This window comes from Lepisma saccharinum, chromosome 17, assembly GCF_977018435.1.
Source record: "Lepisma saccharinum chromosome 17, izLepSacc3.1, whole genome shotgun sequence".
NCBI lineage: Eukaryota > Metazoa > Arthropoda > Insecta > Zygentoma > Lepismatidae > Lepisma > Lepisma saccharinum.
Genome location: NC_139245.1, coordinates 62,693,677 through 62,765,765, shown reverse-complemented (window position 1 = coordinate 62,765,765; position 72,089 = coordinate 62,693,677). Strand labels below are relative to the sequence as shown.

Sequence of the window (72,089 nt, the reverse complement as noted above, 5' to 3'; positions counted from 1 at the left end):
AGCATCTTTCTCATTTCTCCTATGTACACACACTGACATTCTATACATTTCACTTCGTAGATAATCTCTTCCACTTCTCAATTTTCATTTTTGTTGTTTGCATTCTTCGATATTCTTAAGATGCATTTCCCTCCCTTCCTGTAAGTTTTAATGCCCGCTTTCCTAAGCACTTTGCATATCTTTCTGTGGTATTCCCCATACTCCTTATTCCAAACCTCCTCTCTTTTTCTTTATACATTTTGAAATTTTGTGCGTTTACTCACTAAATATAATCACAGTATAAAAAGTATAAAAACTTACGTGAGTATAATAGTTGTAAAACTCCTTGCAGACGACGTTTTGCGAAGCTACGCTTCGCTTGTTCAGGTATTTTTTTTCAGTATATAAAATACTTCATCATAAATGTAAAAGTAAATCCAGGATTAGGTAAAAAAAAAGGGTATTGGGATGTGGAATTTAAAATTACATGAAGTTTAAAATGCCATGTAGGCTAAGAGATATTCTAAAAGAACGGTGTACCCATTTTCCCATACAGAAATAAAATAAATTTGTGCCTTGGTCAGCATATTGAGTTTTTCCAACACAATGTGTATGCGATACCCCTTACGCCTGTAGGTGTTAGCACGTAAGCATTCACATATGTAAACATGGAGAGTTTCTCTTTTCTTTGTAGTACCATTCATCTCTCTACCATACTTTGTCCCAAAATTATGACTGTTTAAAACTGCACCATTATTTTACAGACAGACTGTACATCCATGTAACACATACACATGAGTTATTACAATATCTTAAAAGTTTCTTCTGTTATTTCATTCAAAACCTTGTAACAGTATCTGTGGTAAGACTGTGTGTGTATGTGTACAGAACACTTTTGGCAAACAGAAGTTGAATATCAATTAATCAGAGATGTAAAATGAACATACACTGATGATTTTCACTGAGAATTCTGTATTTTTCAAATTTCCTGAGATTTACAGGTTTTCCAAATGTATGGGAACCCTGCCAAATTTTAACTATTTTTTTCCATAAAGAATTTTGGGACAGGTTGTCTTGTAGGAAAACTGATTGTTTACTAGCAATGCAGCAATTGTGAAGTGGATGAGCATAATCACATATAACCATATGTGGTCCAAATATCTCAAAGACTTTTGACAACAAGATTTCGAGTTTCCTCTTTTGAAAAATGTAGTTTCAAAAAGCCAAGCAGTGGAAACTAGTCAACAACAAAATGCAGATTAAGTTGATTGACAGTTTCTACAAATGCTATGCCATTAACAGAGAACAACAAAGAGACAACTTCACAAGCTTTCTTTTCCTTTGAAAAATGAAGCCCGGAGTGAAAATAAACCTAAATAACCTTCCACGGCTTTTTGGAATCATGTGCTTTAGTATAATAACACATTTTCTTGGATTTTGAAGTAATTTGGAACTAATAGAATTACATGACTATAAAAAAATAAAGCTTTTCACAAAAAGGCTCATTTCCCACTCGAAAAATGAGTCGAATTAATTTTTTTATATAAATTCGTAAGTCTCCAGTCAGTTTTGTGGCCCATTAATATGTTCTTCAATATGTTTACTTAGTGTTAACCTCAGTTTCACAATCTGAGTCTCAAGTGTCACACCTGTGATATATTGCCTCCAGTTATGCATATTTAACACAATTTTATGCATTCAGGAACATAAAGGTTGACCTATTGTCTAGTGAAGTCATCGTTTTTATCAGTCTACAAAATGTGTATTGTATAGTACAAAGGGACTTCATGTCATTACAAATAGGAAGGTATAGTAGGTACTTTTAATTGCAGATCATGATAATGTTTTATAGATATAAGCCCTTAGCCATGTGAATAAAACAAACAAATTGTAAACTAATGTTTAAACATTTACTGATTGGAAGTATTGAAGTATAATGTAAACATAAAAAAAGCACATTCATGGAAACCTGCATGTTACTCAACTTATGTATCATTCACAAATTATATAAATAAATAATATAAACTATATAAGAATTGTAAACTTATAAGTTCACTTCTTTTATGCTTCCTGATCTGAAGATATCCAATTCTTAAGACATCATCATGTAGGTGTAATTAGGTTCTACCCCTTACGCTACATGGTGGATGCCTCCAAAACTAATCCTTCTAGGAAATTAGTATCTATATGATGAAGTATCAATGATGACAGCCCGAGAACTAGGGGCTTTATGCTTAAGGTGGCATAGTGGCTGTTGATCTTCGAGTGGGCTCGGAAAAACAAGGTAAGATTTCGTCTGATGAAAGAACCTTTCGATAAGGTGAAAGAACATTCGACTTGTGACAAAAATTTCATTAAAATCATTTTTTTAAAAAAAAAAATCCCATTTTTCAAATTATTCAGTGCACATCAAATACAAATTAGTTCTTACATGTTGAACACACATGAGCTCCATTATGAATTATTAAATGTTTTCTAAGATTTTCCTTCTGTGCAAATGATTTGTTACATGTTGAACACACATGAGGCTTCTCTCCATTATGAATTATCAAATGCCTTCTAAGATTTTCCTTACGTGCAAATGATTTGTTACATGTTGAACACACATAGAGCTTCTCTCCAGTATGAATTCTTAAATGTCTTCTAAGATCTTGCTTCCGTGCAAATGATTTGTTACATGTTGAACACAAATGGGGCTTCTCTCCAGCATGAATTCTTAAATGTTTCCTAAGATCTTGCTTCTGTGCAAATGATTTGTTACATGTTGAACACAGATGGGACTTATCTCCAGTATGAATTATTAAATGTTTTCTAAGATATTGCTTCTGTGCAAATGATTTGTTACATGTTAAACACACATGGAGCTTCTCTCCAGTATGAATTCTTAAATGCCTTCTAACATCTTCCTTCCGTGCAAATGATTTGTTACATGTTGAACACACATAGGGCTTCTCTCCAGTATGAATTCTTCAATGATTTCTGAGATTTTCCTTCCATGTAAATGATTTGTTACATGTTGAACATACATGGGGCTTCTCTCCAGAATGAATTATTAAATGTTCTCCAAGATCTTGCTTCCGTGCAAATGATTTGTTACATGTTGAACACAGATGGGACTTCTCTCCAGTATGAATTCTTAAATGATTTCTAAGATATTGCTTCTGTGCAAATGATTTGTTACATGTTGAACACACATAGGGCTTCTCTACAGTATGAATTCTTACATGATTTCTGAGATTCTCCTTCCATGTAAATGATTTGTTACATGTTGAACACACATGGGGCTTCTCTCCAGAATGAATTATTAAATGTTTTCTAAGATCTTGCTTCCGTGCAAATGATTTCTTACATGTTGAACACACATAGGGCTTCTCTCCAGTATGAATTCTTAAATGATTTCTGAGATTTTCCTTCCATGTAAATGATTTGTTACATGTTGAACATACATGGGGCTTCTCTCCAGAATGAATTATTAAATGTTCTCCAAGATCTTGCTTCCGTGCAAATGATTTGTTACATGTTGAACACAGATGGGACTTCTCTCCAGTATGAATTCTTAAATGATTTCTAAGATATTGCTTCTGTGCAAATGATTTGTTACATGTTGAACACACGTAGGGCTTCTCTACAGTATGAATTCTTACATGATTTCTGAGATTTTCCCTCCATGTAAATGATTTGTTACATGTTGAACACACATGGGGCTTCTCTCCAGAATGAATTATTAAATGTTTTCTAAGATTTTGCTTCCATGCAAATGATTTCTTACATGTTGAACACACATGGGGCTTCTCTCCAGTATGAATTCTTAAATGATTTCTGAGATTTTTCTTCCATGTAAATGATTTGTTACATGTTGAACACTCATGGGGCTTCTCTCCAGAATGAATTATTAAATGTTTTCTAAGATCTTGCTTCCGTGCAAATGATTTGTTACATGTTGAACACTCATGGGGCTTCTCTCCAGAATGAATTATTAAATGATCTCCAAGATCTTGCTTCCGTGCAAATGATTTGTTACATGTTGAACACACATGGGACTTCTCTCCAGTATGAATTATTAAATGTTTTCTCAGAACTTCCTTCTGTGAAAATGATTTGTTACATGTTGAACACACATGGGGCTTCTCTCCAGTATGAATTCTCAAATGCCTTCTATGATCTTCCTTACGTGCAAATGATTTGTTACATGTTGAACACACATAAGGCTTCTCTCCAGAATGAATTATTAAATGGTTCCTAAGATATGACTTCAGTGCAAATGCATTATTACACACTAAACATACAAAGGGCTTGTCTCCAGTATGAGTTCTGGAATGTTTTGGAAGATCATCCTTGCTTGCAGCACTATGAGTGTTCCAATGCTTTCTAAATCTTCGTTTCAATGCTAGAGGTTTCATGCAGGTTGAACATAAAAAATAATTTTCACCACTACGAACTCCTGTATATTCCATGAGACATTTTGTCTCCTTAAATGATTCCTTGCACACTGAGCACTCAAAAGATTTTGTTCTAGTATGATCTTGCACAGGAACCACAAGTTCACATTTATCATTAAACAAATTACTTCCATCATTCAAAATGACAAAACCTTCAGAGTTTGAAGATTTTGTAGATTCTCCTTCCCTTGTAGATGCAAGAGTAGTTTCACAATCCTTTGTCACAGAGCAGAAAGTTGTCGCTTGTGTCGAGCTGCAAGAAATAAATCCTATTTGAAGTGATTTGGGTGTGTAGTTTTGAGTTGTAACGTACATTGTCACTAAGATGTGAATGTATATCATTGTATTTAGTACAGTCAATAAATAACTGGATTAATGCCATGAAAAAGCTGCTAAATAAAGTGACAGAGCGATGCAACTTATGGGATATGAATGCCAGGTTGGGGTGCGCCATATGTCTATGAGACGAGTTCCAGACCACATTGCTATGTGGCAGCACTAGTAGGAAAGGAGGTTGTGTATGTGCAATTTGCCTTCAAGGTGCGAAGAGTGGAAACAACCCTTGTCCCGCGACCCAAAAAGAAACAAAAAAACCAGACAAATCGACTTTGTTTGCAAGGTATTGTTTGTGTTTCTCTTTGATCATCGTGGTCCACTTCTCGGTTGCTTCCTCCGGCAGGGTGAGAAAAGGATGCTGCTCTGTACTCCGACATCTTGCAAAACGAGGTGAGACATGTAATCAGGTGCAAGCAGCATGGCTTCTTGTCATGAGGTGTCATTCTACTGCAAGACAATGCATGTCCCCACGTTGCTGGACGCACTATGGACAAAATTGCACAAATGGGTTGGGGATGCTTAGATTATCCACTTTACATCATGTGTTTAGCCCACTGAAAAGTGTCCTACTTTTCCTCGGATGCACAACTGCAGGAGGCGATCTTCCTGGCCTACATATACCATAAGTTTCATCGCTTTTGTCACTTTATTTCGCTTTTTCACGGCATTAATCAGGTTATTTATTGACTGTACCATATACAAGTATTTTTATTAAAAAGCACTAGTCATCAATATATACACGAGTAATAACCTAGAAAAAGTTGTACATTATTAAAGACAATTTATGACAGGATATTTCAGAAAATGTGTGCTACTACCTCATATGGTTTTAAAGTTTCTTATACCAATTTCACAATGGAAATTATTGATTAGTAGCTATTACCCAATTATTCGACATTTCAAAATGCTAAGATCATGAAGGATGAAATATTATTTTAAAGTAAAATTACTATTTGTGTAACACTAAGAATAACTTCAAGTACTGTGGAATACCTTAAAGAGTGATTCAATAGCCGCACAAACTAAATTTTAAATGACTGTACCAAAAAACTGTAAGGGAGATTTATGCAGGGTTTTCTGCAAAATGAAGCCTCATTTATTGAGATATTTTTCGATTCTGAACATTATCGGTTTACATCATACAAAAAATTGTATAAATTAATAACATTCATTGATTTTGTGATCCAGTATGAACTCATAACTCGCAAAAATGGCACAAATATTTGCACTGTACATAGGCTATTGTTTGACCAAGCAAGTCACCCATGTGCACAAGGCCAGGAGAAAGTTCCTGTAGTTACAAGACTTTGTCTCACTCACTATGCATGGTTGTACTGAGGGAATAGTTGCAGTGTGCCATCGGACTTAAGCATGCAAATAATAGTTTATTGTATGTGTAGACGAGGTCTTCAATTTGCATAAATCTAGTCCAAGAATTTTATGTTCAAAGTACGTGTGAAAAATATCAGGATATTTCCAGATTGGGTGCAATTTTATTCCAAAATATATCCTTGCACACAATGAAATAAAAACATCCAGATAATGCCGCAATCACGAGAACCAAAGTAAACATTGATATCAGAAACATGTCCAAAAGTCATGCATACAATATCCAAAACATACCAAACAATGTTCCACAGAATGTTAAAAACACGTCTAAAAATGTCCAAAACACGTCCTTCCTGGATTTCTCCTGAGTCTGCATATGGATGTTCAGAGGATATCGAAATGATATGAATTAGATGTCTTATGGATATTTGTATGCTGCATGGGGAGCAGCATTTGATGGGTTTCGGGTTTGGCGATTATGCATGTTAAGTAAAAGAGAGCAATTTTAAGGCAATAATTTTTTAGCTGGCAACACTAGCAGGGCGAAATTTTGTCAACAGATGCACACAAGATGCATGTAAGTATTGGCCACACATTTATATGTGAAATCATAAATCTTAGGTTAAGGGGAATAAACAATGAGGTTGATAATATAAGATGTAGGGGTCACTCTATATGAAGTCATACAACATAGTTGCTTGACCATTTTTAAAAAAGTTACTTTCTTTGTGGTGTCAGCCTCATGTGTTGACAGTTCAGAACCACTGTTGTTTTATTTTTACTATCACCGATTTGAAGATGGCTGGAATTTTTTTATCATGGCACGCGTCATTTTCTCCATTCGTAAGCATCAGCAGAAACTTTTTTATCTCAGCTATTGTAAGTTCTACAACAATGAGACAAAATCTGTGATGTTAAGCACATTATAGGCCACAATTATATTTCTGTGCAATGTTCTAAATATTATTCCTTCATAATAAATCTTAAGGCCACAATTTTGTATTTTAATCACTGAAAACGATATTTCTGGACATTTTTTTTAGGGGAAAGTAGTTTCTTTGACACTTGAATTTTTGTGCAAGTTCCTGTGTACCAACAGTGTGTGCCAAAATGATTTGAAGCTTGAGACTTTAATCCTTTTTTTCTACAGGGTCATAAACATGTACTTTTTTTTTTAAAAAAAAAAATCCAAGTTCAGGGTTAAATATCTCTGGTGGGCAGTTGTTTAAAAATCTGAAATTTGTACACAATACAGTACTCCATGATAAGTAACTTCAGTAAAAATTTGACTTTGAGATTCAATTGGTTTAAGATATATAAAAGTAGTGAAAAATGCAATATTTTGCATTAAATATGGCATGCCTAATTTCATTTCTTATTAACATTTTGTGTTAAAATTCTGCAAACTGTAATTTGAAAATATCAATCAACAACATTACAATCCTGAAATGGGTCTGCAATAAAGTATATATACGAGGGCGTCCTGAAAAGTAAAGCTTCCTATGTTTTGATTTTCTTTGTTACCTTGTAAACACATTTTGGATTTTGAGCAACCATACATTGCACTTTTAAGACTTTCCCACTTCTCCATTGAAGGTTTCAAACTTCTATCGCCACGGGGTGCTCAACTATTGCGAGAAAAATGGCAGCATGTGACCATGCAATGTTGGTTAAGTGCCTGAAGTAGCGTGCAGTTATCGAAATGTGCTAGAAATTGACATTCATCGGAGTCTGAAGACATTTTATAGAGATGAATGTGTAGACATCAGTACTGCGCGATCTTGGGCTGTTCATGTTCATAGAGAAAACCCAAGATGAAGAATTCTCAGCGTTATGTGAGGGAATGGAGTGGAAGGCCGCAAACTGCAACTGATGGAGGTCATCGGAATCTTGTTCATTTTGGGTTTTCTTTATCGTAAGCGAGTTACTAAAGATATATCAGCAAAACTTACTTGTAAATGTTATATGCATCAAGTTCCCAAGTGGATGGTGGCAGAGGCCACCGAAATTAATAGAACATTTACAAGTAAGTTTCGTGGATATATCTTCAGTAACTCACTTACGTCTTATACATAAATATTCATTTTGCACCAAATTTGGCCTTCTCATACAATGCTACGCTACCCAATTCATCTGTTAATACACACAAACATATATTGTACAGGCTGCTTCAAAATGATGTGAACGCATTTCAACTTCTTATATATTTTTTTTATTTTTTGTCCAAATTGCTTTAAATTTTACATTAATTCCTAAAACTGTCCAAGTTTTTTTGATAAAAATTCGAACACAGTATCTCACAAATGTTCTATGTGAGCCCCCTTTGTTACCCTGCATACATCAATTCGGTAATCCAATTCCACAATAGTAGTGTAATTGATGATATTATAAACTCACAAAAGGAAGAGCTCCCCTCAAGCAGAATTGTCTACACTTAAACCTAGCTCAACATGCCCATATGAGCTTTTTGCTCTAGTGTAGAACCCTGCCTAATCCAAGATTTTTGTAAAAAAGCCCTCATGGATTCCATGAGAAAGGAAGAGCCCCCTCGGATTGATGTGCCTATACTTACAAAAGGCACTTCTGTGAGATTGTTGTCCATAATCCTGTCAAAAATATGCCCCATCTTGATATTTTTTTGGCCACACTTAAAACTACGCCAAGACACCCACACACACCCACACCCACCCACCCACACCCACATACACCCACACACACCCACCCACACCCACCCACACCCACCCACACACACCCACCCGCATTGACCTTGACCTTGAGATGACCTTGACCTTGACCCCGACCTTGACCTTGACCTTGACCCCGACCTTGACCTTGAGATGACCTTGACCTTGACCACACCCACCCACACCCACCCACACCCACACCCACCCACCCACACACACCCACACCCACCCACCCACACACACCCACACCCACCCACCCACACACACATATTTACTTCCGGTCCACTTCCGGTTTACTTCCGGTCCACTTCCGGTTTACTTATTGCTGTTTATTCTGTATTGTTTATTCTACAGGTTTGAATGCACTCTGTGCCACTCTACATGCTCACTCAGTAATGTTACAGGTTAAGCATGTTTGCAACCCATAGGTTATTGTGATTTGAAAAATGGCAATCAATGCCTATTGTTCCTATATAAACGTTTCAACATATGTTGAAAGTGGCAATCAATGCCTATTGTTCCTATATAAACGTTTCAACATATGTGCATTCAAACCTGTAGAATAAACAATACAGAATAAACAGCAATCAAATATGTAGAGTGAATAGCAGTTACACCCATGTCAGGATTAACAGCATTCAAACCCTGTCAGGATAAATATTTAAATATGTATGTATAAATTAACACAAGTATTAATATGTATTTCCTGTTCAACAGGTACAGCAAGCAACCCTGAGTATCTCAGCAGGTTCATAGAAAACATAGACAGCAAACAAGATAATATGAGATTATTGTTGAAACAACAGAACTTTGTACCTGTCAAATATTTTATATGCTAGGAACAATATTAGCTTATAGAAGGAGTGGCATATGTGTGTTTTATCTTTGCATGGATAATTCTGATACAGGATTTTTTGATGTATTTCAAAATACATAAAATCCAAGTCACTTGTTGATGATTTCAAGCTTAGGTTCTCTGGCCTGTATGAGTATAAGCTGTTTGCTCTACAGAATAAAACTAAAATGCAGTAGGTGCTTATCAGTGACAGGATTTTCCAGTACCTATGTCTCAAGATGCTTAGCAAGTTTGAAAAAATTGCATACAACAGGTACAGGAGGATTGTTGGATTTTTTGTGAATTTTTACAAAGACAAGTCTTATCACAATTGTTGCATGTTGAGATTATATGAGAATTACTGGTTCAACAATTGCTATGAATTGCATGCAGAGTATAGGATGTACATGATTACAGAGCAGAGTTCAAATTGGAAGCACTACAAATATTTAAATAAGATTAACAGAAAATTGATAGACAAGAATATTGAATTTGTAACAACAGATGATGGGAACTTGTACAGTGGTGAGGATTTTAATCCGGATCTTGTCGGGTACCCAGAGCATATACATATAAGTGAGATTGTTCTGTATTTTCTGAGACAGAAATTCAGCAGAGATTGTAATTACAAGTGTATTGTTGAATTATTACATGATAATAATTGCATATGTAAATATGGTAAACAATTATACAGTCTGCCTGTGTGATAATACAAACAATATGTATTTCAGATACAGGAATCTGGAGATAGGCAGTGAGCAACAGCCTGGAGCAGATCTACAATATTGACAGCAATAGATTTATATTCTTTCCCCTATTGTGTGGAAATAACGGCATAGATGTGCCACCCAGCAATTATGTTGGGGGTTGCCTTACAAAATCCACCTGGATAATATTCAATTCATCCCCCAACACATTCCTAAATTATTACACATCACCAGGTATAAAATTTAAAATATGCAATAACACATATAGAACAACACCAGATAGTTCCATCAGAAATATAACTGAAAAGCAAGATCTTGAGAATATTAGACAGAAAAGCTATGATTCCAGAGACAATATTGAGACCCTAGTTGTTGTTGATTGCAATTGAATTTTGCAATTGCAACATGGGCATCTTGTAATATCATCTGTTACATGATTCATAAAACAGTACCTGCAGAATAAGTGAGAACAGCTGTATGCAACATCACTGTTGAACACACCACAATTGCATGCCACACGCTCAAAAAGCATATATGCAATATTCTCATCTTTAAAATTTCTCAGGTTGTTGATTCTGGTGTCAAGATTTTTGTTGTAATATGGATGTGTATCATGGAAGTGCTTTCCAAACAACCTGTCTATCCAGAATCTTCTGAGCAGTTCTATGAGCATCCTCTGCTCAAAAATATCTGCAGGTGAAAATTGGAAGAGGTCACTTGTCATGAGGTGATGCCTGTCAGAATTTATTTTTTCCCTGTCATCCAGCCACCAGTAGTACATCTCATTGTGATCTTGCTTATTTTGCTTCTTCACATGTACCTCAGGGCATAGTCCCAGCATGTTTGAAAAATCAGACAGGTACCTATCTAATTTTTCTGAAAATTCTATAACTCCATTTAAAGTGCACTCTATCTTGATTGTCAGGGGATCCTCCATATATGAACACACATCATGCTTAAACATAGCACAGTACCACTTGTTTATAAAATCAGTTAATTGAGATTTTGTAAATTTTGAAGAAAATATAAACTTGTGAATTTCATCATACAGGGTAAGATCCCACAATTTATCAACGGGATGGTCTATCTTAAATTTCTTCACATTGTTTAAATATTTGGGCACATATGAACATAATTCATGAAACAGCATAACACTCTGTGTCCAGAAATTAATAATGTTTGTCCACACATGCAATAGGATAGGCCCATCTACAATTTCAACATATTCATAGAGCAGATTAGGCAATTCTGGGTTATACTGGTGGGCAATTTTGAAGGGTATTCTTGGCTGAGAGTAATTATTATTTCTGTATATGTTGAGTGTACAATAATAATAATTTTTAAAATCTTCTATAGATACAGGATCATTTTGTAAAATTCTGTACCATACTGCACCTACACAAACTCTACAATTCTTGTGTATCTCTCCCAGCAATTTCAGGCAATAGAAGAGCATGTTGCAGGTCTTGTTGTGTGTTAGGAAATTCACATATATTGCCCAGTTATCTGTGTATGGCAGGTTCAAAACATTCTGGATATATTTGTAGGGGTTGGGTGCAATCTTAATTTGTTTCTTGACAATTCTTGTTAATTTAATAATGTCCACATCTGAAAATCTATAATAATATGGGCCCTTGTAGCATGGACCTGACAGCAATTTTGACAGATTGTAATAATTTGTAAAATACACACACCTGTTTGGGCACTCTAGGAATTCAGAGTATAGATGTGTTTTAAATATGCTGTTCTGCAGATCCACAACAAACAGGCCAGAGCTGTGCAATGCAGGCCAGCTATTTGTAACAAACTTGTCATCATATTTTGTTCTGTATATCCTGTTGCCTATTTGTAAAGCAAAGTATCCTGGAAGCAGGAAAAAATCTATTGGTACATCATCAGGTAATAATTGGTATCTGTGGTTTCTCTTGTAGAACATCCTGCAAATGTTCCAGTCTATGGATGCACTGTATCTACTGGGTGCAAGTATCTTCAAAACACCAGGTACATCATAATCAGCCACAAATATAAAATGCATGCCATTGTTGATCAACTTGTCAAGATCAGCATCTGCATTGTTGCATAAAGCTGCTTGTATGTTGAAATAATCCTCAAACCTGCTGATATTCTTAAATTCTATCAACATGTTTTCAACAGTGCAGTATGATCACCAGGGCTGCACTCTCTGCAAAACAACTCCTCAGACAGTAATATGACAGGATTAGATACTTGTTCCTGGCAGCAGCTGCATATCCAGTTGTGTATAACATAGGTCCTATTATTTGTTTTGTTACATTTTGGACAGCATGCAGCTTTATTCTCAACAATTCTGTTTAGAAAACAATATCTGCAAAATACATGCCCGCATTGAAATGCAGCCTGGGATGTATCAGCCAGAGTGAAAAAAATGTGTATTTCATACAGAGGAGAATTGTTGGATTCTTTGTCAGTTTCTATGATTCCTACAGGAACAATTAATGGTTTACAAACACAAATATTGTAGTACTGTATAATTTTCATTTGTCTTTTGATCAGACTGCAAACTGGAAACATTTTAATTATAACATGTACCTAAACTATTTTGATGCATTTGATTTTATAACTACAAACACAGGCATGGTGTATAGAGGGTCAGATTTTGTCCGCACAGGAAATTTCCACAATAAAGGTATTATTGATTTGAATAAGATTATGATGTATCTGTTGGATCAAAAATCCAAAAATTGTAGTGCTGATTATTCTATGAAAACTGTTGTGTGTAAAAATTGCAATTGTGCATATAGATCTTAGATATATTATGCATGCACCGTATCATTCTTTGAGAGAAGAGACATTGCAAGATGTATTAAATCTGAATCTCTTGTTGAGGGTTTCAGAATTAGATTCTCAACACTGTCAGAGCATGATGTGTTTGCCATCAACAATAAAACAGTGGGCACTTGACAGCACACAATGTCTTAACCTAAGAATAATTAGGGGGGTTTGAGTGTAATGTGTATAATACCTATAGAAGAAATGTTGTTTTCTATTATTACAGCAATTTTTCCTACTGGTTCACAAATTATACAAAGCTATGAGAATTCTATGATTTTGAGATCCTTCCTAATCAGAGCTCAAACTGGAAACATTTCAGATCTTTGCAGCTATATCTGGACAGGTTCCATAGGTCAGAATTTGTTACAACAGACAGTGGTATGCGGTATAGTGGTGCAGATTTCAATCATCACCTGCAATCTTTTGATGCATACACAGCAAAAAAATTTAAAAATTGCAGCATTGGGTGCTTTAATAGGATAATAAAATCATAGAATATATTTACAGAATGTGAGTGCGGGAAACCACTAAGCTGCATGCCTCTGCTGTTGAGATAGCCCAGCCTAACATGTAATATTGTTTGCAGGTTGATTCAAGATGCAAATATTTTTTGAAAAAAAAAAAATATTTCCAGATACATCAAATCCAAATCTCTTGTTCCTGAATTTAAATTAAGATTCTCAAAATTGTAAATGCTCCATAATGCTCACATAATTTGTGGAGAGCCTGTTTCTGGTGTACAGGGTCTAGCTCCTGGTCTAGAAAATTACAAAATATGGCCTTGCAATCTAAGTTATACACGGCAATCACACAAATATTTCCAATCAATTTTGTTTATGTGGGTGGGTGTATGTGGGTGGGTGTGGGTGGGTGTGTGTGGGTGTATGTGGGTGGGTGTGTGTGGGTGTGGGTGTGTGTGGGTGTGTGTGGGTGTATGTGGGTGGGTGTGGGTGTGTGTGTGGGTGTATGTGGGTGGGTGTGTGTGTGTGGGTGTATGTGGGTGGGTGTGGTCAAGGTTATCTCAAGGTCAAGGTCGGGGTCAAGGTCGGGGTCAAGGTCAAGGTCATCTCAAGGTCAAGGTCAATGCGGGTGGGTGGGTGTGGGTGTGTGTGGGTGGGTGTGTGTCTTGGCGTAGTTTTAAGTGTGGCCAAAAAAATATCAAGATGGGGCATATTTTTGACAAGTTTATGGACAACAATCTCACAGAAGTGCCTTTTGTAAGTATAGGCACATCAATCCGAGGGGGCTCTTCCTTTCTCATGGAATCCATGAGGGCTTTTTTACAAAAATCTTGGATTAGGCAGGGTTCTACACTAGAGCAAAAAGCTCATATGGGCATGTTGAGCTAGGTTTAAGTGTAGACAATTCTGCTTGGGGGGAGCTCTTCCTTTTGTGGGTTTATCCTATATACTTTTATACTACTCACAATGTCCTTTAGATGTCCCCATAGAAAAATATTACAGAGGGTTAAATCCGGGGATCTTGGTGGCCAACATAGTAACTGTTGATCATCTTGAGCAGATCGCCCAATCCAGCGGTCTGGCAGTCTGTTATTAAGGTAATTTGTAGTATGCATGTATAGGAATGTTTGTCCAGTCACAGTTTCTTCGTGAAAGAAGTATGGACCGTACCCTTTGGTAGATGAAATGGTGCAGAACACATTAGCCTTCGGTGAATCACGCATAATTTCAACGATTTGACGAGGATTCTCAGTCCCCCAGATGCAAACATTTTGCTTGTTCACTCTTCCTGTCACATGGAACGTAGCATCATCACTGAAACAAAGTTTGTCAATAAAATCATCAACACCACTGCATAACTCTAGAAATGACTCACAAACATTTTTGCGGGACCTGTGATCATTAGGTGTTAAATGTTGTAACAACTGCACTCGATACGGATACATCTTTAAATGCCTACACACTACGCGCCAAACAGCTGCTCGAGGCATTGCTAGCTCTTGACTCATTTTCCTTTTGGGGGCTGCGTTGAAAACTAGCTCGAACTCTCTCGACATCTGCCTCAGACGTTGACGGTCTGCCGGACGATTTTCCTTTGCAAATGCATCCCGTTGTCTAGAATTTATCATACCACTTACGTATGGAGTTCTTGGATGGTGGTTCTTTACGAAATTTAGTACGAAACTCACACTGAACACTAACAACAGACCGACAAATGTGAAACTGTAGGATGCAAAAAGCTTTCTCTGCACCACAGGCAGCCATCTTGGAACTTATCACCCTGCCACCTAGTGGAGAAATTTGAAACTACTATGATCATTGCAAACAAAACTCGAGGACATGGTTGAAAGTATTTACACAGAACTTTAATTGTTGATAAAGTATTATCGCTCCTGGAACGGTTTCTTATTGTTCAAACCATTTTGAAGCATGCTGCATTATTATATATGTGAATGACAATACAATTACTTTTGTGTTTATAAAAAAGCTTACATATTTTTGTTTCAAGGGAAGGTCTTCAATGTTATTTAAATTGAGCTCTGGTATGGGACTTCAGGATGCTAATAGTTTAAAATTTGCAAGGTAATCAATACAAAAGACCAGTATCCGACGACATATTACTTATGTCCCAACATTTAGGAAAATAATTTTAAAAAACTCAGGAAATTTGGAAATTGGGTACATGCCCCTATCTCCTAATTGACGCAAATAACAAATAAAGATCCTGTCTCATAGTAGGAACATGTAAATACAATTCACCAAAATTTACTCAACACTTAAATAATAAGGGGGAGCAGTGAAAGAAGGAAAGCATTATGGTTGGAATAAATTTTCCAAAATGATGCATTTCTCTACAAAACATGCTTTTATTACATGACTAGCTTAATGATTTAATCGACACATTAACATCAAAACTGTAATATTCTTTTTTTTTTTTTAAAAAAAAGGCATGCATTGGGATTAAGGGAATATACAATCTTGACAAAAGGGGACATCTAGTAGGCACATGATATTGCCATTCCATGGGCACGTTCCAAAATTTGCACAAGTTTAACGCATGAAACGAGTTGTGACAACTGGACATTCCAGAAGTGCTTCCTGAGTTTCACATGAAAATAAACTTCAAAAAACGTATGAACTCTGAGGCATGTTAATTGTGTTAAAATTGTCTCTTTGTTGCAAGAACGCAGGAAAATATGTGCTGAAAAAAACACCAAAAGCTTCTGCAAGCTGCAGAAAGTGCTGGGTTGGTAGGATGATGAGTATGCATGAAATGTGTGATGTGTAAGTCTGTAATTAGAAAGAAAAAATAAATTATGCACTATGCTAGTTCTTTCAGCAGGTATTGCAGTTTTTATTCTTCTTCATCTTTTATTGTTTGTAGAAAGAGGTGGTAGATTATCAAAGAGATACCAAAGCAGGAAATTTTGTGGCAAAATGTACATTCTTAGCGAAGGCATTGTTTATCTAATTTTTCAAATCTTGTAGCAAATTTGCTAAGAGAATGCAAAGTAAACAACAATTTTCGATGATGTTTATATTGGAGACATGCACAGCAGTTGCTGGGCCAGAGCAAAGCATCTGAAACATGCGGTCATGTGCAAGTAGAACTTGTACAAGTATTCAAGTAAAGAATGAAAATTCTTAAGAACTTTTTTAAAAAGAACGTATTTGAGTTGTTCAAAATCTGGGTGTACCGCTTATATATTATTTGTGTAGAAGCATGGACATTCGCAGGATTTTTTCTAGGGAGGGGCAAACGAGACATATGGCACTGGCCCCATGACAGTGTTGTCTCTTGAAGAAAAAACTTTTTCAGACTGAAAATATAAGGTTTCTTCCAACCCCCTTCCAATAATTAACAAATTTCTCTAGCTGAAATGATATGTAATGTGTGTAGTTCAAAGTATATGTTAACATCCATTTTCCAGGGGGGATGGGGTCACCCAGATTGAACCCTCCCCTTTCGAAGGGGTATGCGCTATGACATCGATTCGAGTATTTTAAAAGCACACTTTAATGCAGATGCTGATTCTTTTTCTTTTGGTAGTTCATAATTATTAATATGGACATCAGCAGCACATTTTATTGCCACTAATATAGCAGACTTCATCTTGTCTGCCATCCATAAATATTCCAAACAAAACACAGTCGATTTTGTACCTAAAGTCATAATAATAACTACTTTCACCAGGTTCAGGAGGCCAATTAATTTTTTTTGATTCATGTGTTTTGTTGTGACTTTTGGAACCCACCCCAGAAGAAGCATTTGAGCTAGAATGTGGCAACATAACACGAGTTGCCACGTGCACTGAATTTTAAAATTAAGTCACATATCGGTGGAAAATTATGAATTTTGTGACTTCTCCTATAAATGTATGGTAAGAGTTCAGGCACATGCTGTTAGGATCTGTTGACAAAATTTCGCCCTACTAGTGTTGCCAGCTAAGATTGTATGCCCCTAAAGTTGCACTTTTTCACATAACCAAATATAAACGCTAGTCCAAATCAATCAAATGCTGAACAAGACTCAGCAAATGACAGAGTAACAGTGGCCTAACTAAAACCATCTGAAAAATTCTTATTGAGCTCTTACACTGAAAGGAGCATTTCTGGAGGGGGATAAAGTTGACTTACACTTGTTATTAAGATATAGAATATTCTGTGTGAAGTAAACTGATAATGGTAAGCATTGGAACATGTCTCAATGGATTAGGCTTCCAAATGCACAAAACCACAAGTAAATATCTCTTATGGTTTCATGATACAGGAAACAAAATTTTGGGTTGCCTGACTTTTGAAACACACTGTAATAATACACCATGTCTTCCTAAAAGAAAAGGCAATTTTATTCTTAGAGTACCAGGTGTGCCAGTTAATAAATCTTAATTTCGTTGCTGGATGGTGCTAGAAGCAAGGGTTGGTGCACAGTCTCAACTGTCCTGCTTTTCTTGTTCAATCAAAAGAAAAATGGGAGTATAAGCCATCGTGTCCTTGTGGAAACGTATGGTGACAATGTCCTAACGCAAGACACGTGTGTGTGTGTGTGTGCGTTGGTTTCGATGATTCAAAAGTGGTGTTTTCGACTTGAAAGACAAAGATCGCCCGAGCCAGCCAAAAAAATTCCAAGATGCCAAATTGCAAGCACTGTTGGATGAAGACGATACGCAAACGCAACAACAACTGGCAGAGAAGTTAAATGTTGGTCGCCAAACCATATCTGATCGTCTTTATGCCATGGGAAAGATCCTGAAGGCAGGAAAATGGGTCCCACATCATCTGAACGACAGACAAATGGAAAAGCGAAAAAAAGTGTGTGAAGTGTTGTTTTCTCGGCATGAAAGAAAGTCTTTCTTGCATCGGATAGTGACTGGGGACGAAAAATGGATCTATTTCGAGAACCCAAAATGCAAAAAGTCATGGGTTGACCCAGAACAACCATCAACATTGACCACAAAACCGAATCGCTTCGGAAGGAAGACAATGCTGTACATTTAGTGGGATCACAAAGGTGTGGTGTACCATGAGCTTCTGAAACCAGGTGAAACAGTGAATGCTCTTCGCTACCATCAAGAACTCATCAATTTGAATCATGCATTGATCGAAAAGCACCCAGATTGGGCAACAAGATACGGAAATTTGATTTTGAAGCACGACAATGCCTCATCACGCACAGCGAAAGGTGGGAAGACACCATTTCTGAACTTGGCTGGAAATTCTTGCCCCACCCACCATACTCACCAGACTTAGCCCCTTCGGACTACCACTTGTTTTCATCGATGTCTCACTCACTTTTCCAGCAACACTTCAACAATTATGAAGATGTCGAACAAATGCTTGCTGACTGGATCACCTCAAAATGTGGACGATTTATCTGGAAGGGCATCCACAATTTGACAGACAGATGGGCACAATGTATAGCTAGCGATGGTGCATACTTTGAATACAGTATTCGTTACCTTTCTCCCCAGATACACTTGTTTTCTTTCGGATTAATTAAGAATTATTAACTGGCACACCTGGTATTAAATTAACATTTTTGTGTAGAATTTAGAATATCTGGCTAAAGACTAAAAGACGCTTATTTCCTGGTACAACTCGAGGCAATTTAGTTTGCCTTATCAAACTGCCTTGAACATGCAGTGTTTTCAAGCTGCCTTGAACATGCAGTGTTTCTAAGCCACTACACAATGTTTCAATTGTCATTCCTACTGATTAAAATCCATGAGAGTCCATTGTCATCTCATTATAAATTTTGGCATACAAATGATCAAAACGAATATTAAAAAAAAAAAAAAAAAACTGATAGAGGTGTTTCTGATTTCAAAAGAAAAAAAAAGAGTGTTTGAAAAATTCAAACTTAAAATACCACAGTCAAGTTTAGTTTCATATTAAAGCCCATTTAAAACATATTTGAGCTCCCTAAGTCAAACATATTTTGACCTACAGCTGATTCAAGATTTCAAAATGTTACATTTTTGCTATTTTTGCTCTTTAGATAGCCAATGGCTTAAAAACTAAGAGCCTCCAAAATCTGAAATTTTACATTTCTTGTCCCCTTCATGCGTACAGTGAATAAATAAAAAAAAATCTGAATCCTAAAGGTTCAAAATTATTTTTTGTTCATTGATTTTACATGGTTGACTTTGATCTCACCACCAATGCTAGCGGATTTGATTACAACCACCTACATAGGTGTATTTTGTGTTGCTCGTTCCATTTCATTCAACCTTTACTCCTCACTGTCATAATAAGCCACAAGTAGCAGAAAAACAGCACTAAAAAACAAAATTATTAATACATAAACGATCAGCTCATAATTTTGCACCTTCTTCATGTACTGGAAATAAGCGGCAGTGGGATAATTCCAATCAAAATGATCAAAACCATCTTGGATTTTCATGAAATAGGATAGGATGGTAGAGGACACGAAGTAACTTACATGTGTGAAATACAGTTGTGCAAAGTGTTTGTGCAGTAGAGTTGCCAACTTTTATATCTTTTGGCCCTCCTTGCTTTTATCCATTATATATATATATATACATATAATGTCAAGCAGGTGATGCAATCAGCTCCATGCTCCCCCACCTTTACCCCACTGAGGCCAAGAGCTAATGATTGATTTTAGGCTGGGTGAGCCCCAGAGCCACTTTAGCAGAGACAAGGCAGGAAAATTTCCGATCTTAGATCACCCACCAGGGTAATCAAACCCACCTCCCTCGCATGGCAGTCTGATGCTCTACCTACTAGACCACATGAATCTCTGCACAATTTTGTTCCTATTTGGTATATTATAGTAGCAGTTGTACAGTTTCCTTTCATCTTACAATATTGTGATATAAAGCAATAGATTTGCATGTCTTTTGTAACCTAACATTTGCTTCAAGGTACACAATTAACAGATATTGCTTGGTCCAAAATATGACCCCATAGGAGAAATGTATTCCTGAATATTTTCACCAACTTTTTTATTCTGAAAACCAGGTTCAGTACACAACCAAAAGTGAAAAAATAGTGCAACAGCCAATGGCACAAAACAAAAAATTATTAAACTAAGAAAAATATAAAATTAATCAAACCTAACAAAATGAATTTGTTAACTCGTTACCTGCCACATGAGTTGTATTTAACTCACCTAGTTTTATCGCCAGGGCCTTGTGAAGCATATTTAACTCAAATGACTTTTCACCTTGGGAGTCTCGTGGTGCACAGGCAACTCAAACTACCAGGCTATAAAAACTAAATATGATGACCAAGACAGAAATTTATTTTATTATAAAACATAAACTAAACGTAACGTTTCGACCTTGTAGCAAGGGGGACTGAAGTTAAACAAAGTATGGAAGAAGGTGTTAGAATGAGCGTAAAGGGCAAGAGAGGAAGAGGAGAGAAGAAGGAAGAATAATGAAGGAAATAGAGCCTGAGATAAAGAGTCCAGCAACATTCTCTTTCAGGTGAAAGTACAGTTAACAACTAGACCACATGAATCTCTGCACAATTTTGTTCCTATTTGGTATATTATAGTAGCAGTTGTACAGTTTCCTTTCATCTTACAATATTGTGAAAAGCCACCTGCTAGATTGTTCCAGAACTACTTTCTAATAGTCTGGAGGGGAGTATTTTTGTGTATATATATCATCCTGTTGTGTACCTGGTTACATTTGTACTTGGTACAGAGTCTGAAGACCACCTTGCTAGAAGGATGAAACCTTACGTTTAGTTTATGTTTTATTATAAAATAAATTTCTGCCTTGGTCAGCATATTTAGTTTTTAAATCATGGAAACAAGGCTTAATGGTGTTATACCATGCTATTACATACATGTTACGTGATGAGTCGACCCATGGACAAAACTTTGCAAATGTCCATGAAAATCTTGTGAAAATCTTATTAAGTGATGCTGTTATTGTTACAATTAATACATACAATTTAAAAAGTGTATAAAATGAAAAGATGTACATTACCTTCTCTTATATTTATTTTTGCCTTTTGCGATTGTGCATTTGGCTTTGATGAATTGCTGGCCAGCACCTCGAAGTATAATGATACAAGATATATCAAGTTACAAGTAACCCAAGACTCAATGCTAAAAAAAAATAAGCAGTCAAGGTGTTAATGCTATTTAATCTAAGGGAAGCCAATCTACTGTTAGAAGGGTATTTTTCAGTTATATGCTGAAGGATATTCAAGAATACATGCCAGCATCCATGTGACAAGCTATTGCCCAATTCATTGCATCCAAGAGCACTTTCACATTTTCTTCAAACAAAATATTTGGTACGGTCCATAAATAACTGGATTTATGCCTTGAAATAGTGAAATAAAGTGACAGAGCGATGAAATTTACTGGATATGTAAGCCAGGCCCCATATGCCACATGTCTGCGGGATGAGTTCCAGGCTGCGATGCTAGGTGGCAGAACTAGCAGGAAAGGGAGGTTGTGTATGTGCAATTTGCCTTTAAGGTGCCAGTCAGTCATTCAGTGACATGAGTCATGGCATTCACAGTGCCAGGTGTCACAAAGGAGGCTCAGCGATCAGTCATACAATGGCAATGGACGGGATCTTGCTCAGCCGGTATACACCAAAGAGTAAACACCTCAGCAAGGAGTGGAAACGCCCCTCGTCCTCGCGACCTAAAGAAAGCAGTCAACTTTGTTCGCAAGGTGATGTTCGTGTTTTTCTTTGATCATTGTGGTCCACTTCTCGGTCGCTCCGTACTCTGTACTCTGACATCTTGCGAAATGAGGTGACACCTGCAATCAGGCGCAAGCAGTGCAGCTTCTTGTCATGAGGTGTTATCATACTGCAAGACAATGTACATCCCCACGTTGCTGGACACACTATGGACACGATCACACAAATTGATTGGGAATACTTAGATCATCCCTCCTACAGCCCTGTCCTATCTCCATGTGAATTTAATCTGTTAAGCACACTGAAAAGTACCCGACGTGGGATCTACTTTGCCTGGGATGCACTTCTGCAGGAGGTGGTCTTCCATTGGTGCTCGCAGCACCCACAGAACTTCTGGGACAGGGACATCAAAAATCTGGTGAATCAGGGTGATGCCTGCCTCAACAATGCAAGGGAGTATGCTAACCAGTATTAAAAGGTACGTCCGTACAACATTCATTCTGGTTATTTATTGATTATACCAAATATCATCGTACGTGCATGCTTGAAGCGCAAAAATACCTGGAACTCCTAACAGAATTAAATCTAACATTTCTAAATAACATGAAAGTATTATCAGCACTGCAGTCACTCTAATGCATGGAACTCATCTGCACAAATGATAACACCACCATCAACAGAATTCCTGTGAGATCAAAATTACTGATGCAAGAACAATAATCCAAGTTACCACATAGAGCACGTTTCAAAATGATTTCAAGGATAAAAACACCTTCCATTAGCAAAACAACATAATCACCAATCGAATATCCTGTAAAGCACATCCTTAAGTTTTCTTTTGGAATGGTCTCAGTCATTCTAAATTCCACCGCCACGTGCGTCAGTTCCGTATACAATTTCATTAAGATCCACCACCTAAGAACTCTATCGTATTAGTGCTGAGGTGCAAACCATTGACCAGAACATGCTGAAATGTGTCTGGATGGAGTTAGCTTCCTGTATTGACGTGTGCAGAATAACAAAGGGTGCTCACATTGAACATGTATGAGTTAACTTTGCGATAACCATTGGCACTTAAACATGGACAGTTACATTACACATGTAGAAAATTTTATCTCATTTTGACCATTTATGAAAAAAATATAACGAGTTGAAATCGTTCAAATAATTTTGAAACACGGTGTATGATAAGTAACTCTCCACATGCAGAACACATCACAAGGAGTTGGCAATGATGTCATGACATGATAAATAGTATAACATAGAAACACAATTACTTTGTTACAACACGATGTCTCCAAACTAAAACAACAGAGGCCCCATCACTCGCATCACGATCTTTACTATCCTCCTGAAAAAATTCAGTCATCCCAGCACCAGAATTCAAGTATATGTGAAAGGCAACATCTCCTGGCTCTTCGACTTTCATTTGTTCCAACTTTGATTCAGATTTAATAACTGGTGATGAAGATGCTGGCTGCCAAGTGTTTTCGGTTGACTCTTCATTTGGTTCACTCTTGATTGAAGAATGCATGAGGTCAGGTTCTTCTTTCGGTAGTTTGGGCAGAGAGTGATCGTGGAACTCCATCTGTGTTGATGAGGGTAAGGCACTTGCTATCTGAAAATACATTTTACACACAAACATTAGATGGTGCTCAAATAAAAGACAAAATATAAGATACACATATGTACATATGTGCGTGTGTAACAAGTATAAAAGGGAAAAGGAAACTGTCACTAGACAATCAAAAAATTCAAATTTTTGCAGCCTCATCTCCAGTGGTAGAAGAAGATTGTGAAAATGGAAGCTGTGTAAAGTTTAAAGTGATGATTATGGAGGTATGAGGTTGGAGATCTTTTGGTGGGGAAAGTTACTGGGTAGTTGTTTTCAGGCCAGAGGTTGGTTGCATTCATGGATGATATGTAGGCCCTCTCCCATCTTTTTCATACTAAGGTGTTGGCAGATTGGGTGATCTCTACTCAGAAGCAGTCATTGAAAGGGATATTTTGATGGTTGGTAGTAATGGAAATTATTGAGTCCAGGTTGTGGTTGGAGGTGGTGTGGTTCTTGATCCTGAGGTTAAGGGCCTTGGATGTCCCACCCTCCTTCCTCCCGATATTGCAGGTGAAGGTATAGATAACACTGCACAACTTTGTTTGCATGTGAGAGTCTTTGTTTTTAGGCCTGTTCCTGGGGTTTTGGGGGCTGATTCAGAAAATTGCATCTGATAGACTGCATCAGATCTGGTTAGATACGGATATGGTATGTTATATGAATGCATAAAATTTTAGTCCATTCTTTAAAATATCTCCTTTGCAAAATAGTGATATCGTAACAAGCTTTGCTAATTGATTTGGCAATTTATGTGTTTAAATTAGCCACATTTGTTAATGAATAATCGTTCCTTTTGAATAACTCCCTCTTGGAAGTTGTGAACTGCCCGCTACTTCGGGGTAAACGAGCAGTTCCTCTGTGGTCGTTCCTCTGAGTCGTGGGCTTTGCGTGTGTTGCTCCAGCAGTTCCCGCTCCCAGTTGTCGTTCACTTCCAAGTAGAACCTATCTGCGAGAGAGAGGGACGGTGCTTTGTTTCTGCTTGCGTTATTGTTGTGGCAGTTTTCCACAGAGAAATGCGCGCAACTATATTTATAACAACAATACAGTAGCGGAACAACAAGGGAGGGAGGGATGGGCTGCTTATTCACTTTTAACACTTACTGTGACATGTTTTCGCAACGTGAGAATAACTATAAAAGGAACTTCGGAAACAAGCTCCGATGAAACACACAGGGTTCTGTTGTGTGCTCTTCTTTATTCAAATGTCTTTCAATCGGAAGAACTACTATCGTAAAGAGAAGGTGGGACACTTTCTGGTGAGGGTACATATATATACATATATATATATATATATATGTGTGTGTGTGTGTGTGTGTGTGTGTGTGTGTGTATAACAATTTTTTCAAATGTATTATTGAGCAATATATGCCTATGTACATGTGTCACTGATCTTATTGTAATAAACCTGAATAATCATAATTATTTTATGTAGAATGGAGAATATCGCACTGTGTGAATTATAACTTAGTAACAAGTGTGCAAATTGCAGGAACCGATACAATCACCATCTGGTCAAAACGTCCTTGTGCATAAAGCGACACCACACTTTCCGCGGTATTTCTTACGAAAATAAAAGATCTTATAAGGTCAAAATGTATTACCAGAATGTATAAGTACGACTAAAAATTGAAGTTGTCATTATATTGATATCCAAGAGAGACGCAATTCAAGAATTTACGGTTTATTCATAAAATTCCGATTGCTGCCATCTTTCGCTACCTTCAAAAATTAACGTGAGTAGAAATGAATTCTAACGGCATTTGTACTCCATTTTTCGTAAATTCTCTGAACATAATGTTTTTTGTGCATATGGACGTGTGCTAATAATCTTAAATTATTCAACATGCGCATAGTTATAGTTAATAAAACAAGCCATATGACAGGACCTGTCATAGTGTGTGTAATCAAAGGGTCCCGGGTTCGATACCCGGTGGAGGTACATGACACAGTGGTTCGGATTCTGCTTTAAACGATGGGTCCACTCGCCGATTAGACTTTCTGTGCATAAAGTGGGCTTAAAACAACAATTTAATCAATTATGCGTGTGTGTTTGGGGAGGGGGAGCAAGAATTTTCTCTCTCACTTTACTCTTCCTCTCTCTCTCTCTGTCTCGTTCTCTATCTCTCTCCCGAGCGGAGATAGAGAGTTGGTGAAGAAAGAAAGTGAAAGAGAGAGTCCGGACATTGCGTATTGAGATTGCTACAATGAGCATGTAAGGCGTAGCAGTGTCCACGATACAAATATGTATATAAACTTAATATTTTTCTTTGTTTGGTATTTATAATTTTATAGGTTAATGGTTAATTACCAAGGAATGTGGAACACACCTCGTATATAAACTATACATCCTGATGTTAAATATAAGTTCCAAGAGTTTGTTTCTTTCTGTCATTATTTAGAATTTCCAAGTCAACTTTCGAGTCCTGGTTGTAAATGTAAAATTTGAAATGCACAGAGGGGAAATTATTTTCACAGTTGCAGGTTCTGGTTTCAATTTCGTGGGTGCGGTGAAGACAGATGATGTCATTCATTTGGGGAGTGAGACATTTTAGTACCAGATATCTTGGTGCAGACATTTTGGAGCCATGACTTTTTGGGTACTAAGTACTTTTGCTTCGTTCGCCTTTTAGTGTAGCAATATATTTTTATATATAATATATATATACGAGGGTTGAGTCGTGGGAGCTATTTTGTTTCTCGAGAGCGGGGGACTGCGCGAGGAGTCTGGGATGCATGTTGGGAGGTGTGTGGGGTGTGCCTTCGAATGAAGCCACCGGATGAAGTCTGGATGCAGGACACTGTCATAGGGAAGAGGCAAAACACAGGATAATGGACAACAGTGTTTTATTATGAGGCAGATCGGCAGTTGACACTTTGCCCTGTTTGAAGGCCTCCACCCACCTCGTACTGTTCGATAGGGCATGGCATGCACACCCAGAGTTTCCCGTAGCTCTGTATGGCATTCCTGTGCATTTCTGCCACGGAGAACTACTATTTTAACATACGAACGTTGCTCCTGCTTCATGATCTCCATGACCTCCATTTTCGAACGCTGTTACTCACCGACTGAAATTGGGTGCATGCTTACTACCCCACCGTTGTTCACATACACCAATTGGTGGCTTCTTTCGAAGGTACATTCCATGCACTTTGGAGTGTATATCTTGGATTTTTCGTGTTGTCGCCTGTTCGCGGGAGGAGGAGTGGTTTCCATGACTTATGACTTAGCCCACGTATATATATACAGGGTGGGCCAAAAGTCAGGTGACAGCATTGTCATAGGAAAGGCTGATGTGTTGGAGGTCCACTTTGGCTACATATGATGTTTGGGGGGAGGGGCAAACCCAAGGATACATGTGACCACCCCGGGCGCCATCTTGGAATCCGCCATCTTGAACGCAACTTAGGTTTCTTAAATGGAACCATAGGCATGTGGCATATCATTTCCAATTGTTTTTTCGTCAGGAGTTCAATGCCGCAAACCGTTTTGTCCTATCGTGAACCGTTTCCTAATTATGGCCTGTTTTATCTTTGCAGGTATCACCGACTGAATAATGGTGCTGACGACCGAAGAACGTGTGGAGATCATCCTCATGTGTGGAAATCGGAGCTCGCGTGTGGTGGCTGCAGAGTTTAATGCATTACACCCCGATAGGGAGCCAATTTCCCACAATGGTGTGGCCAAACGCATCAGCAGATTCCGAAATACGGGATCTGTGGCCGATAAAGCACGCAGTGGTCGCCCGAAAACGTCAACAGATGAGGCAACCACTGACGCTGTCCTCACATCCTTCTCCAGAAGCCCCCAACGTAGCACCGGACGTATCGCCCTTGAATCTGGAGTTAGCCGAACGTCCATACGGAGGATACTGTACCCGACGGTCAGGATCGCCCTCTGTCAGATGCTGGTGCATCTGAATTTTGTATGGGTGCCACTTGTTAACAGCAAGTATCCTTCGTATGGACGTTCGGCTAACTCCAGATTCAAGGGCGATACGTCCGGTGCTACGTTGGGGGCTTCTGGAGAAGGATGTGAGGACAGCGTCAGTGGTTGCCTCATCTGTTGACGTTTTCGGGCGACCACTGCGTGCTTTATCGGCCACAGATCCCATATTTCGGAATCTGCTGATGAGTTTGGCCACACCATTGTGGGAAATTGGCTCCCTATCGGGGTGTAATGCATTAAACTCTGCAGCCACCACACGCGAGCTCCGATTTCCACACATGAGGATGATCTCCACACGTTCTTCGGTCGTCAGCACCATTATTCAGTCGGTGATACCTGCAAAGATAAAACAGGCCATAATTAGGAAACGGTTCACGATAGGACAAAACGGTTTGCGGCATTGAACTCCTGACGAAAAAACAATTGGAAATGATATGCCACATGCCTATGGTTCCATTTAAGAAACCTAAGTTGCGTTCAAGATGGCGGATTCCAAGATGGCGCCCGGGGTGGTCACATGTATCCTTGGGTTTGCCCCTCCCCCCAAACATCATATGTAGCCAAAGTGGACCTCCAACACATCAGCCTTTCCTATGACAATGCTGTCACCTGACTTTTGGCCCACCCTGTATATACAAGCCAATACAAAAAAAATTCCACTTTACTCGCAAGAATTGTCATGCCTGAGTGACATGTAGTTTACGTTAGTTGTGAGAGTTACTTCAATTCCATTGCCTGACAAGAATAATGATAGCGCTGAAAGCATAAAATACGGAAATGTGCATGTTTGGCGAGAAAAGTAGATCCTTGTGTTTTCTTTTCGAATTTTACTCATTTTATGTCAACTTTTACATATAGCCAATGGCGACAGAGGATGCATGATGCTTCACGGAAATTGATGCAGATTGAAGAAACAACGAAAAAGAAAAAATCATAATTATCAGAGGCTAGGACCCAAGAACCCTGGCTACGCAGCATGTTATGATATTTAAGTATATCACGCATTGCTGCTAAATCCTTTCCTAGATATTTGTAAGGAATGAACCCCCGCCCCCGCTACGAGAAAAAGAAAGACTATAGGATGTGAAACATTCACAATGTAATTGCATTGCTTTACATCGCTCTTGGCTGTATTCCAAATCTAGTAAGAGATCAGCGATAAGTTGGATTTTTCTTTTTTCCCAAGGTATAAGTGTATTTGAGCGCAAGGGCTACCTATTTCCTCATTTATAAAGAGTTAACTTCGTCGTTACACTAGCACCAGGCACAAATACCTCAATTTCTATTTCGTTTATTTACATCACTCTTCTGCCTCTTGAGTTAATCGCGATAATATGGATTAATTATCAATTTATAAAATTGTGACGTGTGTGTGTGTGTGTGTGTGTGTGTGTGTGTGTTTATATTGTGTAGTAGCTGTGGTGTGTTTGTGTTTATATTGTGTTATAGTTGTGATGTGTTTGTTTGTGTCTTGTGTAGTAGTTGTGCTGTCTAATGTGTTTGTGTTCGTCTTGTGTAGTAATTATGCTGTCTAATGTGTTTGTGTTTGTCTTGTGTAGTAGTTCCTCCATTCATATTGGGGGTTAGGCGTAGAGCTGACAACTCTGCACTGTAAAAAGACATGTCAAGAAACAGAAATATAAGGCCATGGATGTTCCCAAGGTAAAATATTCCGGAGGTAAAATAGTCCCCCGTTCGGATCTCCGGGTGGGGTCGACTTTGGGAGGTCCCTGGACTAAGGATAAGATCTACGTTAGGTAAGGATATTAAATTAGGCACCTGGAATGTTCCGAGCCTTTACAGGCCTGGGGCATTTCAGTGTACAGTTAATGAGATAGTGAAGTATAAATTAGATGTAGTAGCTGTCCAGGAAGTTAGGTGGCCAGGAGAAGGGAATTGTAAAACTAAAAATTATACTTTTTTCTATGGTGGTACTGAAAATCATAATTTTGGAACAGGCTTTTTCATAAATAATAGAATTATCTCGGCTCTTAAAACAGTAGAATTTATTAATGATAGGATATCATATGCAGTTTTACAGGGTAGGTGGTGTAAAATTATTTTAATAAACATACATGCACCAACGGAAGATAAAGATGATAATACTAAAGATGATTTTTATGCAGAGTTAGAACAGGTCCTTGATAAATTTTCTCAGTATTATATGAAAATTCTGTTAGGTGACTGTAATGCACAGATTGGCAAAGAAGAGACATTTAAACCCACGATTGGTAAAGGAAGTCTTCATGAATTAAGTAATGATAATGGTATAAGATTGATTACTTTTGCAACCTCAAAGAATTTAATTGTGAAAAGTACCACTTTTAAACATAAAGATATCCATAAATATACACCTGGTCTTCTCCAGATGGTAAAACTCATAATTAGATAGATCATATTCTCATTGATAAGAGAAGGCATACTAGTATCATTGACGTTCGTACACATAGAGGTGCTGACTGTGCCAGTGACCATTATTTAGTAATTGCTAAATTAAGAGAAAGACTGTCAGTGGTAAATCATAAGCAACAAAATCTAAAAGTTCTCAAATTTGATACAGGAAAGTTTACTGATGAAAGAATTAAGAAAGATTACCAAATTAAACTGTCAAATAGATTTGATGTTTTGCAGGATTTAAATGATGATGAAAATATAAATGAAACAGACGTAAATAAGAATTGGGAGCACATACGTAATGCAATAGAATCAGCAGCTAAAGAAAGTATAGGATACCATAAACAGAGAAAAAGTTAGCCATGGTTTGATAATGAATGTCATAATCTAATAGAAATAAGAAATCAGGCTAGACTTAGGTGGTTAAATAACTTGGATGATACAAATCTAAGCAATTATAATAGAATAAAGCGAGAAGTTAACCGCACGTTTAGAAGTAAAAAAAGAGATTACTTGAAAAGCAAAATTAACGAAATTGAAACAAACAGCAAAAATAAAAATATCAGAGATTTATATAAAGGTGTAAATGAATTTAGAAAGGGGTGGCAACCTAAAGTATAAACTTGATAAAAGATAAAGACGGTGATTTTCTAGCTGACCCAAGCGATATTCTAAATAGATGGAAGAACTACTTTAATGACCTTTTAAATGTCCATGTAGGATATAAATCAGAAGTAAATGAAGTACACACAGCAGAACCTAACTTGACTGAAGTTAAAGATATAGCATCTAAAAGGCTAAAGAATAAAAAAGCACCTGGCATTGATTTAATAAATGCTGAGTTAATTAAATATGGTGGAAATTCATTAATATGTCAAATTCATAAATTAATTTGTTTAATATGGAATAAAGAAGAAATCCCTCAACAGTGGAAAAAATCCATAATTGTTCCTGTATTTAAAAAGGTGATAAAATGAACTGCAGTAATTACCGTGGAATCTCTCTACTCTCAACAACATACAAAATATTGTCTAACATTCTTTTAACAAGACTAACCCCATATAATAATGAAATTATAGGTGATTATCAATGTGGATTTAAACGTAACAGATCAACTACAGATCAAATTTTTCACATCAGACAGACACTTGAAAAAAAGTGGGAATATAATCAAAATGTCCATCAGCTATTCATTGATTTCAAAAAAGCATATGATTCGGTCAAAAGAGATAAATTATATAATATATTAGTAGAGTTTGGAATACCTAAGAAGCTTGTTAGTATGATAAACATATGCACCAGTGAAACAGAAAGTAAAATTTGTGTGGGTATTAATATGTCTGACAAATTTACAATTCATGATGGGTTAAAACAACGAGATGCATTATCTCCATTGCTCTTTAATTTTGCCTTAGAATATGCTGTAAGGAAGGTATGACTCAGTTGTTAGCATATGCAGATGATGTAGACTTACTGGGGGATGATGTGAATACAATTAAGAATAATGCTAAAATATTTTTCAAAACTGCTAAAGAGATAGGTTTGGAAGTTAACAAAGAGAAAACTAAATATATGCTTACAGGCCGAAACCAAGTGTTAGGTAATAATCAAAATCTAATTATTGATAACAACTTGTTTGAACCAGTTTCCAAATTCAAATACTTAGGAGTAATATTAACAAATGAAAATTATATTAAAGAGAAAATAAAAGGTAGGCTTAATTCAGGAAATGCATGTTACTTCTCTCTTCATAAACTTTTGTCTTCTCGTTTAATATCTAATAACTAAAAGTTAAAATATACAAAACAGTAATTTTGCCTGTAGTATTATATGGGTGTGAAACTTGGTCCCTTACATTGAAAGAGGAACATAAATTGAGAGTATTTGAAAATAAGATCCTTAGGAAAATATTTGGGACCTAAAAGGGATGAGGAGACAGGTGAGAGGAGAAGGTTACATAATTTAGAACTACATAATTTGTACTCATGTCCAGATATTATTAGAATAATTAAATCAAGAAGACTTAGGTGGGCAGGCCATGTGGCACGAATCTAAGAGGAAAGAGGAGTTTACAGGATTCTTGTTGGGAAACCTGATGGTAAGAGACCTGTAGGAAGGCAAAGACGAAGATGGAGGGACAACGTAGAGATGGACCTAAAGGAAATCGGTTGGGATGGATAAGAGTATATAGATCTTGCTCAAGATAGGGAAAGATGGAAGGCCTGAGTTGCTGCAGCCATGAACCTTCGGGTTTAAGAAGGCTAGAGAGTTAGTTAGTTAGTTAGTATAATTGACCTTTGTTTCACAACTATTATTCCCACCCATATCATTTCATTTCTGCAGATCCAACACCATAGAGGTCGTGGATACTTCACGACAGAGCTGCCTGAATCATCCCGACATATTTTACTATATTTGTGGAGAGTACACACTAGAAGCAGGTAGGAAACCTATTTCTTAGTTTGCAAAAAGAGCATGAGTCATTCCATGCCAAATCAACACAGATATGTGCAATTTGCAACCTGACCATCTCAGATTTTCATGAAATTTGGGGAGTTGAAAATATGCATGGAACAATTGTTAAATTATTCAAGGTCAAATTCGCATAAATTGCCCTTTTTGAGCTCGCTTAGCTATACTAAATGTTCTGTAACTCTGCCCCTAAGTCGCCTAGGAAGCTCAAATAAAGCTTATTGTACAGGGAATTGAACAAGATTTCCAGTGATATATAACGAGCCTACCTATGGATAAAAATATAATTTTGTCAAGTGACCTTGACTTTTCACCTTGAATATCTCAAAACATGTCATCACCAAAAATCGTGAAAAAAATATATTTGGTACCTTGTGCTATACTCTAAAACATATCAAAAAATCATTCTGGGACTGGAATGGGATCAGAAGATACAAAATAATATGTGTAACTATGTGACTCATAAAAGCCTCATTACATGAACTTTGAAGAGTCAAATGTCCCTTAACACCCCCAACAAAATGAAAAGAAGTTATCCTGGTCATGAAAGAAATAGGTTAGGCACAGGGAGATCCCTGGCTGTGTGTGTCAAGCGATATTGTTACCGCCATATTGAATTCAATGCAAAAAAATTCAAAGGGAAGGGGAAGATGTGATATATCAAATCAGGCTAGAATTTCACGAGAAATGAAGAGGCGATGGGTTTTCCAATCCATGTTTAGTCAGCAAAAAGTTACTAATGCATGCTTGTAACCATTTTCTCCTTTTCGAGGTGTTAAAAACAAAGCATTAGAATGATCCTAACGTGTTAGGAACTAATCGAGATCATGCTGGCATCTCGGGAGATACATTTACGCACCATTGCATATGATTTTAATTAGCGATATTCTCCGATGAGCTAAATAGTGAAGAATATTGGGAAAGGCGTCTCAAACAATTACAACGTGACACTTTGTTTGGAATGAAATTGATCAGTGATGAGACTAATTTTTATGTTCACGGTGAAGTTAATAAAAAGAATATGCAATACCTGTGATTTGATAATCTACAGTAGACAGATACCAGCCGAATGGCTGTTGCAGGTAAGCTAATGATGTGGTATAGTGTATAGAGAATGGGAATGATCGGTCCACATTTAACAATGGAACCTTAAATCGTGAGGGCTTCTTGGATTTGTTAAGTGAACAGGTATTTCATCCTTGCTTACAAGATATGGCACTTTTCCAGTTTTGAAACAGGACAGAGTGTGACCACATTATGTGGACATTGTGGAAATTTCTTCATGGTGAATTTCTAGATAGATTGTTGGCAAAACGGGGATCTATTAAAAGGCCTGACCATTCCCCAAATCTAATATCTTAGGAGGACTTTTACCTTCAGAAACAATTGAAGAGAATGGTGCATGTACTAAAAGTCCGTGATATTGACCATCTGAGAGAAGGCATAGTTGCTGCAGGCGATGATGTTGCTCCTGCTACATTGCCAAAAGTTCTATGTGAGTGTGTCAGATGTCAACGAGTGTGGTCACAGGAATATTGACATTATAATGTGCATATATTATAAGTGAAAGATATGCGTATAACTTTTTGCTGGCTAAAGATGGATTGGAAAAAATTTCGCCTCTTCATTTCTCATAAAATTCTAGCCTGATTTGATATATCACATCACCCCCTTTCCTTTGAATTCTTTTGCATTGAATTCAACAATATGCCGGACCTGCGCTTGACACACAGCTAGTGATCTCCCTGTGCCTAACCTATTTCTTTCATGACCAGGATAACTTCTGATTTTGTTGGGGGTGTTAAGGAACATTTGACTCATCATAGTTCATGTAATGAGGCTTTTATGAGACATAGTTTTACATATTATTTTGTATCTTCTGATCCCATTACAGTCCCAGAATGGATATGTTTTAGAGTATGGCATGAGGGACCAAATATATTTTTTTCATGATTTTTGGTGATGACATGTTTTGAGATATTCAAGGTCAAGGTCACTTCACAAAATTATATTTTTATCCATAGGTAGGCTCGTTATATATCAATGGAAACTTGTTCAATTCCCTGTATAATAAGCTTTATTTGAGCTTCCTTTGCAAAATAGGGGCGGAGTTACAGAACATTTAGTATAGCTAAGCGAGCTCAAAAAGGGCAATTTATGCAAATTTTGACCTTGAATAATTTAACAATTACAAGACGCAAGAGACTAAAAATTTCCATCCATAGTTTCAACTCCCCAAATTTAATGAAAATCGGAGTTGGTCAGGTTGTGGGCTGTGTTGATTTCATATGGAATGACTCATATGTAGCTTATTTTGGTGTCAATTTTGGAGATCAGGATAAGCCATTGGCTCCTCATACTGTATGACAAAATTGTACGGAGCATTTGCTGCAGTGGACAAATGGAAAGAGAAGTTACCTGAAATTTGGGAGTACTAATGGTTTGAAGGAAACAGAAAAACACTTATATGACTGTTATTTTTGTATTGATAATATCCCAGGCATCAATCTTCATAATCGTGACAAGTGGTCTTATCCTGATCTACTTTCAGCCAAGAGACCTGTTCCACACTTGTATCTTGTACCCATTCCACCTATCCATGAACTATCCCAGCTCTCAGCGGATGAGTCTTCCATGTCTGATACTGAACAAAATTAAGACAGTGGGGTTAGTGTAACTGATTTTTAAACAACTTCAGCTAGTGAACGGTTTGACCAGAATGAATTGAATGATCTGATCAAGGACTTAAATCTTTCCAAGGAGTCTTTGGAATTCCTTGTCTCCAGACTAAAGGAAAAGAAAGTACTTCAGCCTGGAAACAAGAATTACATTTTATCAAATGAGAAAAAAAGGATTTGCTGTCATTCTTTACCGAACACAATTACTTAGTATTCCGCAACGACATCAGATACCTTTTAAAGAAAATTGGTTTTTCAGCCGTTAAAAACATAGTTTGAAATGTGTTCTTTTATAATATATATATCAAATATGGTTGTATTCCAATCTGTCACCCCACCAGGATGAACGAAGAGTCCAAGACCATCTCTAGTCTTGGAAAATATAAAATACCAAAAGACATCAATGGGTGATATGTGTAGACTCGAAGATGGTTAATTTTCTTCTTGGTCAACAAAGTGGCTACACAAAGCATCTTTTCTTGTTATGTCTTTCAAATAGTAGAGCCAAACATCAACATTGAGCGAGAAAAGATTGGCCTACGAGGGAATATATGGTTGTTGGAAAACAAAATGTTCTCAATGAACATTTGGGAGTACGAGATAAAATCATACTGCCACCACTACACATAAAGCTAGGCCTGATTAAATACTTGGTAAAAATTTTGAAGCAGCACACTGAATACATAACTTGGACTTACCATGGAAAAACTGTAGGCACGAGTTTTGATGGTCCACAGATCAGACAACATAAGTGACCCACATTTCATATTATGAATGAATGAAATTGAATCATGTGCCTAGTCTTCATTTGTTCCTGATGTGATAAACGTTCTTGGCAACAAGAAGGCACACAACTACAAGCAATTACTACAGGATATCATCTTTTATTTCAAAGACTTGGCTGTAACGTAAGTGTCAAACTCCATTATCTGCACTGTCACTTAGATAGCTTTCCAGGAAACCTTGGTGACTTAAGCGAAGTACAAGGTGAAAGGTTTCATCAGGACATAAAAACAATTGATGCCAGATATCAAGGAAGATGGGATGCACACATGATGGCAGACTATTGTTGGAATCTCATGCGGGATCATCTTCGCACATTCCACTCTCGGAAATATTACAAAAGGAGCATCTTGTGTGTCTAATGACTGGGAAGTTTGTATCATAAATCTCTGCTTTTGGTATGAAATAAGTAGATTTTCATGTACAAAGGCTGTCGCAGAGAAGGTGAGACAGATTTTTTCCTGGCTTGCCAACACTGCCTATGGTTTCGGCACTAGTTGCGTCGTGTAGGATGACTCGTTCTGTTTCCGTAGCACCTTGTCACATGTTGCGAAACCACATTAGTGAGCAGCTGTGTTGATTTACGTGGAACGTGTTTCATTTACCCCTCCAGGTTTTTGTGTATAACATTGTTTTTCGCGATGAGTATTCAAGACGAACGGTGACATGCCATAATTTTCTTTTCGCGTTTAGGGAAAATTGTACATATGCAATGGTTCAACAGGCATATGCCGATCAAGACAGACTGAGTAGAGCCACAGTGCACCGATGGCACAAGTTGTTCGAAGATGGGCGCGAATCAGGCACTTTGCTTCCGCATCCTGGACAAAGACCGTCCGTGATTAACGAGATGCTAGTGAATAAGGTTGCATACCGCGCGGGCTTTTAAGGATTATGCGACGAAGAGAAAAACAGACATTTTCCCGCATACAGCCCGGACCTTGCACCCTGCGAATTTGGCTATTTCCACTTTTAAAGGCTGCTTTACGTGGTCGTCATTTCATGATGAACAAAGAAGTGATCACTGCAGCGACGAATTTTCAAAGACATTCACAAAGTAGCAGGAGCGTATGGATGCTTGCTTAGCTGTCAATGGTGCCTATTTTGAGAAAGATGTACATCTACTCGATATGGCTGATTTTGAATAAAAAATTTGTGGTTTGTACTTTTTTTGTTTCATTTTCATGATTCATGGAGGGGTCCATGTACATGCTTGTCTTTTAACTGCTACGCAGTCACGACGTTTTGACCTATTGTGCTCATTTTGGTCTCAATCGGCAGCTAATGAACCAAATTTTCATCCTAGTACATTTGCTAGCCAATGGAGGTCGCTGTTTTCCTATACAGAAATGAGTCTCACCATCTTTGCGACAGCCTTTGTAGTATTCATTTCTATCAATTTTTAACGAGTTTCATTCATGCTTAAAATACATTAATTTGAACACTTTATGAAAAAATCCAGATTTTTCCATGAACAAGGTAATGCACGATCTTTTGTCTTGAACTGCCACAGTACCCAAGATGCCTACAGATGCCACTTCCAACACTCGTCTCTTCCAACTGGCATTGACTATGGAAGTGATGAACACACGTGCTGTCTCCACTGCAAGTGATGTAACTTTTACTCCGATTGTATAATGCACTCTGCAGTGTTGCCACTTCGTGCAATATTTATGAAATGACACTTGTATTTCTTATCAGCTAGCAGACTGAAGAGTGGTATGTGGCATATGTTCTGTACATTAAACACTATAGCTCATACAGGAAAACTTGTGCCATTTTTTAAATTAGCAGATCAAATAAACCTAGAACATTTGATGCAACAAAATGTTTGTAGGCCAGTGTAAGGTTTGAGGTGTGGCAGGCAAGTGCAAGGACTTAAATCAGGTTTGATTCAAATCACGATGAAATCAAGTGAAATCAATTTAAATAAAAAATATATAGAATAATGTACACTTCTCCAAATGTTACTTGACCACCCTGAAAGTTTTCAAGAGTCCAGAAATCGTTAATTTGGCAACATAGCTCTTGAGAACCAGCACAGAATAGCCAACTTTACTGCAGGTCCCTCTACTAGGCGAGAAACCCTTTGGTGTAAGACTTACATTATTGTTTACAACATGAAGTCAGAAACTATATTCGCCAAACATGTTAATAGAGAACAACACGGAAAACTCAAGTATGAGGAAAAATTTAAGAGAATACTTGCGATTTGGCACATTAAAATTGGAATCAGAGAAACTGTTATGAGGTTGGAAACACTGTACTCGCTCGTGGTACACCTGGAGGAAATCGCTGTCAAGTTTGAACACAAGAGGACAAAATTACGAATTGGTTATGCAAATAAAATATAACACCACCTTGCAAAGTACTCTGCAATGAGAGAAAATTAAAGAATCTCGCAATTTGCAGTGATAATGTGTTTGTCACATAGAAAAGTGGTAGCTTGAGCTATCAACATGTTTCAAAGCATTTGCTACAAGCGATGTTGTAGAGTATTGGTAAAGTACTCGACTCACTCACAAATATATTTTTCATAGGAATTAAGGGTCGCAGGTTCAAATCCAAAGTAGACCATTCTTTTTTCCTTTTTTGTGTGTGGCTTCAGATATCTTTAGCATGAAATTTAGTAATGAAGTTGAATAATTCTGTTTCAGAATATTCGCAAAAAAAAATTCGGTGTTATCGACAAATGTTTCCAGCAGCTCAATGTATTTGTTTCATCTCTCTGGCACTAACAACCATCAATTTGGATTGAAAATTACCTAAAGTCTCAGAAAAGAAGATGATTCTTTATCAACTTCCGAGCCATAGTCAGCACATTCCTTGTTTGACCAAACACTATCGGTTGGAATACGACAACAATTTAGGTAATTTTCGATCCAAATTGATAAATGTTAGTGCCAGAAAGAAGAAACAAATGCATGAGCTGCTGGAAACATTTGTCGATTTCAACTCAGAATTATTTTTTGCAAACATTCTGAAACAAAATTATTCAACTCCATTACTAAATTCCATGCTCAAGATATCTGAAGCCACACTTACCCCCCCCCCCCCCCAAATGGACTACTTTGGATTTGAACCGGAGACCCTCAATTCCTAGGAAAAATATATTTGTGAGTGAGTCGAGTACTTTACCAATACTCTACAACATCGCTTGTAGCAAATGCTTTGAAACGTGTTGACGATTGCTCAAGCTACCACTTTTCTATGCGACGAACAAATTTTCACTGCAAAGTGCGAGATTCTTTAGTTTTCTCTCATTGCACAGTACTTTGCAAGGTGTTGTTATATTTTATTTGGATAACCTATTCGTAATTATGTCCTCTTGTGTTCAAACTTGACAGGGATTTTCATCCAGGTGTACCACGAACAAGTTCAGTGTTTCCAACCTCACAACAGTTTTTCTGATTCCAATTTTAATGTGCCAAATCGCAAGTATTCTCTTAAATTATTCCTCATACTCGAGTTTTCCATATTGTTCTCTATCAATATGTTGAGCAATTATAGTTTCTGACTTCATATTATTAGAAAGAATGTAAATCTTCCACCAGAGGGTTTCTTGCCTAGTAGAGGGACCTGCACTAAAGTTGGCTACTCTCTGCTCATTCTCAAGAGCTACGGTGCCAAATTAACGCTTTCTGGACTTAGAAAACTTTCAGGACAGTCAAGTAACTTTTGGAGAAGTGGACATAAGGGTTTGTAGATTTCACTTTTGGTGAAATTAAAATAATCTTGTAATAATTTAATAGTGTTAATTGGTTCTAAGAAAGGAAAAAAATACATGTACCGATGGGGGTGAAGCTCATAAGAAAGAAAATGTAATATGTAAACACACTTCAATTTCTCTTCTTAAAATTCAATAATTTTTTATAGACAAAAATAGCAAACATTTTGTGTAGAATAATATACAAAAAACTAATCATGTTAAACCATAAAAAATATCATTATCATTAAACTGTAAATAAACGTGGCAGCTGATATCTTGGAAACTATCATTAAAAAGATTGCCAAAATACAGGTACAAAGACTATAAAAAAATATTTGAAGTTAAAATTATATAGTACATCCAAAATGTTTTATTTATACTGGAAGAAAAATTACTGAAAATATTATACTTTGATTAACACACTCAACAAACATTTACATAGTAAATTCATACATACAATATCAGAAAGAGAAAAATGCATATTTACACATATTTCTTTGTTTGCTTAAAATCAAACTATTGTTTTTATACAGGGCCCTTCACAAGAAAAAGCATCTTTATAAAAAAACATACATCTTCTACAAGTATGGTCACAAAAATCATTCAAGCAATTTTAACTGTTTTTAAAAAGATAAAAAAATCGATTTAACTTTGAAAAATGACCAGAAATAATTTTTAAATAAGAATCAAGAATGTTTTCCACCTTGGTGGCATGCCCCTTTGGGTTGAAGGTCCTGGTATGAATGTGGAGTGTGTGAGAAGTAATGGCAATAGGGCAGGTTTTGGCACGTTGGATGCTTGCATTAGTGAGTGGGAAGGTATTGGTTGTGTGGTGAAGGGGGGGCTGTGCACTAGGATGTTTTGGAGGTTGGGGAAGGAGGAATTCCTTTGAAAACATCTCTGGACTTGTATAAAGCAATTTCGGATACTTGTTTGTTGACCAGGGTGGATGGATATCCATGTTTGACCAGGGATTGGAGTAGGTGCAGGTTGTAGTTCTGTCAGATGAACTGTTGTGGTGGTGTTTCCTGAAGGCCAGGGAGAATGGCATGACTTTCATTGTGTTCAATGGTTTAGATTGATTGAGTTTGTGTTTTAAGTCCACCTTATGCACTGTAAGGCTAATCGTGACTGGACCTAGAGTTTAAAGTGGGATCCAAACCATCAAACCTGGGACCCCTTGATTACAATGCAACGATGCTACCACTGTGCCATCAGGGAGGCCCTGGTGTTGAATGTTTGGGAGCTGAAGAAGTGTAGGTATTGCATGTGGTTCATGGATTTGGCATAGATAGATGTTTTCAAATTATCCTTCTCAATGTGTACAACAAGAAAAGCGATTTGGTTGAAGTAAACTTGAGGGAGCAAAAGTGGTTCAGTGGGTCAAGAAAAGGGGATATGGATGGTTCTCCATGTGTCCATGTCATGAAGATGTTGCCTGTAAAAAGAAGGCAGAGGAGAGGTTGGGTCTCCAGGAGATTTTATTAGAGCATTCCCCACAAAGATGACATAGTATGGGGCCATTCTAGTGCCCATGGCCATGTCTTGGGTGTGTAGGTAACGTTGGTCTTCAAAGGTCAAGTTGTTGCATGTGAGGACAAGGTGAGTTAGGTGGATCAGAAAGTTAGTGCTGGTCTGCTGCTGAGGAAGATCTCAATGGAGTGATGGCCGTGGAAGTAAGGTATGTTGGTGTAAAGGGAAGTGATGTAGACGGTAGCAAGGATGGTGTTTGGGAACAATGGAGAAAGTGGTTGGTGACACGAAGGTCTCACAGTGATTTGCCTTTGCTTGATTTCAACTTTTTCAAGCACATTTCTTTCATTGTTTGAAGTTGTGAACTGTATGTATTATTGGCAGATTATACTTCACGACACAAGAGTCATAGGATCTATGCTGGGTTACATTAAAATCAGGGAATACTTTCTCACACATTTTCAGTAATTGAAATTTACTGCACATTACCTGCTTGTACAAATAACTTCAGGCAGTGTTAAAGGCAGACAATATAAACTTTGGTGGACAGCTGGCATGTATAATGACACCATGTGTATTGCACTACAGACAGATCGGCAGTATACTGTCAGTCAGCATGTGGCAGCAACTAACACACCATTTCTTCAAAATTATACATAATATTTTAGTTCTGTCTTCTTTGTTCATTTGCATACATGTACAGGCACGCCATATTCAAAGTACAAAACAATATATCCATTGTTGCTATTATTAACAAGCAAATATTGAAAAATCAGACAAATCAACCAATTTTCAAAATAATTGGTTGCTGGGACACGGCCTCCTGAAAACTTAATGATAAAATTCAAAGTGATACTTCAAGACACAAACTCCTGTTCTTCAAACCCGTGTGCGTCACTAGAATCCTTCAAGGAACAACTTTGCCTGACACCACAATTTCCGATACACCCATTCTTCATTCGTTATTCTAGGACAACTTGCCTGGTAACACCGGTAATGCTTACAGGTGTTCTGCAGAATATTAAATTCTATACCTTAGGTTGCCACAGTCAAAATAAATTAACTCTGAACTATAAGTGTGCATGAACTTTGGACGTGAGAGGTGTTCTTTAATCCTCATATGCCCGTATGTAGAACTAAATAACATACATGCCTTATGACAACATTTGTCATATTACATGACCATTTTAGAAAAAAAATATTTTTAGTACATAATCATGGCACATAGAGCATGTTTGTAGATATCAAAACCAATGTTCAAAAATAATTCCTGGGGCAGCCATTTTTTCAATAAAGTGCAACATATCATTTGCTTGTTTCTTTCTCATGTGGCAGTTTACAGAAACCTTAATATCTCCAAAGACATTACAGCTAGTATGTTTTGCTTAATATTGCATCCAAAGTACAAGAATTATGGTGAAAATTTTAGTAAATATAATTTTAGAAATCAGATTTTAAGCCAGATTTTGTAAATGAATGGGTTTAGTCTAAGGCTTTAATTTTTTTGTGTACCTACCTGCAGGGTAGTAAAGTATCACTACTTAGAAATGCAGCCCTTTTTCCAGCGTGGGTCAAACATGGCTATTTGTGGAATTTTGACAGTTATCAAGGTTATATATCTCAAATGAGTCCTCATGAAAAATTCTGAAATTTGGCTCAATGGAAGCCTGCATGAACCTAATTCACAGGAAAAATCTCAACTTTTAGACTCAACTTGTTTGGTCTAAAAGTTGAGGCACCCTATGACATAATTTGTGACCTTGCAGAGTAAGGTGCATATAATGAAGCATTTTCTTTTTCTTTCTTTTAAAGTTGGGTTTACAAAGCCTCAGTATCATAGAATTTTAATACTTGACTTACTGGAAATTGCAATTACAGTTTATGTCAATTGAAGATCTGCAAAAATGAATTTGTTTCAGGTCTCTAGCTCAAATGGTTTTTAAGATATTAAGGTTTCTGTAAAGTGCTACAAGAGCAAAAAAAAGCCATGAAGCATATTGGAAAAATGGCCACCCCAAGAGAACTTAAGAAAACAATTATTATTGAACATTGATTTTGATATCTAGAAACATGTGCAACCCTGTGTACTAAAAATGTTTTTTTTTTTTTTCTGAAATGGTCACGCAACCACCATAGGACGATTTGGTATGGAATGACCCACATATCTTGGTTTTCCCCATGATAATCTCTTCTTCTTCCTCTCTCTCTCTCTTTGTCGGTAGGGTGTAAGGATAAAAGAGGAAGGATGCATTATCATGGGATAGATTTTATGAAATGGGCTATAACTGTTCAGCCACCACTTTTTTGTGACATTTCTCTTTTACATGTAATAATGAGAACAAAAGAACATTTTAAAAATGTGACAACTAGGAGTCCAAAATTTATGATTTTCAGAAATGTTGTCCTCAAAGTGAGGTATTACGATAATTCTTCGCTGCAAAATTGATCTATGCAGCATCCATGCTAGAAGTGAAATTCTAGATTTTTTATGTAAGTTGGCAACACCGCTACCATTACACATTGCCATTATCCCCTCAAATAAGTACCAGCATATTTTCAATGAAACTTTGTATGGTTGTACAACTTTATCACTGTAGAGGCAACAATAACGATATCACTCTTTTTTCTTTTTCTTAAAAAAAATAGTTTTCATTTCCTTCTTCTTCTCTTCATAATTGGGAGGAATAATGTACAAATTTCCTATCCACTAAAGTCAAGGTCCCTTGAACACTACTTTCCCCTCTTCATGAACTTCCATGTTTACAACCTGGTCAGGATTTCTGTGGTGTCAACAAAATGAAATTTCTCAGATTATCTGCTATTCCCAACATTGCAAAGCATGCAATGCTCTTCATTTGAAGAGGAAAATAACATACTGAAGAGCATGGTAACACAACTTACATAGAATACATGAAAGTAATTGCACGTAGAAAAAATATAAGAAAGCAAAAGCATGAATTTATATACAGTTAATGATGGAAAAAACTGGAAAAAGAACAGCTATGGAGGCATTGATTAGGCTTCAAGGTATTCATCCTTTTACTTTTTGGATCATGCTGTTCAAATGCTGAATTTGGAATTTAATAAAAACAGTTGCGGCGATTAGGTCGTATATGGGGAGGATTTTTCCCCCCAATTCCCAACCCCCCCCCCCCCACTATGATCTCTTAATGCTAGGCATTATCTAACCAAAAGAAGTCATATGTCCTAGGGAGAATTCTAACTCGAAGTGTAGCTCTGATTGGAGGATAAGGGGAAAGATTGAAAACTGATTTCCGGTGTTCAAAACTGAGATTCTTAAATTGTTTTTGTAATAAATTGTAAAGATTAAAATCAACTAATTAAGATGTATACAATTTAAATACTGAAGAAGCAGATACGAAGGTTGAGTGTAAAAATTCCTCCATTTATAGTAAAAGGAAAACAAATGCATTTTCTAAATAAAAATTGAGAAAGTAATCATGAAATGTCATTCATGTTCATCATTCATTCCAACTAGAAACACAAAAAAAATATAATTATTGGTACTAGAAAATGTAAAGTACTGTAATCACTAGAGGCCGGATTTCCATGCACAAACAGCAAAATATGCATGCAAATATGCACGAAAATTATAAAAAATATGCACTAAGATATGCATGAACAATATACATTTTTTTTTCAAACATCTTACCTTAATGACCTCTGTTGCAATGAACTATGAACGTCTTCCTTAGGTTTTCTTCTGTAAACCCTCTGCGTTTATCAGCGAGAAACGTTTTGTAGATCGAGAAGTTCCTTTCCACATCAGCAGAAGTCACTGGTGCATGTGAGAAACACCAAACTTCCTCCTGTGTTAGGTCCTCTTCCAAGTCCACATATTCACCATTCAGTACATTTCCAATGTCGCAGATTGTTCTGTACCCTGGATTTTTGTCTAATACTTGGCGAAGTTTTTCTGGTGCTATTTTGTCAACACCGTGAGTTTCACTGGACAAAGTTTGCGATACTTTGCCCAACAAGGGCAGTGAATGCTGCAAAGGATTAGCTATTACGGGACTCTAAGTGTGTAATAATTGCACACTTCTAGAGAAACATTTCTGTGACACACAAATAGCGGCTGCATCTTCTGGTTTTAGTGAGTATGACTGCCTTCACTTCATTGAAATTTTCTGCATAATACGACACAGCTTCTAGCCACGAGCCCCACCGTGTTAATACCGGTTGAAGAGGTAACGTAACATTTTCTGCCAGTTCGCGAAAGGGACGTACTCGCGAAGGAGCTTTCACAAATACTTTCTTTACATTTGATACAAGTGCATCTACTTCCGGGTATTGGTATCTGATTATTTCTGCTACGCGATGAAGACCGTGTGCAAGACAAGTCAGATGGACTAATTTAGGATACAACACTTTCAAACCAGATGCTGCTTTGACAATGTACGGGGCCGCGTCAGTAACAAACAGTAACATTGTCATACTGGATGTGATCTGGCCACAAAAAGAGTTAACGAATCGTTAAAGAATTTGGCAATTGTGGAATGATTCACTTTCCCAAACAACTCGATATTCAGTAAGTAGGGTTTACCACTACTCGCCTTCATTGCACCAACAACAGCATTGCAAACACAACGTCCTGCAGCATCAATAGTCTCATCGATAGACACCCATATTTTCTCGTGCATCAACGCTTCCCGAATTTCTCCCATGACCTCATTAAAACAAACAGGCACATAGTTTTTACGTAGCGTTGATTCATCTGGCACCTTCTTTCCCGTGTACTTTTCAAGGAAACCTCGTAGATGGGCATTGCTCAGTTTCCACAAAGGAATATTAGCACTCACAAACGCAGAACACAGATCTACATAGAATGTATCACTTACTGTGCATTCAGATGTTGAATTAGTGGACGCGGTAGTAAGTAGTAGTTGTTTGCTGCGCGATCTTCTCTGAAGGGCTTCCCTGTGTCTTGCTGTATTGACATGTTGAGTAACTTGAAATTTCTTCTCTGCTAAAACTTTTTTCGCACACCACACAGAACAAAACTGACACATCTTCTGTGAATACACCACTTCCAAATTATTGTACATGTTTATGCAACAACACCGCCTTACTGGATGTTTCAGGTGGCATGTTTAACAGAACACAAAATAACACTTACACGTTCTTGAACTCCTTTGATACTGACAGCAGAAACCCTTTCCAAATAGTTGCCAAGTAGCGAGAAAGGCTTCGCGCTAGTTGAAAGATGTAAAAGCATCAGAAGGCGCTAGATCGCTGTTGTTTAAAAAGCGCTACATAAAATGCTGAAAAAACACTTTAAAAATTATAGTGTTGGTATGTTCGCCATTCGGTTATCGCCGTGCAGTCGAAAGTGAATTTACCAACGATTGTGGGCGACAAACTCAACGCTATTTTCTCTTGATAGACTATGAAATATGCTAGTATGTAGCAATAAAATTTGAAATATGCCTTATCCTGCAAAGTTTAAGAAATATGCATGCACAACAAAATTCACTCAAAATATGCACTTATATGCGCTATCATATGCGTCTCAAAAGACTCCTTACAAGTTCGTCGGAAAGAAAAAATATTTTCCTTCAGTTTTTGCATGCTACATGAAACATGCATTTCGCATATAAATCCGTGCTCTAGTAATCACCCTTTCAAAAAGCCAAAATAGCTTCTACTTCCAAAATGCATTGGTGAGTACATAACAAAGGCTTGTTGGTCCAAGTTCTGATTGCTTAATTACGAATTTATCACATTGCACAGGGATTTCTTACATGGTCTGATTTCTAATTATGTCCGTTAACCCTTTGTTGGTATGCGTCTTCCAGAGCAATGCAGTTGGCATATGGCGTGTGTCATGCTTACATGTGAATTTTATTGTTTTTTTTTTTGTTTTTTCGAATATCTTTTCACATTCTTAATGTTAAAAATAGTTTATAAACATATAATACCTAATATAAATCACTTGTAAGTTAAGATTTATCTTATTTTATATGTAATAACAGAATTATATTCTTGTATTGCAATAGAACTGATTACCTATTAGGAGAGAGAAATTATGAAGAAAACATAGGAATGTTGATAATTTAATTAAGAATTTCCATTCAACTGATTTGCTTTATTTTACATTGTTTTTGTGCCACTTTTGGGTAATTGGAAAGACAGAGATGAGTGATGAAATTGATTAATGGACACTCACAAACATTCATTCCCAGGCCAGGATTCAAACTCGGGATCCCTTGCATCATAGCACCACGGGTGCCCGCTGGAAGAATTCACTTTTGTTGTTTACTAATTTGCAAAACATTAGTAATAAATTACTTCTTGACAAGAGATATGTACATTCTACTTCATAGTTTCAACCCAAACAATATATATTAAGGAAAAAAAAAGGAAAAATAATTTGTCTTTGTAAGAAGATTGATCTGGGTTGATATCATTATCACTTTTCAATGACACTTTTCATCAACAAACATTATCTTTTGGGCAAAACGAATCAAACATTTTTCCAGGTTTCCTCTTTTCTCATCATTTGATTTAGCAAACCATGTTCGGATCTGCTGTTCTTCATTCGTAACGAGTATCAGATTTGAAAGTTCATTTAGACAGAAATAGTAACCATAATAAGTGAAAGGGGTCAAATAAAATAATTACTGAAGAATCAAAACAGAAAAACAGTGACACACAATGAAATCAGTGATAACAAAAATAAAATATGTTTGCAGAAAATGGTTATGCAGTTGGTATACAGAGCGAGGTGCTACAAGACAAGGACTGTCATCAAAATGACGTGTCTGTGTAGACTGAGAACAATGCCACAACCATACTTAGGCCTATAACTGGTATCATCTGGCCATAGACATTCCAAATAACAGCTACACAAGACCTGAAAGTGATATCATATTATATTCCAGGCTAGGTGCCCCTCTCACATGTATACCAATGAAACGTTAACACATTCTTCAGAGTGTTATTGAATCCTTCATGCGTGTAGAGTGCAAAGGGGTATTTTGTCTCTAAATGATTTCATTGTAAGATTTAGGGCATTTAGCATTTAAATAACACCATGTATAATTTATACAACTGATCACGTTCTATCTCGTCTCGAGCACAGAACCCTCTTCGACCATTGCATAAAAATCCACAGAAACCGTGGATGGTTTTTGTGGCTAATGTCTATGGTTTGTGAGGCTAATGTCAATGTTTTTGGGGCTAACTTCAATGGTTTAATAATTACTCTTTAGGTCAAAAATTGTATTTCTTGTGTGTAAAAAACAAAATAGCACCTTGAAGAATGACGAAATAAATGAGTGAGAGGTGTTGGGATGCTATCGAAGTTTTACCAGTATTTCAAACCTCGCCAAGTTATCACTATAATATAACGTGTTGAGTATTTTTAATTGTTTTAAAAATTTTTAAGCAATGCTTGCCTAACCTAAATGAACCTGACCTTACGGGAAATGGTTTGTGGGGCTAATGTCAATGGTTTGCGATGTATTAGCATAATTTCAAATCCGGGCAAGGAAGTAGGTATTTTTTGGTGAAAAAGCTGCAACACTGCATAAATCGACAAAACACTCTCACAACGCGCGATGAACCAGTACACTATCGCCATAATGTGTGTTACAGAAATTCATTATTACACCTAAAGAAATGTTCCACAATGCAGGATAGTACGTGAGCAATGTAAAAAAGTGTGAAATAAATTATTTATAGGTGTTTCACCTATACGAAAGTAGTACCTAAGCTACATTTTAAATCATAATTTCTGCAGTCAATAATACTAATAAACTTTTAACTGTGTAAATTAATTTCTCTAAGTTTCAAAATTACTCTAGCATTTATTTTCAGATTTCGGTACTAGTTTACTATTGTTCGAACAGATTTCTTCATATTCACAGAATAAACTACTTACCATAATAAGTTCCTGTAATATTGTCTAACATCGGGAAAATGGGAAAATGATAGGGGAAATTCATGTTGAAAATTAATTTTCCGACGGACAATAGCCTTTGGCGCGTACACCTTCGTACATCATCAAGCGTCGTGATTGTGTTTTGTTCATGTTCATTGGGTATCCAGTGTTTCGAACTGTCTGTGTCTGCAACGAAAGTTAGAAACATTAAGTGTCGTGGATGTGTGGTGAAATTCGTAGTGAGTGTGGAAGATCCAGTGGATTTTATAATTTAATTGAACACTGGATCGTGAAGAAAGGAAAGAATGTTGAAAATGTGGCACTGAATGTAAGCTACTAGTTAGAAGGAATGGGCTGTGGGTATATGCCTAATACAATGTGTCATGGATGTGTGGTGAAATTCAGGTAAGGTTTCTGTATCCTGCAAACGGATTTCTTCAAATTTAAAAGTTTGGGGCTCATTTGAGGGCAGGTGACTAGGGCCAATTTCTAACATGCCTTTAACAGGGACAAAGCCGGGTAGCCGGAGTGGAGGGGGGGCCACGGTAGGTCAGTTACCCCAGGGCCGGAGCCCGGAATCGGTGGGAAATTTGGACTCAAAAATGCAGTGTTTCAACCTTCCTAACCGAAAAATACCTACTTTCGTGTTCATTATGTCATCACAGACCATTGAGGGACAGACCCAAAAACCATTCACGATAGCCCGAAAAACAGTCCACGACAGTCCCACATACCACTGACGGATAGCCCCAAAAACCATTCATGATAGCACCACGGACAATTTCCGGCAAGTTTAGGTTACGTTAGCATAGTTAAAAAAAATTCTAGAAAAAAAAGGCATGTTTGGAAACACTGGCGAGACTGCGTGACTTTCAACGCTTGTGCCGTCTCCACATACATAATGGAAACAATGGCCTCATGTTACAGAAGATGCAAGTTCCTTACGTAAAAAGTGATTACTTCTTGTTCTGCAGCATTCTATGGTGAAGTTTTCAGTTTCCGCGAAAGAAAATACCTCGAAGAACTTCGACAATGCTACAGAAACTGATTTCAGTAAGTAGATTCTCCTGTAAATTTGAAGAAATCTGTTCGGGCGATATCGGATAGTTACCTTTTCTTCGTAAAACAATGCGAAAAAAAATGGATCAGATGAGCTTTGTTAACAGGTATTTCTTGGGTTCTGAAGCTTGAAACACTGCATAACGAATGAAAATCGACAAAACACAAGCATGACGCACGATTATGTAGGAAGTTATACGCCCCACATTGTGTCTCAGGCAAGCGAAAAGACTACGTGATCACGGACGTTTTGTAATGTACTATTTTGGAATGTGGAAAATTTCCTAAGGTGAAATAATGCATTTCTAACTAAGATAATGTCTCTTGCATTTACGAGTACTTACTGTTACTTGTTATTTCGATTCTGTAACACATTATGGCGGGTGATAGCGTACTTGTTCAGGGCACGTTGTGCGAGTGTTTTGTCGATTTATGCAGTGCTGCAACCTCATTCACTGGAAAATACCTACTTTCGTGCCCGGATTTGAAATTATCCTAATGCGTCGCAAACCATTGACGTTAGCCTCACAAACCATTGACGTTAGCCCCACAAACCATTTTCCGTAAGGTTAGGCAAGCATAGTTAAAAAATACTCGATACGTCATGTTCTAGTGAAAATACGGCGTGGCTGAAACACTGACTATAGGGTTGCATCATCTTAACACACGGAACATTGTACTCTCGTGCAGAAAGCAAATGGCGGCAGCAGAAACAGCGTGACGGACAGAGATTTTCACAGAAAACAACATGTATTCGCATTAAAATGGATCAAAACTATATTCACGAACTTCCACAACGCTACAGAAAATGATTTCCGTAAGTACTTTCTCCTTTAAATTTGAAGAAATCCGTTACCCCTATACTATAATAATACCAATCCATTACACGGTACTATTATAGTATGGGGGTGACTTTCTCCTGTAAATTTTAAAAAATCCGTCACCCCCATACTATAATGTTACCTTACTTACAATTGGTGACAGTTAAGTATTTCTCTTCGAATATCTTTGCAGTCCTTCCTCTTCATAGGTTTCAATTTCCAAACGTTCTTCAGGGTCCCCTTGTGTTCAGTAATTCCCCATCTTCGTTGGTGTTGCCTTCTTAATAATGAAATAGTTTTTCACGTGTAGATTAGATGTGTGTACATTTGAGAGTGACAATATACACTCCTTCAGTTTTGTGAATATTACATATGGTACGACGAGACTCTCACCAAGGAATATAGAAGTATATTAGGAAGAGCATTCCGAGACACGGAGCAATCCCATTGGCCAGAAGCCGCAACGAGCTCTGACGTGACCGAGGGGATCTGTCAAGGGGCGAGGCTCGCGTAGCAATGGAAGCTTACGGCAAATATTTTCATTTTTAATTGTCCATAACTTGGTTCTATTAACCATTTGAGGCAGAATAATAAGCAAAACGCAAGGAATAAGAACTAGGCAATAATATGAAGAAGTTTACAGCACGCAATTACAATAAATGGCGTTATACAAATCAAACAAAAAGTAATCACGACTATCCTCTTATATCGCCCCTACATTGAAATCTGAAGTTGCGTATGGGTAAATAAATACAATTTTACGTATTAAATATTTCGCTACCACACCAATACTTATTATCCTTCATACCTTCAGATTTTCACAGATGTTTGTTATTAATAATTTGTTCATTATAATTTATATATCTAGTATACATAGGATGTCGCTGTTGTTATATGACGTCGCTTTTCTACGTATTTAGGGTAACCGCAACAATAAAAATGAATGATGAAATGATAAATTTGATGGGAGCGTAGGCTAGATAGATGAGTATGGCAAGCACTGGCGTACGCAAGGGGGCTTAAGGGGCTGCAGCCCGCCGAAATTCTTAGAAAATAAAAAAATCAAATGAAGACAGTCATGAAGTAAAAAAAACAACTTTAAAATGACCCACAATAACTATTTTTGTGTTTGAATAACTTTTAAAACGAAGGATTAAAATGGTAATTGGAGCTCGTATCTAATGAAAATAGAACAGCGACAACGGGATATCAGCGAAATTGATTTTCGGCGATACATTCTTTGAACCAATCTCATTCTGTTCAGTAAAGGTTAGATTCATGGCACTGAACCCGCGTACAATTTGAATTGAATTAACATAATCCTTGAGTGAGGTGGAAATAGGTTTTGATTTTTTTTTTTTTTTTTTTTTTTTTTTTTGATGTGAAAATCTTTAACTAGTGATGCACACATGCTTTCGCTTACATTAAAGTTTACACTATGGTAAAATTGCAGAAATATTCTACCTAAACTGATTTGTGTTTAAAAAACCGTAACATCAAAATATGTTTTTTAGAACTTAATAAATAAATAATAAATGGATAAAATGCAGTGTCGTGGGAAAGCGTAATCCCTTAATAAATTGAAGGAAACTCGTGCCAGCTCGATGGCGAATCTGGTCAACCGCGTGTTCGACTTTGAATCCCATCACTGAAGTTCCCGACTTGGAGTCACGTCGTGGGCATTGATGTTCTTTGTGCCTGCCCTTTCATCAATTTTATGTGATCAACACTCATCGCCGCGATTAACCAAAAGTGGTAAAAAAGCGACGTCAAATAACAAATACATGAACAATAGGCCTGGCCTCTGTCTTGGTTTAGCAATGTGATTTGTTAATCACTATACGGTTGAGGCCGAGGCGGAAATAAATATCAGTAAGAATAAAAATTCATTACAACTTACCCTTCCTGGAGACATGATTTTGAAGACGATGCTACCTACTGTCGTCTTTTTCTCGCTGCACTTGCTTGCATGGACTTGAGTTTCATTAGTTTATTCAAATGTCGAATTCCAATAAAAGTTCTTGTTCTGACATACAGGGAAATAATATTTTCGTTAACTTCAGGAAATTTTGACTGAAGTACTGTCTTTAGAGTGTCCATAACTTTATGTTGCTTGGAAACAGTTGACCCATGGAAGGATTCAAACACAATCTCAAATTGAATAACTTTTTCCATAACCGAACCACTACGTGCCTCCACCGGGTACCGAACCGGAATCCCTCGATTATAAGGCGATGACGCCACCACTACGCCATCGGGGAGGCCCTCAAAATAGAAATAGATGTGGTGCCAGATTCCTTAAAGCCCCAATTGGTACACTCTGCAACAGCACAAGAATGTTTACCTTTGGCACGCTTATTCATGGTACAGACACCGAATAAACGTAATACGACCTAAAATTACTCGTTTTAATATTCAAGACAAACATCACAAGCACTTTTGTAAACGAATACCTGATCGCTACTACTGGACCTGCAGATGTTTCTGACATCTGGGAGAAATCTGTGCCTCGAAGTTGGCTTATACCGAACAATGAAAGCCATGTCGCTTTCGGAAACTGGAAGAAATTACTTTCCATTTGAATGTTCCCAACTGCAGGTATGAACCCCCTCGGTGTACGTCAAATCGTCTATCGTATATCCCTTACCTGGAGGAATCGCTAGCGTAACGCTCTATGAACTCAGAAGCGAACCTTGGTTGAGGCATGGGTGTGTATCATTGTGTGTCTTATCTATTTCATCTTTCATTTTCATTGCATTGCCCTAGTTTGCTCTATATGTCAAAAAGCGACGTGAAATAATAAAACAGATGGATTGAATTGGCGTTTTAAGTCCAGTTTATGTACATTGAGGCTAATTGTACCTACAGTTTAAAGTGGGATCCGAAGCACTACGTGCCTTCAACGGGGTACCGAACCCGGGATCCCTCGATTATAAGGCGATGACGCCACCACTACGCCATCCGGGAGGCCCTCAAAATAGAAATAGATGAGAACGTTAATTGGTTCAGTAACGATCTCGCTACCCAGCGAAGGTTTAAGGCTCGAGTCCCGCCTGGACATTGTGTCCCTTTGCGGGTGTCCATCAATTTCATCTATTCGTTACTCATCCTCGCCTTCCAATTAGGTAAAAGTTACAGGAAAACAACCCAAAAATAAGAAAAAAATATTTGCCTCGTAATGACGCAATTTGACAAGGACGACCGCAAGATTTTTTCACATGAGAGGCAGCAGTGCTCAAGGAGGGAAAGGTTTTGGAATGCTATCTCTCTAGTTAAGAAAATCCTCTTAAAGAAAATTCCCCCACTAGGATAAATTGCATAGACATCCTCCACCCACTGCATTTTGTATATGATTTTGCAATATACTCGTACTTATTATGTTATGCAGCAGTAACTTCAATTAATTCTTGTCAACAATAAGTCGCCCCTGCAAAGAAGTTGCTGAAATTCTACTGCTGGAAAATTTTAAAATACAACACTACCTGAATATATGTACAATATATTGACATAATTTGATGCATGTTTCTTCCGTATCAAAAAAAAAAAAAACACTACGTGTTAAATAAAAATTAAATAAGAAGGATACTGTTATAGACATTCGCATTATTGAAACTGATGGCAATATTCTCATTCATACGGCTTAGACGTTTATTATTGCGTAACTGTAACTTCATAATAATAATAGTTTTATTCACACGCACACAACACCGAAATTTTGGAGCTTCCCGTGGATGCAACTCGACAGGACTCATACCACTGCATTTTACATACTAGTGAGGCTCTGTCGTCTGGACTCACGGCCATTATAATCCTTTGTGGGGCTTGTATTGTGTTGTCCTTACATGTTTATGATTGTCCCTTCATCCGCCTCATCTTATCACGATTCATCCTTATCTTCGCGATTAGCCAGAAGTAGCAGAAAACGAAATAATAATAAATCAATATGTATGTATCTGTCGTTCATTTAAATAGGAATTTCTACTGGGTTGATCGCTACTATGAGGATGAATGATGAACTAATGAGTGGAGAATGAGACAAACATTGCTATATGCCTTACTATGATTCAAACTGGGGCCTCTGGCTTCCTAAAGCGTTATGCTGTCATGGAGACCCGTTATATACATGTAGAGGGACTTATTTAATCCTTTCCGTTCAATCTTACTCTCTCGATCCTGTTGCAGTTATGTCCACGCTATAATTAATTAAGTTAGTAAACTATTTGCATGAAAATATGCGCACGAGACTCTACCCCACCCCACTCGAGCACACACAGGCATTTCAAATTGTTTCACTTTTCGATTTTTCGGGTGATCTCTATTGTGCTCGTCTCAAGATGAGCCTCTCATCTAATAATCATTTAACTTCATTGCTGTCTCTCGTAATCAAGGGGTCCCGGGGTCGATACCCGGTGAAGGCACATGGTGGTTCGGATTCCACTTTAACATGTAGGTCGAGTTCCGATTAGCCTTACTGTGCATAAAGTGGACTTAAAACACCAAATCAACCAATCAACCAACCAACCAACTTTATTGATGCGTGTAGAAGTGTAGACAAATAGTGTTAAAGAACCAAATACATTGATTCCCTTTTTGCTGAATTCAGCATGAATTTGTTCGTTTGCCATCCTCAGTTAACTTGGGAAGGTACGGGAAAGCAGTGAAGAAGAACTACATGTTATAAACATTGCTTCCCAAGAGTTATAATCGCCTCTATGAGACGATAAACTTGTATGATTTTACATGTTATTAAGCGGCCCGCAGCTGAGGGATCCCCTTTTTGACGTCACTCTAGCAGAAGACCTTCACGTGCCGCCGTAGCGCGGGAAGCCGGAATAGCACCCCCTGACTCTCACGGCAGCCTGGGCTCCCCCGCCTCCTGCGGTAGCGTGCGGTGACGCATGCGCAGGAAGGTTTTTTTTTTGTAGTGGACGGGCGAAGTTGAGCGTCATTGTGTACGTGGAACAAAACATATAACTTTTCCATGCTCACAAAGGATTTTTGTTTTGGGGGAGGGCGGAGTAAGCGGCGTTGTGAACGTGGAACAAAGAATATAAGGTTTCCACCTTACTTATTGGGAAAATATGCCCACTGTTGATGAAACATGCACATAAAATCACACTTCATATTCTTACATTGTAATAATAAATTAAAACACGTACCTGTGAATGGTGCCGTATTATTGAATGTGGGGTCCAACTGTTCATAAGTAATCTTTCAAGTGAACCACTGCATCCAACACACGGTTAAGTTGAAGTTGAGTCTTGAAAGGTTTATGATATTATCACGATTTAAGAAAAATCTAGACGTCTATACACACAAGTTCACTGTTTTTCACTCTCATATCTATAAAATTTAATAATTATTATTCGATGAAGATTTGTTTCGGAAAAAGTGACTTGACCAGGATTCGAACCTGGGGCCTTCGGCATTCCGTGCCGAATTATGTACAATGTCCCGGTATTTTATGATTAAAAATATATAAGAGTATAATACTATATACTAATTTCACACTCGTAACTATAAAATGTTATTATAATCATGTACAATGTCCCGGTATAGTATGATAAAAAAATATAGAGAGTATAACACATTATTTACAACTTCACACACGTCTAGGCACATTATTCTATATTCAATGATGATAACATTGTTGCTTTTACGGCAAGTTTCAGCACTTCCTGTTCTGAGGGCGGCTTGAAAGATTTTTTTGCTGCTTTCTGTTTCTTCTTTGAAATGAAGCGGATTTGGGGATCGATATTTCTGTTTGGGTTGCACTTTGGTGGTAGTGGTAAGGCTGATTTTATTTTAGCGACACTAATGATAGGGGCTAAACCTTTTACGGCTTTTTTGACAATGTTTATTTCTTCAATGGATATTAAGTTCATTAAAATAGAACTAAATTCTTTTAAAACTTCAGCTTTCTGTTTTTCGATATCATTCATTTTAGACTCATTATTTCCCACTTCATTTAAGATTGCGATTTTTTCTGCAGATTGGACATCTTCTTCAATGACGAGTGCATCTGAATCTGTTATTGCATCTGAAGGTCCACAGACAGAACCAATTGACCAACACACTAAGTGTATATGCTTACACATGTTCCACTTATTGCTTGCGTCAATACATGTGCAAGTAAACTTATGAATGCAAGCATTTCAGTGCTTGCATATAAGGGAACGTTGACAATTGGGCTCAACAAGGTTAACAGTATACAACTGAGGAACCTTAGAAGATGAGGCAACGGTCCAACTATTGTCACCATTTATGAGCACAAGGTCAGAACTCATCTCCAAGGATTTATTATGGCGAGCTCGAAGATTTTTTCAATTTGGAAGTTATTTTTCCCTTTTCAGTAATGATTAGACGGTCATACAATTTTGTCCTAATTAGCTGCATGATAGCATGTATTGCTTTGTCCAGTCTCTTGACGGTTTTTCCTTTCAAAAAGAGATGTTTCAATGTTCTGTGCATAGATTCCAAATGCATGTTTGTGTTGATTCCAGCATTTATTCTGTAACAGTAAGCCCAAATCTTGCAGCACTTCGTGTAGTTTTGTTGGAAATAAAATGAAAAATCTTTCGTGGCTTCGTCCTCAGTAAGTTGTTGCACAATAGTGTCTAACATAAGCTGAAATGCTGTTTCATCTGTTTCCTGTAAAAGGGTCCTTAACAAATCGTATGTCTCTTTCTGTTTTTCTGAATCTTTAATTTTGGAGAGATTTTTCTGCCAGGCTCTAAGCACATGCCAAGTACAATACAGGCGTTTCTTTGGTTCGCCCATTATGTCTCGCCATGCGTTATAAAAAGTGTCTGCCATATCCGACATAAACACATTGCAGCTTATGTTGTCGACTTTTTGTTTCACAGCTTCGAAAAAAAGCCTCAGGTTTGTGGAATCCATTTTGTTTGATATGAAAAAGGCACAAGGGAACCCTTGCCTTAGGTTGTCAAGAACAAGCAACGTTGTCATTTCGAAGCCATATGCATTCATGCCATGAGTGCTGTCTGCACATGTGACATCTGATCCAAACTTCCTAAGTATTTCTTCTTGTGCCTCTGTCATTATTGCAAGAATGAAATCTTTTTCTTGAAGTTGTGGATATTCGAGTAGAATGACACCTTGTGGCTTGTAGATTAGAATGCAGCTGTTTTCTAGTTGCTTTTCTGTTTCAACCCAAGCTTCCACGCTGACTGCATCATTGGAATGCCTAACTGCTTCACTATTCAAAGAAAAATCTCTCTCAATATTATACAAATCATGTTTTGTTATCAGGTGTTTTCGCTTCAGTTCGTCTTTGCTCACGGAAGACCGCACATTTACTAAAATGTCGTCATATGGCACTTTCATTGCAATTTTCGTGGCAATTTCTTTTCGTTCATCTAAATTTAAATATAAGTGAGCTAACTCATTTTTGTGGCCTACATGTGTTGCACAGTATTCCACAAGTACCTGCCCATCTTCACGTGAAATTATCTTAATCCTCGCAGGACAGTAGGCATCAATTTTTGAGGAACCCTGTATTTTCAACTCTCTTTTTCTACTATCAGGTGAAACTTTCGGAGTGTAGAATCCAGACCGATGACACTGGAAAGTAGCTAACCGTGAATTAGAAGCTAATTTTGTTTCTCCTCTGGACTTAACAAACAAAGTATTGTCGCGATCTTCCACTGCTCTCTTCCAGCTGTAGAAGTCAGAAAGCGTAGTAAATTCCTTTGTTTCAGTTTTCAGAGTGATATCATGGGCTTCGGAAATATGATCCCCAAAACTATGGTGATCACGAGAATTAAGGTGCACACAGGACATTTGAATGTTTTGCTTTCTAACAATGGAGGCTCTTGCAAGTCGTGCCCGGGATGAATATTGGAAAAATGCCGCCTCAGATTGAAACTCTTTTTAAATATTTTATCACACAAATGGCAGATTAACTGAGGTGGCATTCTTGTATTACGTAGACAAAATGATAAGAGAAAACACTCACGCATGTACAGTCAAACAAAATGCACACATACTAAAGTTCCTTCCTACAGAAGACAAATACAGAGTACAAGGACAAAAAATACACATTTTCTTTATCAGAAACAACAGAAACCATGCGCGGGAAAACATGTACCACTACCACCTCACGTCACACTTACGAACAGTAAAAAAGAAAACACTCAAGCAGGCACAGTCAAAGAAAATACACACATACTAAATTTCCTTGCTATAGAAGACATACAGAGTACAAGCACAAAAAATACATTTTCTTTATGATAAACAACAGAATCCGCGCGCAGGAAAACACGTACGCGAAGCTCTCAATCGAACCTCCCACTCCACACGCACTTAACAGCTGACGCTAGCGCATGCGCAGACAGAGGAGCCCAGGCTGTCGTGAGAGTCTTGTTATGGTACGTACGTGATTTCTTTAGGTTTGATCTCGGTACAGGACATGTACACAGATTCACTATTTTGAGTGAGAGTTTCACTAAATGTCCTCTACCACAGATCAAAACAATAAAATTTAATTAATTTTATTTTCGCGGAAAATTTAATTACCTGTAATTTATTACTTTTGTACCAAAGAAATCACATACATTTAGTACCATGTAACTTCTATAATTAAACTGAATTAATGGGTAATATTAGTGGTGACGTCACAGCAGACGACAAACCACGATTTGGATTTCAGTCTAACCTGTCTGACAACGAGCAAAAGTGTTTTTCTCCTATCCATATCAATGAGATTTTTCACCGGAAAGGGTAGCTTTATCTATTGTGAGAGCAGTTATGAAACAAAATTATTATGCGTGCGTATCGTATATCAATGTAAAGATGAGATTTCGGAAAATTCGTCTATATATCACACATGCCTTACAGAGAATAACGTAAAGAATAACCGGAATAAGAAAATCATGCATTTTTATACAAAAGTTAAACATCCCATTTCCGAGCACAGCCAAAGCCTGAAGTGACGATTCTCGCCCAGCGAAATGCAGTGTAGAATTTATTGTTAATGACGTTCAAGGTGTTTCAATTAATTCATTTTGATTAAAACAGATAGTATGGGATTTATTTTGTGCCAAATTAGTTAATTTAGCATAATTTTAGTTAGTTTAGCATAGTTTATTTTCTCCGAAAGGCAAATTCTATAGATTTTTTATGGCCGAGTCTGCGCGTGGCAGCAGCAAGAATGAGCGTCAAATTTGCTACTGCCACGAAATTCGTCTGCTGACCAATGACAGAGGATGTTACAAATCTTAGGAACAAATGAAGACGAGTGACCGAACTGTCACAAATTGACGGTACAATACAAACCTGTGTCTGTGCCCAAAATGAGTTTCAGTTAACACCTGTAACAATAATGCGTGTACCAATATTTTTGTTTTCTTACATTAATTGAAGTGAAAATTTTGCCCCAAAAATGAAAGTTTATTATGTATTTAGAACACGGAGTATCGCAGACTAGATGGAATGAATGTACAGGTAATTTAGAACTTTTTTTAGAAAGCATTTAGCGATATTACCATTACCCTACATTTAAACCTCGCTGCGTTTGGAAATTGCAGTTCCGTCGGTGGTCAACAGATGGCGCGGCGGTCTACTTTTGCTGTTTCCAGCAGAGCTCTTTCGGTGACAGTCACGTGGGTTCCAAACGTCCTTATTGGTCAGATCTCTACGAAGCCGGTTACTATAATGGCAGGGGCTCCCTTCCAGCACCGCTGTTAGATTGGAGGAGGGGGGGGGGGTGCGATGCGTGCCAGCCACCACAAAACTCTTCCCAATCTTTTCGTAAAGGTTGCCCTTGCCTTTCCTGTGTAATTCATAACAGCTTCTCTGAGTGCTTATTTGATGGCGAAATTGGTAATGTAAAATGTAGGGATTTTCAACTGGCGCCTGAATTTTCAAATTCAGTTCTCAAAAACTTATTTTCTAATATTTCAAGTTCTCTTATGGAAATATTCATTATCATTTTTAAAATATCGAGTGCAGCATGTGTTTTCTACAACACGTGTATCATTAAATCAGCATAACAAACATGCCATATAATTCTTGAAATTTATGAAAGTATGACTTCGACTAAATTCCTAACAATAAACTCCATGTTTTCAAGTGTATCGCCATTATTTCTATTTATCGGTCGTGGCAAAATTTGAAACATTTAACAATTTTTCTAAGGCACCCTTCTGTTTTTGCAGTTCTTAAAAATTAAGATCTACTATTGACGAAATGCTATGAACAATAGCCTACCTCTAGTTTCCTCGATGACTATGAATTAAATATTCACCATACTCCTAAAACTTGTAAGGTTATTGTTTGTTTTTATTTTCGTAATGTCAATTCACCTCATATGTGGATGTGGAGTGAGTTGTTCGGGGTCGGTTGACAATACTTGTAGTTCTACCCTTGATATGGTTTGGAATATTTTATTACAAACAATACACTGTCTTTAAAATTACAGATTACAAAAATGTTATCTAATGAACAGCATAATATGTAAAATAAATGTTTCAAACTAAAGGAAAAAAACGATTACAGTTGGAAGAATTTACTCATTTTTCTTACCCATTGTTTATTATTTTTATTTTTACATCACAAAAGCAAATGCAATAGGCTGTTCTATAATTGTAATATAATATAGCTATATTATTACAAACAATGCTGAGCTATTTTTAATGAAACAATTATATGAAAAACAATTTTTCGCAATACGCCTAGAGTAGGCTAAATAATCGTCAGTCACAGTTTTTACAAAAAGAGATTTTTCCTCTTCCATTTGTGTTTTCGTGAACTTTCGTTTATGTATCAACAGCAGTGGCGGCAATTAGGGGAGCAGTTGCCCTCCCCCACTTTTTGCCACTTTTGCCCTAGCACTATTCCAAACCTTATATACCATGGGAAAGTAAACTGCTCTTCCCCTCCCCTCCCCCACTTTTTGCACCTTGCCCCCCTAGTTTTGAAACCCAACTACACACTGATCGACAGCTACATTTGCACATAACCTTTCCAATGTAAAATATGATTCGTATATATAGCCTACATGCGTGTGTGTTAAACATATGCATTATTCATTATAATAATTATGTTATTTATTGTCAAACAGATAATAATACAACAATCAGGGAAAAACATCTTTGGGGCAACGACCTGCGGAGTGTGGAGACCGAAAACTTAAAAAGTAGAAGTTTACACCTTCCATTATAAAACTTCCATTGAGGCATTATTAGCCTCTATAAATCGTATCAGTATATTTCGAAATAGGTCTAACAAGCATAAAAAAATTAATATTTATGACGACGTTCAAAATCTAAATAGCGTTATACAGTATATATTTTCTGTTTGTTAGTTCCTCATTCGAATTTTGACAATTGCATGAGTGTTAGCGATGCTCCCTCATTGGATTCATCATTATATCTATTGTTATCGCTGCAAATATTCTACAGGGAGAAATACGATCTTAAGGAATCAAAGAGTACACGAACTACCTAATTCTGAAATGCTAAGAATTCGATATATTAAAATTGGGCTCTCAGTCCAGATAGTCTAGCGATAGAACGGTTGCTTTGATCCCGTTTCGATCCCCTGTGGAGGAAACATTTCGTGAAGTGGTTCGGATTCCCCTAGAAGTTTTAGCTCTGGTCCCGATTAGCCTCTAATAATAATAATCCGTGGCTCGACAGCCCTAGGCCTATCCAGGCCCGTAGCTAGAGGGGGCAGGGGGGCAACTGCCCCCCTGTTAGTCTCCTTTGCCCCCCTGTGGAAAATACAGAACACATTCCTACATGAAATTCTCACTAATGTTTAAAATTATATCATGTGTTACTCTAGCAACATAACAAAGACACTAATTAATTTTGTGATTTATTAGGGTGTATGGGATTCCGTACAATATGGTATCAGGATTGGATGGGGGAATTCCCTTCCAGATTCAAACTTCGGGAAATGATTTCACAATTTTCAGTATCTAGAACAGTTGTGACATTTTGAGTAGTCTTGTATTAAAGGTGCCGAATGTGTTCCGATGTTTTTTCTGGGATGTGTTGCTATGAACATGGAACTGCTTAAATTTTTGTTTCCCAAGTCTACCTTTTGGTAATGGTGATTCATGTGGTAGAGGGAGGGAGTGGATATTTGAATCTTGTTACTCAGCGTTGCTTTTCTGCCACTTCTAGCTAATCGCAATATTGAATGATGATGTGAAATTGATGAACAGACACTCACAGACAGTGCCGCAACCACAGGGGGCAGGGGCCATATCCCCCCCTCCCGACCTTGGACGGAAGTTCATTCTAGGGGAAGCAAACATTGAAGTAAAAAAAACAAGACTAGGAGAATCTAAGAATAGCAGGACAATTGGATATTCCTGATGGAATTGGTTTTTACGTGTTCCTTGGATTAAATTGATTCGGTATATTAAGTCCACTTTATGCACAGTAAGGCTAATTGGGACTGGACCTACAGTTTAAAGTCGGATCCGAAGCACTTTGTGCCTCCACCGGGTATCGAACCCGGGACCCCTTGATTTCAAGGAGATGACGGTACCACTGCGCCATCGGGGAGGGCGTGTTCCTTGTATTTTTCTTCCAGACGACCAAGGGTACTGAAGAGGCTTCGCTCGCAATTTCTCCTATTCTTATAGTCCAAGTTCAGAGCCATAGCTATATGGGGCGGCAGGAGTCGGCCCTGGGAGCCCCCGTAAAATTATTTACGCCCTATTAAAACAATTTCTTTCTATGAAACTTAATATCAAATATTAATGATGACACTGTAACCCAAGAAGTCATTGATCAATCAAGGGATTCCTATTTTTTTGTCAGGTGTCGAAACATGTATTTCAACTATAATATAATACAATTCATACAATATTTTGCAAAATGGTTAACGTAACCAGTAGGCAAACATTGTCTGTAGTGATAAAAGAGTCTCTCCTTTGAAGGAAATAGAGTCCGTGGTGGACTAAGGGATCCATGTTTTTATGTTTTAGCAAGGTCAAAAAAAGTATTACAATTTTTTCCACGATTCATCAAAGTGTAGATAATATGTAACCATTATTATTTTATTAATTCTATTTTTCTTGCCTAACACAACACAATGGTGTTCTTGGATTCTCGTTAGATTCCTTTGTGCGTAAAAATCTTGCATACTGGAAACTAGAGGGATCATTATGAAGCATGATTTATAAAGGGCGCCCATAATCAGTTCTGCAGAGAGGCCCAAAGCTGTTGTTAGTCATCAATTAACATTATCGACCTGTGAATATCAAGTAGGGTGAAGGCACATAATGGTTCGGATCCCACTTTAAACTGTAGGTCCAGTCCCAATTAGCCTTAGTGTGCATAAAGTGGACTTAAAACATCAAATCAATCAATTACAATATCAAGTAGATACAGTCCCTATTAGCCTATTTATGTTAAACTATATATTCTTTGGCAACCTGGAAAGGTCATTATCGAAATATTGCTATTTGATGTTGCTCGAAGTTTTTTTGTTCGTTGCAGTTTCAAGATACCATCTCTTTTCTGTTACTTATAGCTTTTAGGGGAGGGAGTGCCTCTGTGTACCTTACCATATCTGCCAATGTGACACAATATATTAAACATTTGCCTCCTCTAGGATTGACTTCGCCCCCCACCCCCCTACAAAGAATTCCTTGCTACGGGTCCGGGCCTATCTCCCGACTGCAAGTCCCCCTCCCACAATCCTACCCTAGAGGTGTGGAGTTTATCAACTGGTAATGGGGTGAAGTGGGGTCAGCACATCGAATCCCCAGCCTTATAGGAGATTTCCAAGACCGGATTACGCTACTCACTCGTAGCTCCCCAATTTCCTCACGATGGTCGGTTGCCAGGCGGACTCGAACCCATGTCGTCCCTCAGTTGGAATTCAAAGCACAGCGACTTAGGCTGCACGGACACGGAGGAGGACCTCTGTGCATATAGTGGACCGTAATACAAACCAAATCAACTAATCGTTGCAATACGGTGCGAAAATCGGCATGCTTGGGCAATTTTCTTTGCTCGCAGTCGTAGTCTTACATGTTAATTAATTATCATTTGTAAGGTTAGAAAACAACTTCTGCAGTACCGTCAAAGTGGACAAATTGGATTCTGTGTAAGAAAATTAATTTTTGAAGCACATCTAAAACTACTGATTTAATTTTGATTAGTATTTATATGCATAATATATTCTGAAATAAAATTGTTACCTTCGTAATCGAATTGGCGATACTATGAGCCCTGTATCCCTGGTACAGTATCCGGGGTCAGGGACGGCGCTGCAGAGACCCTATTGTCCTTTGATTGTTTTTATTCATTTGGCTACGTCAACACTTGAGTTATTTGCACCCATCACATTATACGTGGCCCAGCCCCCTACCGTAACTAAACTCAGCACGTGTCTCTGCCAGGCTTTGGGTTCTGGCTACGGGACGCACGCTGATTTGATTGAGTTGGTATTTAAGTCCACTTTATGCAGAGTAAGGCTAATCGGGACTGCATCTACAGTTTAAAGTGGAATCCGAACCACTATTTGCCTGCACATGGAATCGAACACGGGACCTCTTGATTGTAAGTCGACGACTCTACCACTGCGCCATCGGGGAGGCCTGTTGTCCGTGGAGAAAGAGCTTGCAAAATCTTTGGATTTAAACAAGGTTGCAGCTGCTCATAAAAATAAATGAATATTATCGTAGTTTCTTGCTGTGGTTTATTTTATCATTTTGACAAAAAGGTATTCACTCTCTTTACATAGAAATTATGATACTTGTAGTATTTATACTTATATCCAGCTACAGTAGTTGATAATGAGTAGTTTTTATGGCGTAGTTTGTTCTGTTAATATGAATAATAAATCTGTGATATTGTTCCACTCAATAATGACTAATGAAAAGAAAACAACGTAATTATTGCATTTTATTTGACATAAATGATTCGTGCCTGAAAGTACTTTGGAATATGATAGAACAAAATGCAACATCTCAGTGATTTATCTTTGGATCTGACTGAGTGGTTCGGATCCCACTTTAAACTGTAGGTCCAGTCCCGATTAGCCTATCTGTGCATAAATTGGACTTAAAAAAAAACAACTCAATCAAATCAGCGTGCGTCCCTTTGTCAGAACCCAAAGCCTGGCAGAGAGACGTGCTGAGTTTAGTTACGGTAGGGGGTTGGGCCACGTATAATCTGATGGGTGCAAATAACTCAAGTGTTGACGTACCCAAAAAATATTTCGATCGATCAATCAATCTTGTATTGGTTAAACGGCTTATCACCGTATTATATGACGGGAAATATAGCCTACGTGCTGATGTGATCTTAATACATGAACATTATTAACACCTCTGTTCTAATATTTATATGGATTGCCAACATCAAAATGTCATAATCTTTAATAGAATGCAGCTGCATATGTTCTTTTCTATTTTTAAAAGAACAAATAATTTCTTAAAATTTAATTTTGAGACCAAGACCGTCTTCCGTACCGCAGCGGAGTGGTCTGCGTGAGGATCTACATGTATGAAGGCAGATGTCCCAGGATCGAACCCATCATTCATCTTACCATTCCTCCTCGTCATGACGATTAACGTAATAGACAGAAAAACTATGTACTAACAACATGAATAGAAAGATAGGTAGATTGCGACAGAGAGAAGGCCCGACCCTGTGGCCGAGTGGTTAGCACATCGCGCTGCGACGCCAAGGGTCCCGGGTTCGAATCCCGGTCGGGCTTGGTTGTTTGTGAATGTCCATTCATCACTTTCATCATTTCATCACTCATCCCCATATTCGCAAATTAGCCAAGAGGCACAAAACGCGAAGTAAAATAAACTAAATCACTCACGCGACAGAGAGACGGAGCTGTGCGTTGTGTCGTTTCGTCTAGCCTATCCTATTATATCCCAGGGGGTGCTCGTTCGGCGGTGCAGATCGTATGCGCAGTTGTCCGTGGATGCATGACGTCATCATCGAAACACTCGGCACGGAAAAGGCTGGTTCCTTATGCAAAAATTAAGATATTTGACAACGAATATCTTCTAAAATATAGTAGCAGGGGAAGAGTTACAACTTTTACTGTTAAGATTCATCCTTTCTAATCAATTTATCACAAAGTTGATTCAAATGTGTAAAATGGTTTTCAAGAAATCGTGTTACGAAGGAACCCCTGTTTTGTTCTCTCCAGGCTTCCAATGTAAGGGAGTTTTAACTTAAGCGCGTTGGATTTCTTTCTGCTGTATGTTTTGAAATAAGATTATTTTGTTCTTGTCAACTGAAATCATGCCTAAATGCTATAGAAAGCTGTGAAAACTATTATCAGAAAACTAACGGAAGAAATCTAAAATATCACAGCATGACTGATATAAAAAATGCGGTATTGCCCATTTTTGTGAAAAAGGCATTGTGCGAGATCTAAAAGCAGAACTTTTTTAATATTGTATATAAATGTAAGGGTGTAATAAACGTGACTTCTTCCGAGGCACGTATCCAAGGGGGGGGGCTTAGGGGGCTCGAGCCCCCCCTCCAAAAGTTTTCGGTTTACACTAGATAAAATGAGATTTTTTGTTTCTTGTGGTGTCAAATAAAATAGTGTGACGTTAATTTAAGAAGATAAATAATTATCGAGGCAAGACGGAAAATATTCCATAACCCTGTTATTGGTAACAGCTCGTATCCAAGGTGGGAATCACAAACCCCCTTTAGAAAATTTTTAGTTTACGCTAGATTAAATTAGGTTTTTGGCTTCTTGAATAATACGTATGGTGATAATTTGAGAGACAATTATCTAGGCAAGACGGAGAATGTTCTATAACCCTGTTATTGTTTATAGCGCGTATCCAAGGTGGGGATCGTAACTCGTGCCCCCCCCCCCCGCCCACCAGGAAATTTTTCAGTTTACACTAGATAAAATTAGGTTGTTGTCTTCTTGAATAATGTGACGATAATTTTAGGAGAGAAATACTTATCAAGGCTAGACGGAGAATTTTCTATAACCCTGCTGTTGATAATATTGCACGTAAACTTTTCTTACGCTTTCGGTGTTGTCGTAGCGAACTTGAACTCTATGTAGAGACTTGTCAGCATTTGCAAGCTGCACAACAAAGGTAGCGCCACACGTAGAGTGATTCGGATTCATTGTAATTTTTTAATCTCTGGAAAGCGCGAGAGGGAACGTTCAGAGAAGGAGTCGAACTACTGGCAATATTTACGAATCGTTGTATCTGCTGAACGTTCTAGAATATAATGAGGATATTAATACGCGGCTTCAATTTCCCGGTTGATCTGTACAACAGAATAGGTGGAGACTTCAGAGGTAAGTATGACAAGTCGATTAGTGATCAGTCAGTGTCCATTGGTTGCTTTATAAGTTCTAGTGATTCGAAAATGAAATGGACTAAATACCGTAAAGTAACGAAGTCTACTACTAGTTCCAGTTCGGTCCCAAAGCTAAAGACATTGACGACAGCAGAACTTCGAGTAGTGCTACGAGTAGTTCGGGTCGAAAGACGAAGAGATCGAAGGTCTCTCTCTCTAAAGTGAATATTTCGGTAGTATCGGGCTGGGTATTGGAGCGATTTATTAAAAAAGAAATAAGCTGCACAGATCCACTGAAAATCAAAGTTTTGAGTGATGATTTGGTTGTGCCAGGACCAAATTTTGTGTATGCAGTCCGAGAATTTCATGGCATAAAAAAATACTTTTGTTTAAGACTACTGGGTTCGACACACACTCAACAGACAATTTTGAACACTTGCAAGTGCTTACGCCTGAATATGAACAATTTTTTGGATTTCGGCTTTTATAAAAGCTGCAAACATGGGAGGACAAGACACATTAGTGGTGTTCAGGCTTAAATGAGAGAGAAATATTCGTGAACTGTCTGCGTCCAGTTCCCAGCACACAGTTTGAATCTCGCGTTGTCGAGTGGATTGTGCATTCCGTGCACGTGTAACACCTTCGTAAAAATACTTCTGGTACATATATGTTTTGATGCCTGATGAGCAGAAATGGACAAACACAAATACTGAGATGGTTCCGGCACACAATGTTAATGCACGGAAACAGAGGAGTTGAGTGATAGAAAATGTCCCGATTTCACGTTCTGATTAAAATGACAGCTTTAAACAGTGGCGACGATTTAAAAGATACAGGGTGCGGCAGAACCAACTAAGCAGTTTTAAGGAGCAATAAAAGGTAAATCTGGATATGTAGAGAAAAAATGTATTTGTTTTCTAAATTAGTACAATATACCATTTTACATTCATTTAGTTTTGAAAATAATGTCCTCAAGATGGCGGCCGTCAGCATCAATACATTGTTGTAGACGATCCCTGAAGTTTCGAGCAGCTCTTGCACACATATCGCGGGGTATGGCATTCACTTCGTCAATAATCTGGTAGGGTGTAAGGGCGGCTTTTGAAAACCTTTTCCTTCAGATATCCCCAAAGAAAGTAGTCACAAATGCTCAAATCTGGTGCCGCGCAGGCCACCGGACATCACCCCTCAAAGAGACGAGGCGTCCCGGAAACATTTCTCTCAAAACATCAAGTGAAATTCGAGCTGTGTGAGCAGTAGCTCCATCGTGTTGGAACCACAAGTCCCCCAGTCCATGTTCTTCAACAATCTCGTCCATTCTGGGTTGCAGAAAATTTTGCAACATTGAAACATAACGTGTGGAATTCACTGTCACTGTCACTCCTTCCTCCTCAAAAAAGTAAGGGCCTACCACGCCAAATTGTGATATGGCACACCACACTGTCACTTTAGGAGAATCTTGCGGTCTTTCATGAATAATGCGGGGGTTATGTTCAGCCCAGTATAGCGAAAGTTTTTTTTATTCACGCACCCACAAAGATGAAAATGTGCCTCGTCACGACTGAAGAAGCTGCATTCGGAGGAATCTGAGCAAGCATTTGCTCACACAGATTTTTACGGTTGGCGTAGTCTGCTGGGCGTAATTCTTGAGCAATCATTATTTTGAAAGGATGGAACTTCAAATCGCAGTGCAGAATCCTTCTCAAACTGCGGTCTGAAATCCCCAATGCAACAGCATGTCGTCGAGCAGAACGTTGCGGCGATTGTTGAACTGCTGTTCTCACCCGCTGCACATTTTCTGGCGTTCTGATGGATCTGCGTCGGCCATGTGTATCTCTTCTTAGTGTGCTACCAGTTTCCTCCAACTGCCGAACCCACGACCGAATTGTGTTTGCATTAGGAACGGCATTGTTGCGTGGAATGTTGAACTGGCGCCGAAAAGCTCGTTGTGTAGCGATCACAGATCTGTTGTTTTCATAATACGCGCGAACGGCAAAACCACGATGTGCACCGGTCCAGACCATCTTAGCTACTGAAATGGGGTCAACGCCTGAACAAAGGCAGACCACGTGCAACTGCCTACCCCCACCACAGCTCCCGCGGTAATCGATAGAAACTGCTTAGTCGGTTCTGCCGCACCCTGTAGTTGCTCCCCATTCTTTTGCCTCCACACTATCACACTATGGCCTCTTAATGCTTGTCTCCTTGTCCACCCCCCCCCCCACACACACACATTTTGGAAGCCAATTGCCACCACTGGCCTTAAACATACAATTGTGGTACCCCTTTAAAAAATGGTTTTCAGCCTCCCCCGAAAGGAATCCCTGGATACGTGCCTGCTGTTTCCCGTAAAATATCACTGCTCTCTCCACGTTTCTCTTCTGTCATTTCTTTGGCGCCGTCAATAGCTTCAACACGTTGTTCTTTTTTTTTATATATTTGTCACATATTTGTTTTAATTAGTATTCTGCTCGTTCCGCCACCTGAACGTAGCAGCTAGGGCTCAAAGGGCAGTACATTACACCGGAAGAAGGCTCGGAAATGGCAGGCTTCAGAAGTTAACTCATCCAAATTAAATGTGCTCTCTCTAAATTTAAATCATAGTTCACAAATAATTTGATTAAAAGTTTTAAAAGTATCTGTTTTATTTAATAGTGTATTAATTGGTGCATTCTTCTCCAGCATAGCTATAGGCAGTGACCACACTACAGGGGGGAGGGAGGCAGAACGCCCCCCTATTCTCGTTCGACAATTTCTCTCTCTCTTATCTGCCCCCAGTAAAAGGACAAAAATAAATAAATGAATGAATGCTCTTTTAGCCAAAATATGCATTTTTGTGTCATATGTAACGGAATAATAAACATGATTGCCCCGGGAAAATATGATTTACTCCTCCATCTTTACTATTGCGCCATCACTAGCTACAACATATTTTGATTTCTACTGTTCCCACATATTTATTTTAATTTTAGTATTGTGAATCATATTCCACTGTGTTACCTCACGTAAGCCCCCCCCCCACACTCACGTACGATATCAGTTGTAAGTTTTAGACTAAGCTTGCCAAATGTCCACTTATATCTTTGTATTCTTGAGTCATTTTTTAAAAAAATCATTTCGCCCCATCTTCTGGACTATTTCATAGCAATGTTTTCCCACTGGAAGCCCCTTTGCAGATCGAGATCCGGGGCTATAGCCTTCCCAAGCTACTGTCCCCTCCAAATACTCCCTTGGTCTCATGAAAGAAAAATATATATATTTATAACAAATATTAATTTGACTTGGCAGTTTCTTTTTTCGAACAGGAATAAGTTTTAAATTTTAATAGCTTATAAATTTTTTAAAAAAAGGTAAAGTGTTCCCCGGTGCATAGCACCACGCCGTGAAGGCGTATAGGGGGTGTGGGGGTAACGCCCCACACTTTCTTGATCCGGTCGTGAGTGGGTGTGATGTGATCAGCATCACGGCCCTGACCGCCTTTACCCCCCATGGTTTCCTCCAGGTACCCATGTTATTCGACGCTGGGTGTGCGCCGGGGCCGCTTCCACCGTTAGAAAAGTTCCCGGATTTGAACCGGTCGGGGATAGCTTATAAATTTACACTAGCAATTTTGATTAAAGGTTTTGCTTAACTCTAAAAGTACATTTAGAGACTGCAAGGTCAACTCTCGACATTTCTAACTAACTAACTAACTCCCTAGCCTTCTTAAACCCTAAGGTTCATGGCTG

General features: G+C 37.8%; 2 protein-coding genes across 2 annotated transcripts; both read right to left on the bottom strand.

The window, feature by feature from the left end:
• Positions 1 to 20,695: 20,695 nt before the first annotated feature.
• On the bottom strand, positions 20,696 to 51,447 carry LOC146001328 (uncharacterized). Its single transcript, XM_083138642.1, has 2 exons — positions 51,225 to 51,447; positions 20,696 to 23,835 (listed from the first exon to the last, which is right to left on the bottom strand). Exon 2 carries the CDS (start codon positions 23,803 to 23,805, stop codon positions 23,491 to 23,493), a length of 315 nt encoding a protein of 104 aa, XP_082994768.1. The 5' UTR covers positions 23,806 to 23,835; positions 51,225 to 51,447; the 3' UTR covers positions 20,696 to 23,490.
• A 5,926-nt stretch (positions 51,448 to 57,373) lies between these two features.
• Positions 57,374 to 58,876, bottom strand: LOC146001445 (uncharacterized). Its single transcript, XM_083138763.1, has one exon. It carries the CDS (start codon positions 58,874 to 58,876, stop codon positions 57,374 to 57,376), a length of 1,503 nt encoding a protein of 500 aa, XP_082994889.1.
• Between the last annotated feature and the right edge of the window lie 13,213 nt (positions 58,877 to 72,089).

What these genes read in the sequence shown, in the direction of transcription:
- LOC146001328 (XM_083138642.1), bottom strand. Translation starts at nt 23,805, where the DNA reads ATGGAGTTCCACGATCACTCTCTGCCCAAACTACCGAAAGAAGAACCT.
- LOC146001445 (XM_083138763.1), bottom strand. Translation starts at nt 58,876, where the DNA reads ATGTCCTGTGTGCACCTTAATTCTCGTGATCACCATAGTTTTGGGGAT.